Consider the following 67,695-nt stretch of genomic DNA (forward strand, 5'->3'; position numbering starts at 1 on the left):
TGCCTGCCCATCACTCATGTAGCCTTTCTCCTGCAATCCTTACCCTCTTTTCACAGAGAGCTGGGTTTTGACAGGCCAGTTGCAATGCAGAAATACTTCCTGATGAGCAGACAGGTTCATTTTCAGGCCAATATGTTAGTCCTCCTTGAGGAAGCACCTCTAACACCTGGAAGAGAGACCAACAGCTACCGTGTCACAGCTCCCACATCCTCAGCTGGTCACAAGCAGGGGAGAGGAGCAGATCTAACTGCCCTGATAGTGTTGTCCATGCATAAACACAGCAGAAAACAATGAGACTCAGCCTCCTCCGTAGCCCTGTGTGATAGTGCAACCGTGACAGGGACCATGCCCACAACCTGGGGTCTGCTTCCCTGCCCAGCAATGCCAGGGAACATACATTACAGGTACGTGGTGTGTGCACCCGTCTGTTTGTACCTTTGCATGGGTCACAGAGGTCGATGTTTTCTGGAGGAAGAAGCTGTTGACACTGTGAGGTTTTTCAGGGAGCTCCCTCCACCTTCAGCAGGAGCATAGGGCTGTTCCAGGCTGCACCCCACAGGCTTTAATGCTGGGGTCAGGCAGCTGGGCAAGTCAGATCTATGCTTTTAAGCAGCCATCCTGCATCTTCTTCAGGCATCTCCATGCCAGTGTCAGGATGGGGCGAGAGAGGTGCTCATTGCAAGGCTGTCCACAACCAGGCAAGCAACTGAAGTGTTCCAATAGCGGCTTCCTTTTGAAACCAGAATAAAAGCCAATGAGCATTTTCAGCTAATCCTTTCCTCAGCATGCGTGTTGTTTGTGTACATGCACGGCTGGTTGGCTCTCTGTGTGTGCACAGGGAAATGTCAAACCCCCCCTGCCCCCCGAAAAGAAGAAAGCAGGTCAGAAAACCAATCCCCCAAGGAACAGTGGAAATTGGTGGATGGGTTTTAGCTGTGCATTTTGTTACCCAAGAAAGGCGGCTTTGCAAAGGACTTTCTAACTCATTGTCTGGGCCCAAGACTTCCTTGTAAAAGCCTGTTGGGCTTGTTGCAACATATTCCAGGTGTGCAAGTGATGCCCTGCCTTGTGCCTTTCACAGTGCAGAGCCTGGGGCAATGAAGGGAGCAGGGAGGAGGAGGGAGGGAGAGGTGTGTGTGATCAAATTAAATGAAGCAGAAAGAGAAAGCTGGAACCCACACTGCCTGGGGCACCACTAATTGAACAGGTTGAACCTGATAGCAGCACAAAGCAGGCAGCAGCAGTGATCTTCCAGCTCCTGGCTGATGGTGTGGAGCCAGCCATGGTTCAAGAACCCGTGCTTGAAAAGCTCAGGTGATGGGAGTGGGGGGACAAGGTGAGAGGCAGCTTATTTGGGGCTGGAGGGAGGAGACTTCAAAAGAAAAAAATAGTTCTTCATTAGCATGACAAAGAGAGTCAAATGAAAGAGAGAAGGCAGGCATACTCTTACTCTGCTGGCTCCTGAGGTCTCTTGCTCTAGGACTCAGTGGGTGCCTCTCTTGCCCCCGGGGCACCTGGGGATGCTCTGCAGCCCTGTGCCCAGGGACCCTGGGGCCTCATCCTCCACATATCCCAGCTATTACATGTAGCATCCATTCTTTCCTCAGCAGTGCCCCAGTTGCAGGGATGTCATCCAAAAGCCAGGGCACAGGGACAGCTGTATTCTCCTTCCTAGACTTAAATGAAACAAAAAGCACCAAAACCTGAAAATTCCCATTTTCCGGCTCTTTTTTCAATATAGCCTCACTAGACAGTTGCGTAAGGCTTGACATCCCAAAGTACAGGTTGATAACATTTTCCTCCTAGCTCTGATTTAAAGAGTCAGCTGAAGGGTGTGGAGGGACCCTGTGGAACAGAGAGGTACTGGGACAGGAAGGCCTTCCCTGGGAGAGAGGGGAAAGGTGGCGAGCATCTAAACAGCCCTTCAGGGAGGGCAAAGGCAGCAGGACTTGCAGGTGCTTGCACAGCCACAGTGCTGTGGCCACCACTCTCTGTGTCCCTTTGCTGTCCTAAGCACCCCACAAAAGCTGTTGCCTGCTTTTTAAATAGTGCCAGCCAATTGGGAAGCTGTGAGACATGGAAAGAGGTGGTCAGAAATGCAGCAGCATTACAATTCTCCAGCACTGCTCAACAGTACCAGACATGGGCTTGCCTTCCTTTGCAGCAGTTACAGGTGGTGGCTGGAGGAAACAACCCTTTTTTAATTAGTGATGCACAGAAAATTAGAGAGCAGCAGGAGCTTTGGCCTGTGCCATCTCCCAAGTACTGGGATTGCTATTCAGCCCCCAGAGGCTGCAGGAGCCACCATTGCCCAGGGCTACAAACCAGAGGCTGTGGGACTTCAGTCACTGCCTCCTGTCCTACAAGGGAGCCACACTGATGCTTTCTCACTTGCAAGGTAGTCCCTCTCCCTGGGTCCTGCAGAGGAACCAGTAGTGATGGGGAGCTGCAGAGGACCATGCCTACACTGCTGTGATGCCCTCACATCCATTTTCACTTTCTGTTCTGGTCTTGACCCTGTTTGGAAAGAGATAAGGATCCACTAGTACGAGAGAACTGGTTCCCAAACTTTGCAAGATTTCAAAATCTAAAAAGTCATGCCCCTTTGTATTTTCTTTTTTTTTTTCTTTCTTTTTCTCCCCCCCTCCCCCCCCCCTTCTTGCTCTCTGTGGCCCCTTCATCACAGAACGGTGAAAAATAGCCTGAAGGGAGAAAACATTGCACTGAAGAGACCTTTGCTAGTGACTCCAGTAAAAATAGGTGATGTGGTAACCCAGCATCCTTTCTGGACCTGGTTCCCAGCCACTATGTGAGCTCTGCAGGTCTCCTCCCACCCTGAGTCCGCACTGGTGGTCACATGGCAGAGGTGACATGGTCCATCCACGGACACACCTCTGATCTCTGCTCCTTAAAACAGGGCAATTCAGGTGCGCCCCAAGGAGCAAAGGACAGTTTTGTTGGGATCTGGGCTGAAGAGCTAGCTTGAGCTCGTGGTGTTCTCATGGGTAAGCTTTTCAGGGCCTGGACTCTGCCCTCCTGGATGCTTGCTGCCTGGACAGTACAGTGACTGCAGGCTGCTAATTCAGACCTGTAGGCATTACTGCAATATAAAGTGTGAATAGTCATAATAATAATTAATAAGCATGCTGAAACAAAAATGTTCTCTTTGTTTAATTAACATTGGTCTTCAGCAGCTTTATCTTGGGGTGAGTGGCTACTTTGTTGGCACTCTGCCTTCATACCATGCCTTGCCTTCTGTGGCTTGGGCAGGCAAGTCTTCACTGTGCAAATGGGAAAGTCTCTTTTTTTCTCAAACTCCTTCCAAATGACTCTGAACTAGCATCCTGCAGACTGCCTCTCACCTGAGAGTAAGGCTACAGACAAAGAAATAGCAGCCAGAGAAGTCCAGTAGCTATTTTTACCTTGCTGGGAATAGAGTCTGAGTGCATCCAGGGGCAAGCAATAAAGCCAGAGGAGAACAAGAAATGGAAAGATTTTGAATGGTCAGGCTTATAAAATAATACATGGCTTGAAGTAGGGAGCTGGCAGCCCTCTGGAGCAAGGGACGCTTATTTTTATGCTGCAAGTGGTTCCCTGAAGGAGGACAGCACTCCAAGTTCAGGAGCAGGGAGTTAGTTACCTGCAGGCTGCAGAACCTTCTCAGTATAAACCAAGCACCAGCAGCCAAAATCAAAAAAAAACACTTCAGGTATATCCGGGGAGCCACAAGTGTTAGGTGCCGAGTACCCACCCGCACCCTGAGATGACAGCCAGGTTTCTGAAGGGTGCTGAGCAGCTCTTGGGTAAAGGCTCCAGAGCAGGAGCTCTGCCACTCAGCCACCCCAGGCACATGTATTCCCAGCCAGGGATATGGCGCTGGCCACACCAAACGCCAGGCTGAAGCAGCTGGAAGCTGGCAGCGAGTTCCAGCCTTGCTCGCAGCTCCCTCCCACTCCACTTATCATAGGGGCTGAAGGCTCAGCCCTTGACCCCTCATAAGCAGATGGGGTGGAAAGGCATCCCCACAGGCTCATATGGCCCCCATGGGAGCAGGGTGGGGGTTCTCCTGCCCCATGCTTTGAAGAAGGGCATCTCTAATCTTTACAAGGCCTTGGAGATAGGAGCATTCCGGGCACGTGCTGAACCACACTGGCCATCTGCTCCCCACACTCTCTGCTTTCCCCCAAATCCCTCCCCACTGAACCCAATCCAAACTGCAGCCATTGCTGTCTCAGTGGAGATTTATAGGGCTGTATCTGCCAACAGCGAGCCAGGTAAATTCAAGGTCTGGGGCTCCTTCCTAAGGCTATTGGAAGGAGGTAAAGAAGGAGAGAAAAGTGGAGGGATGGCATTAATGGGAGCCTGGGCAGCACCTGCATCTGAAAGGATGGCAGGACAAACAGATGAGCAAGGCTGGCACCCAGGTGTCTCCTGCTTGCCTCAATCTGCCACCACCCTAATGCTCTGCTGCAGGGCTTTCAGGTAAGTATGGACCAGAGCGGCTATCAGAGCTGGTGCCAGGGTCCAGGTAAGTGTGTACCTTCAGGGGGCTTGTTCCTGCTAGTTCTGAAAGGTATGTAAAACATACACAATCTGCACCATGGAGTGCAAAATGGGGAGTATAAGAGAAAATAGAGGGCTCTTGACTTCTGAGCTGCCTGGGTGCACTGGGCTCTTGATCCAAACTGGACATTGGTGACTGCAGACTCATTTCCGAGCAGAGCTCAACCTGGGCAAGGCAGCACAGAGGGTTTGGGCTTGCCAAAACAGGGCCAGAATGAGGGTGCTGTGGACCGGCATGGTGTGGGCAGGCTCCACGGGTCCTCCAGCCATGTCCTCTCTCTCCATTGAGATGCAGGAGATAGGGCTGCGGCTCCCTCACCTGCCTGTGCACACCAGGGATAAAGACGTGCATGCAGGCTCTTGCAGGATCAGGCTTCCTGATGGGGATCTGCTGTCCTGGCTTTTTAATGAGCACTTCTTGTAATCGCCCCTGTAAAACTCAAGGTGGGGAGCTGTTACTGATTAACGTCCATAGTCTCCTGGCAAAGTGGAACAGGAGATCTGCTGGCAAAATCAGCATCAGATGAGCTGCAGCACACCATAGTATGGCAGGGGTATACACACCTGCATGTGTGTGTACCCACACTTGTTCTCTGGCTGTGTGGTGTGAGATGCCATCGCCAGCTCACCTCTGCCACTGTGTCCTTCAGTCTCTGTGGGTTCTCAAAGTTGTTTGCAGCAGCCTCCAAAGCAGGAATGATAGCAGAGGTGCAAAAGTCCTTTCTGGTGATTAATACATCATGTGTACAAAGAAGGTCTGTGGTGAACGGAGGCTGGAGCCGGGATTAATTGCATACCTTGAAGTGGAGAGATTTATGTAAGGAAACAGACTTGGCGGGCTGCCCTGCTCTGGGCTGTGTTTACCTGCCTGTGCCTCCACACCTGTCGTGCTGCTGCAGCAGCAAAACATTATTTAATAACATTTGAAGGGAGATCTTAGTAGTCATGTGCCCTCCCTGCCTCACCCCACCTCCTCCGGGTGCTGTGGCGAAGCTCAGCCTTGCTTTTCCAGCCTTTCTGGCAGGATCCTTGTTGGGGGGCTAGTCAGTCTATGCCCTGGCAGAGCTCATCTGCAAGGGGCAACTCTGTGGTACCCTTCAAGCATCCAGTCTGGGGTGAGGAGGGATGGGATGGCTGAAAAAGAAGATGAAACAGGCTAATACTGGAGGCTAGCCCCTGAACTGATGGTTAACCCAAGTAGTTCCCCCCAAATCCATAAGCAAAGCAAGCTTTCCTCCTCCTGAGCTTGAAAAAACTGTCTGGACACACAAACATTTGCATGCACACAAGACTGCATCTATATGTGTACATATATGTATGTATGAACAACAGAGTTCAAAATGTTCATAATGTCTATTCAAATAAGAGACAAATACTGGGTAAAACCCCCTTTTAGAAACGCTTGAGTATGAGGCTGTTTCTTGAAAGGGATTTGGCTATTAATTAAAGTTGGTTTGTTAATTTGCATCCTTATCTGCAAGGGACAAAAGTAAAAAGGGCCCCATGGGCCTGTAAGGGAGCACAAACTCCTTTATTTCTTACCAACAAAGCCTCTTGGTGATTATAAGCAAATGAGGGAGCACTCAGGAGGAGGGAAAGCAGAAATGTATCCCACCTGTCAGTGTGTGATGTCCCTTACCAGAGCTTTTCTTCTGGTATTACAAGCCCTGGTTTGGTTTCTAGTCATCCTCTACTTAAGCTGTTGGCTATTTGACATCCTGCCCTGCTGCCACAGCCGTTGTGTGATGCTGGCCTCAAACTGATAGTCTTGCCTGTCTAAGAAATACCAACCCCAGCAATGAGCCACCACCACACAAGCAGGCAAGCAAGCCCTTTTAATCAGAGGTGTAAACTTTGGCCTTGAACACTTTCAAATCAAAAACACTGCATCAACACAGCATGGCAGTGAAATGCTGTGTGTTAAGTGCAGGTGTAGTTCAAATGGTCTCACTGGCTTTTCCTCCCCAGCCTGCTGTGATATGAGAGGTGCACCCTGCTGCATCGGGGCAGGCCATGCTGGTGTTTGCAAGGATGTCAATCTGGTTCAGCCAAGCAAGCCCAAATATAAGCACTCAGCACAGATGGAAAATGGGAGCATATTCCCTTTTCCACCCTCCTCCAGTGTTAGGGATGAACAATCCAGGTTGAAGCCATCAAATGGCATTATAATAAACTAAGAAATCATCGCCATCACTTCTTGAAGGCAAGGACTGTATTCTGTCCCGTGCTGGTACAGCACTAGCAAAGCCAGGGTTTGCCACCCAGACAGGAGAGAAAACAGGGGGAGGTCAAGTGAAACTCTGTCCGCTGTGGTAACTGCCTCATGGCTTTACACTTTCTCTTCTTGCACAAGGCAGGTGAGCCAACTCATTTTGGCACCACTATTGTCACTAACCCTGACTGTCCCAGTCCTGGATCCCTTTTGCATTACTGAAGGAAAACACTGGGGTTTGGGTTTCTTTTTGCCCCTTCAAACAAAGTTCAAAGGAGCAATTGAGACCTCTCCATTTCAATATGAAAGGACTGGGGGACCTGTTTTCCAGGGCCCACCCCCAGTACATACGCATCCCGCCTCATTTCACCCGATAATCTCAGTGGGGGGCTCTGGAGGGGGACGGCCGGGAGAGCGGGGGACAAGGTTCTCCAAGGTTAATCGCAGACTGCCTGCCACATTCATCGCAGTGGTGCCTGATTGATGGGCACCATTAATCACTGGCCAGAGTGGCTGGAGGTAAGGCAAAGCATGGAAGGGGGAGGGGGGGCACTGACCAGATAAACGAGGGTAGAACAGGCACATCTGCTCACCTACAGAAAATATTCTTTAAAGGAAGAGAAGTTGCTCTAAAGAAGTATCTGTCCACTCGCTGTGTGGTATGTACACACCATCCTGCAACGCAAAGGGCAGGAGCAGAGGCAGAGGGAAGAAGATCTCTCCAGCCTTTTAAAATTGCCTGTGGCTTTCAGTGGGGGGTAAGGATTGAGGGTTCTGGCAAGGAGGAGGGCTCAGGGCAAGGTAGGGGTGGGCTTGTCTAGCAGCTATTAGGCAGTTAATAAAGTTTCCATCTTCTTTATGGACTGAAATCCCTCCAAGTTTTTTATAGAAACAATGAAGGCAGTAAAAGCCACACAAGCGAGGTCACTTGAGGAGCTTTTGTGGGTGACTCCCTTTAGAGACAAGATGCTAGTATGTGCATTTTCTAGAATTCCTGACAATGTAATATACTTTTTCTTTCATACTAATCCTAGCTGTTGCTCGCATTTCTAAACAGGCTGAGGTTCTGCCTGTCGTAATGAGATTTGCCTGTGTTGCCTACCTGGCTGTAAATGATAGCTGGGGCTTGCAGCAGGGCTTGGCACACTGCAATGGAACCTGCTGCATTACAGAAGCCTGCCACGCTTTCCACTGCAGAGGTATGAGCCTGGCTCAGGCAGCTGTGCCAAGAGGCTTGGGATGATGTGCTTGTTCCACTTCAACTGCTTCTGACATAGGCTGTGGAACAACTCATGTTACGAAATGATGTGACATTTCTCAGTTGTCTTCTTCATCCCATTTTCTCATGTCCCTTGCCTTGGACACGGGAGTTAGTGCCTCAAGAATATGGGCACACACTAGTCCTTCTCCTAAGCCTCTTTTCCAAAGCAACGAGAAGGTTTCTAATAGGAATATCCCACAAGTTCACTTTTTTAATTGTTTCCCATTAAACAGCTGTGTGACATTTTAAATTTTGCTCTTGCCATGTCAAAAGCAATAGCATTTGAAACTTTTATGATTGCTAGGACATGAAAAACATATCACCCAGCTTTTGCTGGATGCATTTAGTGTCATTTAAAGATGAAGGGCTGATGTCCAGTGTACAAGGCTGTGGACTTTTTCAGTCTGACTCATGTTGTAGATCAGGTGTGGTGACCACCAGCAATGAAGTGAGGTCTTTTTCTGATAGTGCCTCAGATAGTACAGATGCAATGCAAAGGCCACTGGAAGCTACAGCAACCTAGACTTCAGTGAAATTTGGGGTGAATAGGTGTTATTTCAGAGCTGACTTCTTGGATGGGGGGAAGCGCTTCAGCCTTCATGAACACTCAGGTATATAGGGCAAGAGGCAACTCCTCTACTTGTGACCACCTAAAGCTGGCTGTGACTGACGCATCTACTCACCACAGACCCACAGATCTTGGGAGAGTCAGGCATCACCCAGGGGCACTTGATCCCAAGTCAAGTAGTCATCCTACAGCAAGCAGAATGAATTGCTCTCAGAAAACGCCTCTGTCTTCGTGGGCTGCTGAAGTAGATGACTAGCCAAATGACTAACTTCAGGTAGATACCACACTTCTAGATGGCTGAAAGGAGATATTGGAGCTGGCTTTTTAACCTCTCCCACTACACCCAAGAGTGCCTCTTTCACCAGAGGCTGTTGACTGTCAAATGGAGTTTCTGCAGCATTTACTGACAAAGGCTTTTACTGGTATTTCATAGCTAAATCATATGAAAACCTGCTTTTGTTTGATTTTCCATTATTCTTTCTGTAACTAAGGCTGTCAGGCTTTGTGGACAGGGTTGTTGTCTTAAGTATAGCCACCTCTGATTCTCCAGCAGGGCTGTGTAAAACAGGAACTATGCTAAATTAACTTACTCTATGACAGCTATCTCCTCCCAACAGCATGTCTTCCTTTCTCTGCTCCTGGCCATGACTGCATTTAGTTCTTTCACAAAGAGCATCTCTTGGCATAAGAGTTTCCCCCAGAGAGTTAATATCATGGATAGCTACATTACTTTAGAAGTCTACTTTAATCTGAGTTACATTCCCTGCGCAGGCCAGCATTGTAGGAGATATAAGTCCCAGCTGAAGTAAGTGCCATCATTGCTCAGTTGCAGTGGGTCTGGACACTTACAGCACGATCCATAGCTCCTGGGGGTCTACAGAAAAATTCAGCTCCATCGAGAACCTGCACTTCAGCTTGTTCGCTGGCTTAGGCAGCCTGGGGAAATCAACATCTTTTGTCATCACCACCCGACTTTTACTTCTGGATCTTACCACTGCCTAATGAAAGCTGCCTGTTGATCTCCATAAACAGGGATGAGGGTGGGCTGGGCATCTCGGAGTGGGCAGCTTCCTTGTGTGGAGGGAGACATGGTCCTTGGGTCTGGAAACATCTCTAAGTCAGGGTTGTTTTGCCATCCTGCGTGCATGTTTCAACGGCAACATTATTGTTAAACAGCTTTGTGTTTACCTTGTGTACAGAAAAGATAAAATCAGCATTTATATGCAAACATGAACCAACAAGGAATTTCAAAATCCTGCCATTTCACTCCTCTGAGAAGAAGAGCCAGGGTTATTGTGTAACCAGAAACATCTGAAAGCTGGGGATTTTCTGGGTCTAAATTCAATTTAGATTATAAGAGGCTAATTTAGGATCTGACTGTATCACCTTGGGCAGCCAAAATAGGATCTGAAATACATGGGGACTAGGACTTTGGGGTGGAGTATTCTCCATTTCAGACAGTCTGGGGCATTGTGTGGATCAGAGCTCTCCCTTTACAAATAAAGATGATGAAGTAGCATGAGCCAGATTCTCAGCCAGGCAGAGCAACCTGAGCCCACTCTGCTCCGGGGGACAGGGGGTGTTCTTGTGTCCACCCTGGCCCTGCCTTTCCAGGGCATTCAGTGTGCACAGCCGGAGCAGAGCTCAGCACAGGCATGTCCACTTGAATGTCAAGGCCTGAAAGCATCAAACATGCAGAATAAAGGCTTTTACTGGGATTTCATAGCTAAAGTGCTATATTGTGCCTCTGTGTGTTTGTGAGGGCTGGAAAATACGGGACTCACAGCAGAGAGCTGCTCATGGTTTTCTAAAAGAAAATATCACTGTAAAAATTTCAGGGCACAGGTGTTTTCCTTCTCTTGGAGGTCTTGATGTCTGTTAAGCATCCTGGAGGAAAAGGCAGGCTCCATTTAACACAGAGCCTTAGCCTTAGGCTTGCTGCCTCGGCAGCAGTGAGTGGATCAGAACCGTGAGCCTCTTGCTCCTCTAGCAGAGCTACACCAGGCACAGGACAACATTTCTAAAGACCTTCAATGGCTTCAAAAGTTATACTCAAGGAGAGCCCAGAGCTACAGATGCTTGCTTTCAAGAGGAAATTAACCCCATGAGAAACATTTTTGAACATGACCACCTTCCCCACCCTGTCCAAAGTTATGCCACAAGTCCTAATGCGGATTCAGCTTCCCGAGGGCATATGCATCCCTGCCTGGTAAGTGGGAAAGCAAGGAGCCCTGTGCTGCCTCACTGCCCCTTTGCCTGCAGGGAAGCAAGGGGCTGGCAGGGCAGGGGCATGTTTTTCATGTTTTTCCCGTGACCTGAGGAAGAAAAAGAAGAGTGGTGGGACTGCTTGCCTTGCTCACTGAAGGGACCCCACAGCACCACCATCCCCTGCACCCAGCAGAGGACAAGCCCCCACTGCAGGACCACAGCCCTGGCAGGTGACTGAGTTCTGCCAAAGTGAGTGAAGGCTAATAAAGATGGATAAACCAGCAGGAATCGAAGGGAAATGTGCAGGGGAGAGAAAAGCCAGGAGAAAAGTGAGCAGCCTCCTGGCACAACAGAGTGAGCCGTGAGTATGCTCTTGCTGCACCCAGAACAGTGAATGGGTGTTTTTCTCCCCTAGCCAACATCCTCAGTGCAGGCTGTGGCTGGACATGGACATTTGCTTCTCAAAGGCCCATGCACCCACGTGCAGGTGCCCTTGGCTACCCCAATCCAAGCCTGGCTCTGCCCCTTCCTACAGGGCCAGTTGCCATGAACACCTATATGAGGTAGAAAATGGGATGCACTCTCTTTTGGGGCAAAATCTGCAAAAGCTCTCTGCATCTCCCCCTCACTATGGAATGCTGGGCAGGCTGATCCTCCCTGGCACACATGCCACCCCCTAATAACTTTCCCATGCTCATTCCTCTGGTGTTACTCCTGCCTCGCTGGGGCTAGTGGGGCTGCAAAAGGAAGCACCTGCCCCAGGGCCAGCACTCTCCTTCCCAGCTTCCACCCTCCCCTCACCTCAGGGTTTATTTACCTAAGGGCGCAGGGATAAATAGGGATAAGAGGGTAGAAAAGGTCATCTGGGTGGTGGCGACAAAAGGGGACATTGTGCCTCCAGGGAGGGGGAGGAAAGGACAGAGGAGATGGAGACACTGAGGGGCACTTTGATGCAGTCTGGATAAAAGTGGGGAGGGAGAGGAAGGGAGGGGAAGAGAAAAGGGGGAGGGGACGACACCAAAACCCAAAAGGCAACAAAACCTGTACCAGCTGGGACACAAGTCAGGATGGTCCCTTTATTTAGATGGATAGAGCCAGGCACAATGTGAGGCAGCCCAGGGGCCACCCTACCCCTGTCCATCACCAACTCTTTCAAGCCCTTCCTCTCCTCCCCTCCCCTCCCTCTTCAGCCTCTCACTTTCTTCCATATTTTCAATTTTCTTTTTTTCTTTTTTTCCCTATGCTCCACCTCCCACTTCCAGCTTTCTCCCATGGTGAAAGCACTCAGAAAGAAAATGGGGTGATAAATGATGCAAAGTGAATTTTAAGTGGAGGTGGGGAGGGGAAGGTCAAAGGCAGTGGAGAAAAATAGGCTTGTGGGGGACTCTGTGTGGAGAAGCCCTCCTTACACATAAGCCATGGCATCCGTGTTTCAGTACTTTTCTGGTCCCCGAGCTGTGTGCTGCAAATCCTGTGGCAGTGCTGAATCTTAGGCAGAGTGCTCAGGTTTGTTAATGCCATACAGATCCTGCCCTGAGATGCTTTAGGATCGTAAAGCTGGAGAATCAAGGCAACCCCCGTGGCTGGAGGAGTTTGGGGGCAAGCTGTCCCACACACCCATACCTCTACATATGCCCCCAGCAGTTATTTCTCCCAACCTGCTATTTTTCAGCTGACCACCTGACTTTTTTCTCACAGAGACTTGGTAGAACTTTATTAGGATAGAAGAAGAGCCCAGAATTTTTCTGGTACCTCAAATGTCATCACTGTACTTTGATGTATCTATAGATCAGAGGTGCCTCAAAATTTCCACAAAAGTGACATTTTAAACCAGGTTGACCCAAAGTGGAGTTTCTACTTCAGTGAATGGTCTGCTGTCCATTTTAACCATGAAGAACCCTGGAGATCTCAATATAATGTTCAACATTTTGGAATGAAAAGTCACTCCATTCAACAACTCCCAAAATGGACCATTTTGTAATGCAAATGATGCACTTCTATAATCTTTCTTATTAACTGCTTCTGCTTTTAAAGCTATATGGAAAAAAAATTCAATTCAGACAATAAACTATCAGGGGAAGAAAGCAGAAACAAATTCTCCACTTAGTTTCTTTTCAGTAAATAACTTCACCAGCTCTGACAAAATAATAGCTTCTACAATGTTCAGCTCAGAACTGGTTGGAAATTTGTAACTTGTTTTGTCGTGCGCTAACAAGCAACGCTTCAATTGAATTATTTTAACTGTACAACAGAAGTCTCAACTCACTTCTCTTACTAAAATAGAACAAAACAAATCTAAATGGGCACAAATAAATTAACACAAGAAATACACTTTGCACGTAACTTTTCTGGATGACAACAATTTGCTAGAAAAAAGCGTGTTCAAGCCAGTGTGCATCACAACCCAAGACCTGGCTATGCAGAAGCTCACTCCTGAGCCAAGGCTAATCCAGCCACGCAGCCTGGCTTTCTAGCAGGGTGAAGTAGCCTACACTGGGCACCTTCAGTGATGCCTAAGCTGCTCTTAATGCCCACTGCTCCGAATGCCCTCTGCAGTGGCTGGAGAGAGCAGCTGCAAGTCCTGGATATTGTATTCCATACAAGGATGCAGTGAGGCAGTGGTGCACCAACACAGTGATGATGCTAGTTCATCAGGTCAAGACTGATAGTGGTGAGAAGCTGGGATGGGAAGGCAGCAGCCTAATGTGGGTGGCTGTTCAGTTTACTCGCAAGGAATGGTCCCAAATCCTGTCCCCGCAAATGCAGCAGAAGAAAACAAGTTGCAGGCATCCTGTCTGGCCTCCTTCCCCAGTCTGTGTCCCCAGCAGCCCCAGAAGCCCACTTCCTCTGCACCCTTTCCAGCTCTCTGCTCCTTCCCTGGATGATTCCTGCAATGTGCACACCAAGTGCTGCTCATGTCCTATATCCCAGATCCCACCAAAGGCCCAGCCATCCATGGGATGTGCAAAACATGATACTGCCCTTGATTTCTCCAGCAGAGAGGGGGTTGGTTATGATTTCTCCTAGGCCTGAAAGAATGCCCAGAGGTTTTAGCAAGTTGTGTGCTTCTCGTTAGCAGCAAGACTTGCCTGCCGGCAACCATTAGCTCTCTTCAGCATCATAAACAGACAAATTCAGCTTGCACCACGTCTGAACTTGGCTTAGGCACTAGTTTTTCTGCCAGTACATCACTGTTTTCAACTTCAGTCAGCACTGTTTTGAAGTTATTACTGTCTGGTGGTTGGGGTTTTTTTGGTGGTGTATGCATCCTAAATGAGCTTTGTGGTCTCCCCACTTCAAAAGCCTTCTCTGCTCTCACCTCTCTTTACTGGCTGTCCTCTAGCAAGACCAAAGACCAAAGGGTATAAACTATCTCAGCAGCACTCCAGCTCCATGCAGCGTGCAGGGATGCAGCCTGCGGGACAGGCATGCAGGCTGCTGGAGAGGGCCAACAGTGGAATCAGGCAAGGAGATGGTGCAGAGCTGTGCCAGGTGCACTCAGACCTGGTCCCCATCCTTGCCTCCATTCAAATCAGGCACAAAGAAAGTGTGTGCTGCAAATTTCAAGCTGCTTAAAGCACATCTCACCATCCCCATTGCCCACTTTGCTCAGGTGCCAGGTATCTCCTGGGTGAGGAGAAGTAGAAGACACAGAAGCACCCTCAGCACAGAATCACATGCAGGTGCTTTACCGAGGTGACCAGCTGCTCCTACTGACACCAGCTGGCTTCCCTTCCACATGAGCATGCCCATGGTGAAGGCAGGCTGGTACCAGGGATGTGAGAGTTAGCAGCCTGTGCAGAGGACTTTGCAAGTACTCTGCTGGTAAGAGGATGATGATATTTACTAATACTTCCAAGCTAGATTTTTATTTACCCCATGGGTTTCACCTGCTCTTTCTGTGTATGGTTCTGCTAAAGTGACTGTGGCTTCTTTGTGGAGCCTTGAAGGAATTGTATATGGGAAAGAGAGTGAAAGGGAAAATGTGTTACAGTATTGCAACACTTCCTACTAGTGTTTAACATCCTGACAAAATTCATCTTTTTTACAAAAAAATCTTGAAGTGCTTCACTCAAGGCAAAGATATCTGCTGTGTTATAAAAGTGTCAACATTTCACTTACAAATTGGTCATTCTTTTGGCAGTGACTTTAACAGAAAATTCCCCTTGGGGCTATCATGCCTCTTTGTTGGTTTTTCTTCCCTTTCAAAAAAACAACAAAACCAAAAAACCAAACAACTTAAAAAGCAAGCACAACTTACTGCGTCTGGCAACTGGGTAACTATTGTACTGCAGGCTTTAAGTGCTGGGGCTGAGGCCAGGAGATGAAAGGAGAGAACTGAGGCTTCTCTAGCAGCAAGGTGGATGCTCACAGGTCAAAGCCTGAAGCACTGCCCTGGTCCCTGCAGCCAAACAATTGCTTTACCACAAGTTTCTCCTTTTCTGATGTTTATACCTCTGATGTTATTCACACCTAGCCATAAACAAAAATGTTTTTAGGGGGGAGGAGAAGGTGGTGGTGGGGGGAGTGTCACAGACTAATACTTGAAGTCATTTTTCTGTGCTTCTTGTTCTGTTTTAATGCACCATGCTTTCCACTGCTGACCACTTTCTTACACTTGCTTCTCCTTTCATTTTCTGTGTTTCTGTACATGACTGTTTATTTCTCATCTCTTGTACAACAACACTGATACCTTGGGCAGATAATAAATGTCCGTCTTGTCTTGGGTTTTTCCTTCTTGTCATGTGTTGTGCCAGTGTTGGAGCCTACCATCTGGCTGGGGTTTCTCTGAGGATCCCTCTCCTGCCTTACCTGTATGTAGCACAGCCATGATAGGACTTGTGGGGGTCAACTGATTTATTCTTTTGCCACCTTGCTTTGCCATGGGACAAAAGAGAGGTGACAAGGAGTAAGGAAGCAGTACTGTGCAGAAAATGGGGATTTAGTCATCCTGATCTGAACAGTGATCTCTGTCTGATTGTAGGCTCTCAAAAACAGGAGAGGCTCTCAATTCAAAATACAACAGAAATCTCAGTCTCTGGTGTTTTTGCAATACTTTCCTTAAGCTAAGGATGCTGATGCTCCCCTTCAATTTTTCTGTCTTGATGATGATAACAGCAAAGGTGCAAACCAGCCCCTTTTACTGGTAAGTGCTTTAACTATGCCACCTCTCTTGTTCTTGTACTAAGTAGCTTTACCATCATTCTGCTTAGATCTTTATTATGGGAAAATAATGTGTGGAAGAAAGTGGTTGGATACTGTAAAAAGACTGAGCACCTGTAAATGTAAATCCTCCCCTTCCCCCCCGCCCCACATCCTCAGATTAGGCTACAGGAGCATCCATTCATTTCTCCAAAGAGCAAATCCCAGATACTGGCTTGAGATGACCTGTGGTGAGCTCCCAAGGCTACTCTGAAAGCATCTGGCAGAGCTCCTTTGTTCATGTGTGCCGGGGTTTGCACAAAGCTCAAAAAGAGCTGGGGGTTCATGGTGTCCCTGGAATTCCAGCTCATTTGTTACACTGTCCAATAGCCTCTTTAGGGTGTGACATTAACTTGTGATTACAGCTGGTGTTGCTTTAATATTATTAGTCCCATTACTCCCAGGTGTGCCTTTGGCTAATGCTCTGTTGATGGTAGTTTCTGGGAAGAAAATCGAACCCTTGTTGGCCAATGCCCAAACCGGGCAAAGCCAGGCCAGCTCTGTTTGCCGTCAACTGTGCAAGGGGCTGTCTTTCACTCTTACCTACACACCCTCCCAGGCTCCTGGCCCACATCCAATCCAGATAAGAAATGACTGAAAATTGTTGCTGTTAGCCTGCTATTCTGTGACCTGCATGAAAAGAGTGAAATGACCTCGGGACTAGTCTCGGCACACAGCCGTCTGCCCGCAAACTGTGGCAGGCGAAAAGCCTTGGTACGCGCACCAAAGGCTGGCAGGACAAGTATCTTCTTGGCAGCTGCTCCTCACAGACGGGAGGAGAGGCAGCAGCAAGCTGATCTGCTGGAGCTCGCCTCGATGCCTGTCCTGATTGGTCCCTAACAAGGTCCTTATGAGGTGTTCATGCAAAAGTGAGTTGTTATGCATTTAAACAACCATGGGCTATTCTCTTCAGGACAATCTGTGGTGAAGCAGGTATTTGCTGATGATACTTTGTGGTGGTAGGAATAGGAGAAAGTCCTCTTCCCTTGGACTTTCCTGGAGGGTCCTGTGGTGCTGGGGTTCTGCTGAAGCCATTCTCCCTGCAAGGAGGACCAGCAATGCCATCCTGCCGTGGAGATGGTGCAGAGCACCCTCCTGCCTGCTCCCTAGGTCTTCTCTGTGGTGCACAAGCCTTCAAGCAGGCTGCATAGGCCTTTCCTTCAAAATTACTTTTAATAGCATGCAAAGAAATTTTGGAAGGAGTGTAGCTGTGGAACTGAACCTGAGGTTGCCCATTAAGCGTGACATCATCATTTGAACAGTACTGGACAATAATGCATAGGAATATTTTTATTGTGCTGGGCCTTACGTGCTTTAGGTAACAAGAAAAGCTTCGATCTGAGCAACAACAGCAACAAAAAATAGATGCCAAGTAGGAGACACTGCTTAAAAATTGAAAAGTTCTTTCAGCCTGGGGGTGGGAGCAGCTAATCCTGACACCATCCTGCAACTTATTTCTGCTTCATTAGACATGTCTATGACGTGCAAAACGCTGCTTAGGAAAATGGGAACTCATTGTTGGATGTAGATATGAGAGGTTTACAGAAATGTGCTTTGTAGCTGCACACTGACAAGTCTGTGCCTCCTGATGTCCTCAGCCTTTCTTTGGCTTAACTCTCAAAATTCCTCTGCATATTTTTTCTTCCTGAATCTGACTGAGTCTCCTGCAGCCCTGTACCTTAGGGCTCAGTTTGTGTCTCTCTGGGGAGATGGAGTTTCCATTTTAGGCACTGAGTTTCTAGTTAGACATCTAAAGAGAAATGATGTGCTCATCAGAGGCATTCCCCATCTCTGCCACAGGCGTTCTGGGTAGCAGTTTAGGCTTCCTGGAAGCCCTCATGGCAGCTCTTGCTTGATGTCAGCTAACCCAGACGCTGAGGGTCTCATCATCTCATGTAGGTGGCTTCTCCAGGCAGGGAAAGCACCTGGCTGAGAAGACAAGTCTGCTGTTACTCTCGCTGCTGACAGGTGACTCTCACGGTCAAAGGGCTTTCATCTTCAAGTTTTTGCACTGGCACTATTTTGCATAAATAGAGCAGAGAGGTCTAGGTGTGAGTTTTTAGGGTCAGAAGTCTTCTCAAAGGGGTCCATGCAGTCTTCTGCCACTGAAGAGGAGAGAGTTGGGCTGGTTGAAGGTACCTGCTATCTCTGCAACTGCTAAAGAACCTACCTTGCATCCTCACTCATGCTTTCTCTTAAAAGGGTGGAATGATTCAACACACTTCTCTCTGGTGTAGCAGCTTGGTCTGAGAATCTGCTAGAGACTTGTCACCATGGCCATGGCTGGGGAAAGGAGTCCCTCTGTCCATCATACAGGACAGACAGGCATATACATCCTTCTCACTGCACCTTCTTTCACCTCAGCTGTTTGGAAGACTTATGACCACTGTGAGGTGTTTTTTTAAAGCAAATTGTACATTTCTGATTTCCCCATTTAGTTTCTACTAAAGCACTGGCTGACAGCATTAAGGTAACTTGTGGTGCTGACTAAGCTCCTTCTCCCTCCCTCCACCACCTCCGGTATTATTAATATTGCTTAAGTGAAAACTGCTTACAGCTAATATCTTGCCAATACAGTTACAGTCGATGCTGCTTCAGTGTTGTTGCAACACTATCTTGGGTGATCAGATGAACGTGGTAACAGTGCTGGGAGTTAATACTCGACTGACAGCCAAATATTGCTTTTGGAAATACTAAAATGATCGGTGCTCCTAAGGAAGGAAAACAAACACCCTACCAAGCAGTAGTAACATGCTTTAAACAAATGCATTCTGCCATAGTGGGACACTTGTGCAAATCAGTGCAGCAGTCCTGATTTCCAAACTGTTTGGAAAAGATGACATGGTGGTGTTTGAGGCTGAGAATAAGTGTGTAGGAATCTGCATGGATTTATGCCTGACTGATGTTTTGGAGATCATCTGTGAGGATAAAGCCCCTAAACCCACCGCAGGGAAAGGTACCACATTACTGCACCAGCCCCACCTGCTGCTGCCAAGCAGATTTGATCGCTTAATGCCCAGGTCAGCTCACAGCTCTTATTCCTACCTGTGGGACTGTTGAAGAGCCATAATGGGTAAAACCTTTGAAAGCAATTTATTAAGCACTTAAATTCCCTGTGCCTTTTAAAGGGACTGTTTATTAGAGCAATTTTGATTAGGGAATGAACTTGAAGCACAATAACTATTGCTCTTGATTGCAGTATCCCAAATGCTACTTGCTGTTAGAGCCTTCATTTTCCCATGGTTATTTGGGGGATTTTTTTTTCCTCTTCGAATGGAATCATGAGTGTGGAATAGTCTTACAGATCTGGATTACAAGAGCATCCACTGCAATTACTGAATGTGGGACTGCTATGTGATACTCCTGGAAAGTTCTACCTTCCCAGTACTGAGGCAGCAGAGATTATAGACAGGCTCCTGTAAAGTAGGTCAATTTTAATAATAATCCTTTCTGCTTTGTGTTCGTTCAAGATATTCTACAGCCCAGCCCATTTTGTTCCATTTAACTAACATTCACTAGAGCTGTTTAAGGGAATTAACAGCTCTGCCATAATTTTTCATTAAATCATCACTGTGTTTTGTTTCACAGCAGTATTACCCTAAAGACACAGTCTTACTTCTAGCTCACCACCGAAGCAGATCTTCAGCATGAGCCCAAAAGTAACGGACAGAGCTTATGAGTCTCCGACAACAGTTTCCAAGAAGAAATTCACATTTGGTTGTTGCCTTTAGATAAGGAATATGTACATGCAGCTGAAGTTAGAGTAGTACAGAGTGGAAAACTGTTGGTTATGTGTGGTTTTTGAATGACGGCACCATTCTTGGAGATGCTGCTCCCCTGAATAAAGGTACCCCAACCTACCTCCTGAGAGCATCTGCCAAGACAAACTTCAGATACCCATTTCCTCCTTACCCTCCCATGACTCTCCCATCACTGTAGGCAAGGATAACAGAGCCTCCTGAAGCAGCACATTCTGCATGTTCAGTAAAGGAGTGATCAGCTCTGAACCTGCACTGTCTCCTACACACATCTGCAGCTCCCCATACACAATCTCTGCAGTACTTGCTCCAAGTGCTGAGTGCGTAAAACTTGAATGGGGGGGAAAAAAAAAGGCAAGCCTGGAGATTGTTATGCAGCTCCTTATTCTGTTCTGCACATGAAACCTGGTCCAGAAGAACTGCCTTTCTGCTCTGTCACTCATTATTCTCCTCTCCCACTCCTTCAGGCAACAGTTAAGTTACCTTGGGCATTTCTGGTAAATACATGTATCATACAGCTCTGAAGCCATTTATAAATAGATTTTTATTTATAAAGTCAATTTACATAAAATATGATACTCTCTTAAAAACTGCATATGTACAACTTAAGAAATCCTAGCAAGTGCATACAAAAATGCCTTCAATACATTTTTTTTAAAAAAACTTCAGTTTTCAGAGAAGTGGACCTTCACACCAGGCAAACAGATACCACGCTGAAACACAACTTTACAGTCCTTTACTGAAGTGTTTGGAGAGAATAATAATAATAAAAAACCCAAACAAACACCTTTTTATCTACACCATGTATGTTCCCAAAACATTCTAGCTGGCAGTGTTCAAGAACAAGTGAATAGGACTTGCTAAAAATAGAACCATCTTTTCAACCCTTTTCTCTAAGGTTTCTTGTACAAAAATAAGTCTTCATACACCAGTGTTCCCACAGGCAGTTCAAGTTACATATAAAATAGAACCTGACATGATAAAAAATTCCCTCCCCCTCCAGAAACAAGGAAGCATCAAGTGTTTTTGATTTCTTTTTTTTCCTTTCCACCCCTCCAAAGCAACACCAGATCGCAGCGGCGGGAGGGAAGCGGGTTCGCTCGGGCATCCTCTCCGTCGGTCGGCAGCTCCCGGTGGGCAGGTGGAGACGCTGCCCCGGCCGGCGCAAGGAGCGGGGCCCCGCAGTGAGTTACACACATCATTGCACTTTTCACGACCCGAAGACGAGGGGTGAACCCGGCGAGAGAAGCAGCTAGCGGAGTCCCGCTGGGGAGGAGGTCAGTACTTCCAGGGGGGATGCTGCGGGCGCCGAGGTGCTGCGGGCTGAGCGCGGCTGCGGAGAGATGTGAGGAGAGCCCCGAGTGGGTCCCTGCCCCGCTCCCCCGAGCTCCGGGGCAGGAAAGCGGCACCCCCCCTCCCCTCTGGCTGCCCCCTCACCTCCCGCCGGGTCAGTAACTCCCCAGCCAGCTTGTGAAGTCCAGCAACTCCCGCTCCTCGGGGCTGAGCGCCGCGTCGTAGCCGCTCTCCTCGGAGGAGCAGGGCGAGCCGGGCACGGAGGAGGCGAAGGAGGGCGAAGCGGAGGAGTAGCCGCCACCGCCGACCTCCCCGACGGCCACCCGCCCGCGGCCGTCGGGGAAAGAGGCGGCGGCGTCGTGCTCGTCGAGGAGTCGCTGCAGGGCGCGGATGTACTCGACGGCGGAGCGGAGGGTCTCCACCTTGCTCATCTTCTTGCTGGCGGCGCCGTGCGGGACGTGCTGGCGGAGGGCGGCGAAGCCCAGGTTGACGAGCCGCACGCGGTTCCGCTCCCGCTCGTTCCGACGGGCCACGGCGGCCGCCGCCGCCGCCCCGGTGCCCGGCAGGGCGGCGAAGGCCAGGCGGCGCTTGCAGCGCAGCAGCTCGGGGGAGGCGGGCCGCCGGCGGCCGCGGGGGGCGGCGGGGGGCAGCGGCGGCAGAGACCCGCCGTTCATCGCCGTGCAGCCACGGCGGCGGGCGGGGGGAATAAAAAAATTTAATAACTTCCCCCCCGAAAACTAAACTGAAAGCGAGAGGAAGGACGCGGGGGTGGGCAGCGCGGAGCGGGGGCTCGCTCCCATGCCCCCCCGTGCTCTCCCGCCGCCGCTCGGCTCCTCTGCGGCGGGTCCCGCCGCCGGACGGGCCCTTATCAACGCGCCGCGAGCCCCCGCCGGCCGCACGCGCCGCGCACGCCCCGCCACGCGCGCCCGCCGCCGCCGCGCCCCCGCCCGCGCCCTCCCCCGCGCGCGCCCCCGCCCCCGCGCGCGCCCGGCGCGTGGCGCCGCCGGCCCCGGCGGAGCTGCCCCCGCGTCCCGCCCCGTCCCTGCCCCTCGGGGGGCGCTCCCCGCCACCCCCTGCCAACCCCCCCCCGCAACCTCTCCGTCAGATCAACGCCCCCCTGCCCTTGTCGTTTTTCATATTTTATTTTTAATTTAGGTTTTATTATTGGCCGTGGGAGGGGCTCCCCTCCTTCCCCCCTCGCCTCTTCCACGCAGCGGAGCGGACACGCACGAGCAGCCGGGATTCCCCTTGCTCCCCTTGAGGTGGAAACCCATGTCCTGTCCCGTCCAGTGTGTTACCGCCCCGCCCCCTCCCAAAACTGGGTGCTTTGTCGAACAGAGGCACAGAGGCTCAGCTTTGTTAGATCCACCGAAAAAGTACAATAACCAAAATTTATAGCAGTGGTGTGAGTCATCTTACCAAGGCCGTTCTCTGCAGGCCAGCTTTTTTGGGCTTCAATGGGAGTTTCAAGGATAAAGGCACAGAGAGAAGAAGGAAAACGTAAAGCTTCTGTGGCTCAGGCACTTCACCCCTGCTTCCCTCTGCTATGCCAAGCAGTCCCTCTTGGCTCTCCATCAAGCAAGCCTTGCATCCAGCTCCAGCGGGAGGAGCAGTGGGGTAAGGTGCTTTGGGATAGCTGAATTGAATGGGCAGGAAAAAAGAGCTTCCTTTTGGAGTCATGGAAGCTGGTGTGAGGAGATAACTTGCACAGTGTTTTGCTAAATGAACGGGGTTGATGGAGGGGGGCTACATGAACCCACTGCCCAAGGGCTGCATCCACTCTCAGCTTCAACAAACAAACAAAAAGATCCAACCATGTGATGCTAAACAGACCCTCTCACTGGCTTCAGTGGGGCCAGCCATGTCCCCTGTGCCAGGTGCCAAGCTGGAGCTGGTGTGGCCCCTTGGCATGACCACTGAGGGGTTAAATCAGCTGCTAAATAGAATTAACTGAAGTGCAAGTTGTCTTCTGCAGGTCTCCCTCCGTCCAGAGGCATGCAGAGGAAGGGAGGTTTGAGGCAGTTCAGTTACATTTGCTTCACTTTCGGGGAGGGATCATAACCCCATCTCAGGAAAATGCTCAAAGCTGGTGTCACTGGCAGCAACTTGGTGGCGGGGATGTACACATGCCCATGGCAGAGCTGTCATCACATGGACAGGTGCCAGCAAGGCTCTGCAGCATGATTCGGGTATCAAAGTAAGGGTCTGTATATCCCCCTGGCTACCCTGAACCTCTCTGATGCTGCTCCTTGGGTGTATTGAAGCCAAAACTGGTGATTCAAAGAGCTATCTGTGATTTCTAGATGGGACACGGAGGGGGCTCTTTTGTACCTGTGTGGGGTATTTAGGGAGCTGCAAGGCTCCACCACGTTGAAAGATAAATATTTTTCCTGGGGATCTGTTGCAATGGCAGTGGGTTGAAGGAACCAGGCCCACTGGGATGTCACAGGCAGCCAGGCTGAAATTCCTTGAAGTGACAGTAAGGAGCCTGCGAGCGCTTCGACTTTCTGGCAATCCCACTCAAGCACGCATAAGGTTTAGCACCCAAATTCAGTGGCTTCTGAGACATTCTTGGCCGTGCTGTAGGCCTGGGGGAAAACCAAGGCTGGGAAAACCAGCTTCGCTGAAAGATTTGACCTGAGAGAAGCAGCGTGTGGTGTGTTGGTGCAGATGGGAGCATTTTTCCTGGTGGGTTCCCAGCAGCGCAGGGGAGCTGCCTGTGCCTGTGATCGTGTTTGTGAGTGTGAGCGTTTACAGACTGCCTGCTCAGCTCACGTGATGTAATGCACTTGTCTTCTGCATCCACAAAGCTGCCTTGGCTGGTGAAGGGGGCTTCCCTTGCACTCACTATCAATCACAGCTTAGTCAGGAAGGACATTACTGCAGTGGAGTAATATCAATGTTCTTTTATTACCTCGTCTTCAATTTCTGCTGAAAGCTTTTCTTACAGGAAAGGGGAAGCTGCTGTCCTTGAAACTTTTCAGGAGAAAACCTTCTGTATCAAAGAGCCATGCTCAAGAGTAATAACTGGATTTTTATCATACAAAAATAACTGCAGGGAATTTTTTTTTCATTAATAACACGCACTTCAAACATCAGTAAACCCAGTCCCAAGGGACAGCGTGCAGCCTCCAGCCACAGTGATTCCACTCTCAGGTCAGGGATGAACTTGACTTGTCCAAATTGGCTTCAGGGCTGCTGATCGCAGTGTGTGTTTCCAGCCAGATGTGGCCATCGGGTCTGAGGCTGAGAAGAGCACACAGCAACTGCTTACGTTTTCCTAACAGTGGAGCTGGCTTCCTGACAGTCTGAAGGAACCTAGGTAGGTACACCTTGTACTCAGAGAAGTGCAATCTTATTTGAAATCTCTTTGTAGAGTTAATGACTATGTAAGATCCAGTAGAACAAGACATCATTAAACACTGTCTGTGTTCACAATCAACTTCCTGATCATAATCTGGGGCGAGAGAGCATCCAGCAATGTGCTACCCATCCCCAGAGAGTGGGGAGAAGAAATTCTCCTCTTCTGGAGCAGATGAGGCAAAAATTATAACTGCATGGTTGGTGTGGACATCTTGCAGCCCCATGTGGCTTCATCCACGCGGCAGGGTGGCTAAACTACTCTCAGAGAGAGGGGAACTCTGCCATAATGGGCCTCCAAGCCCTGAAGCTACGTTAGCTCTTGCATCTGCCAAAGGTGAGGGCAAAGCGCTGCCCCTGACTTAGCACAAGTGTCACCTGCAGATGGGGTGCTGGGTCAGTGCAAATGTACCTGCATTACAGACAGCTGACATGAGCTTTCCAGGAGTTCTTGCCAAAACTTTATGGACCTCAGTGGAAAGCAATAGAGGTCGTGTTGCAATAAGGCATGAGAGGATGAACAGCAGAAATAAAGGGCAATGGGCAGTTGAGCAGCCATATTCTTGTGAGCAGGTGAGTCCCCATTTGCCAGGCTGGGCTGCGTCCAGGCTGGGTTTTTTAGGAGCAGAGCTTGATGGAGCAGGGCTCGCATTGTGTCTTCACGTCTATCATCTGCCCAGCTGGCTCCTGGGCAGTTATGGTTTGCAATTAGATAACATGTGGAAAAGAAAAAATAATTTAGTTTGATTAAGGGGCTGTGCTTTGAAGTTAAGAGTACTATTCTTTTACTTTCAGTGGAGAAAAAAGTTCATTTGAATTTATTCTTTGAAAGGAACTCCCTATCTTCGGCTTATGCTCTTTTCCAGTGTAATCTTTCTGTGGTTTGATGAACTATTTTTAATAACTCTTCTGGCATTTTATTTGCTCCCCTATAATAATTTCAGATTTCCTGGGAATCACGAGAGGATTTCAAAGACACACGTTGAAAATAATAAGTAAAAAAGTCCTTTGGAGATATTACTGTTTCTCTCTGGTTTTGTCTTTTCCAAGGCAGCCTTCAGCCAGCCTTGTTTCCATTCACAGTGGAGTTATACGGTGCATCTGAAGCCTGGCAAAGCCCAGCACCTCCCCCCGTTCTCCTCTCCTTCCCTTTTTGAAAAGAGATGGCCCTGGGTTTAAAAGTTGATTTTTAGCTTGGATTGTGTGTATGTGCTATATGAATGCTAAGCAGCCTTTACAATGCATCCTTGTGATGTGCCCGGGAAGGCAGACGAGGGCTGTGCGGTCTCCCTGGCTTCCCATCATTCCTATGGCTGCGGTGCGGTTTGATATGGACATGTTTTATTTACGAGCAAGCTTTGGGGTGAATACAGCCGTGTTATGGGCGGGAGCTGAGGGACTGAATGGGCTGAGCCACTGACACTTGTAAATCTGCCACATTTGGGGCTGGTTTCTACTGTGGAGAAGAGGTATTTTCCCTAATGATGCTGTAGACTGGAAGAGACTCCTGAGAAGTAGCAGGGACCCGGCAGAGTTGTGTCCTGCCTGGATGATGGGTGTAGTTTTGGCTCCTGGGTAACATCATCTTCCTTACTTCCAGCTCATCCTTTCTTGGGAGCATGAGTAGCAGTGTCCCAAAGCCAAGAGGAAAGTTTCTCTTACCTGCTGCCTCGACAGAGTTCAAGCAGCTGAGGCTGAGGTGTTGCTATTCCATCACTGGTGCCTGCACCAACAGAGTAAGAGCCAGAAAAGTGGACATGGAGAAAGCACCAGCGTGAATTCAGCCTCTTTGGCTCCATTTGTGTTTACTGTCCCAAGTTCACCCCATGAAGTATTAACACATCAAATCCCCCAGCCCTTTCAGGACATCCCTCTGACAGCATGGACATCATTTCCCTCTAGCTCAGAAGAGGGTTGGAGGTTTATAGCTTTGCAAAAAATATGGCCTGGCTTGTTCCCTTTTTTAAATCAGTCCTTCCCTTCTGGATGAGGTGACATGTCCTTCTGAAACCTGCGCAGCTGGGGATGCTGGTATGTATTTTCATAACAGAAATCTGCAAGCTGCCACAAGGCTAGAAGAAGAGAGCACCTGTCCTCCCTGGGATATTTTCAGACTCACTACCATCTTTCCATGCTCCAGCTGACAATCAGAGATAAGGGATGAAACCACAGGCAGAAGCTGTGGTGACCTGTGGCTTTTGCACACCGTTTGAGAGTGATAACTTATGCTCTTGCAAAGAGGACCAACTGAAAAAACCTGGGATGGCAGGGCAGGCAGGAGGCCGAGTCTTGCTGGAAAGCCATGCTGCTATCCAGCCCACATGCTGACAGTGAGGGTGGTTCCCCAGCAAGCCACCAGTCCTGCCTCTCTTCCCGCTGGGATGAGGCTGGGGGGACACCCTGCTTCTCACCAGTGCTTTCTGGACAAAGAGCTGCTGAGGCAGGTATGTTCCAATGACAGGGCACCCAGAGGAAGTTTAATCCCATAGGAAGTTGTACAGATTGTCTTTCTGATGGGCACAGGTAAGACGAGCACAGGGACTCCCACTGTGCTCCTCTCAGTAGTGCCCTTCCTTGTACTGAACATATCTCTCTCAGTCACAGCCCAACCTCTTAATATCCCAACACTGCTGATGCTCCTGTTTTTTGGGGTTTTTTTTGGGTGAGGGACTGACTTTCTTTTTGGTTTTCTGTTTGGGTGAGGGAATAACTCCTTTTACACTTGTTATTTTTTTAATGTTGGAAATCCACGCTCACTCTGCTTTCAGAGCTCTGTGAATCAGGGAAGGTACCGTTTTTAAGGCTGGAGACAAAAGGAGGTAGAACATATTTTGTGGAAAGACTGGAAGTCCTTCCAAAGGGTGTAGATGACGATTCTGTGACCTCCCAGGTGGACTTGCTGTGAGGTGTGAGGATCCTGAAGGGACAGAGAAGACCTTTGTTCAACTGGGGAGGGAACTATCCCTTAAAAAGCCCACGTCGATCATCCCGACGTTCGGAAAGGGGTTCTGCTGGCCTATGGGGACCTCTAGTGTGAGACCTCGCTTCTCACAGGTCTTGCTGCGGTGGCCGGCATTTAGGATTGGGGAAGGAACTGGGGTCTACGGGGAAGAAAAGATGGGCTCCGTGGTTTTTCTCCCGTCCCTCGCGGTGTGACAGGCTACAGGTGTGCTCAGGGCAGGTGAGACAGTTACACACCTGCTCACTGTCGCTCGTGGTTGTGCTGTCCTAGCTGGTGTTTAACACGGAACTGTTCTCATACCTTCTTGCAACTCTTCCAGATTTAACCTGTAACTCCACTTGTGGACCAGCCCTGCTGCCTCTATACCTGTGATTCTTCCCCTTGAAAATGCAAGTGACAACACCCCCATCTGTCCCCTAGTACCAGAACAAATGATGGGTGCTCACAGCTCTGCATTCAGATGCAGTCCTAACTCTGACAGTGTTTTATAAGGCATTTTCCCCACCTGGCCTGTCCCCAGGGCTCCTGCTACTGAACAGGAGTGGCTGGGCATCAGCTACCTCACCAGCCTGTTGTCCTCTCCCCGCTGCCCTCCTTCCCTGCTGTCCATCTGTAGGTTTTTCTCAAGAGGTCTTCAGCTGGTGGCCAGAGATGGAAGGTCTCTGTCTGCACGTGGGTGCATCAGTTTCTCCTGCTGGGCATCAAGCACCACCCCCTAGGGCAGGGACCTGTGAGTAATGGGGACACCTGTTTCTGGCAACAGCCATGGCAGCTCTCAGTGGTGTCTCAGAGGATGCAACCAACATATTTTGCAAGAAAGCTAGTGATGTGGTCAGAAAATCATGACACGCTTTTCCCCATACACATGGCTTTGTGCAACTCATTTTCTCTTGCTTCTCTTTGCTCTACAGACTGCATCTTCCTTCCTTTTTTCACTCCTCTCCTCCTGCTTCTTTGTCATCTTCCTGTAACTGCAGTAACTAATGTGGGATGGTTTTACTTTTTTACCCCCTTTCTTTGCCTCCTGGGAGAAATGCAACTAGTTTTCTTTATTCTGTTTCACCTATTTTCCAGGTGAAAACAGGTCTTGTTCCTTCTTGAAAACCAGCCTTGTTCCAGCAAAGGATGATTAAGGCACTCAGTCATTCAGGCTCACTTTGGCCAGATTGTTCTTGAGGCTTCTTTGTGATTTACTTTTAAGAAATATGCATTCAGGAGACACCTGGTTTTGAAGACCAGAAGTCACCTGAGTCTTTTGTAGCCGTGGGTCCATGGAGTCTCCAGTGATAGGAGAGGGGAAAGGACAGAGCTATAATGTCCATGGACAGTGAGGGTCTCCTGAGCAGGGGGTTGTATTTACACATAGCCATTTTCTTGAATAAAATAGTACCAAAGGTGGTGTCTGCAAATAAAAATTTTAATAGAGACTCAGCCGTAGGTTATTGCCATGTGGTGGTTTTGAACTTAGAGAGGACTCTTATACAGGTCTGTTTGGGGGATTTGATCTCTTCTTCAAACAACAGGTTTGGTTTTTTTTCTAAATAACACTTTTCTAAACTTTTTCTTGAAGATACTTTTAATGCAGATTATTTTTAAAAAGTTACTGACAATGTTCATTAAGCAAAACTGTGTCCCACTGAAAGTCAAAACCAGGGTATTTTAATACTGACTGTTGATTGAACAGTTTAAATTTTTTTTTTAAGGAGCTATGCTCCAAACTCCATGAAAGGTTGTTTTTCTGTATGTCTTTCCTTCTTTCCCAGCTGGGGAGAAAGAGTGTGCGGGAGCTGACAGCAGCCGACTGAGCCTATGCAGAAGGTGACTGCCCTAAACAGGATTTACTAATCAGGCAGGAGGAGGTGCATCGGCACGTGGTGGGGACTGCGCTTCCTGAGAGGCCCCGCTGCGGTCATGCCTCCCTTTGGTGGAAACCCGGGCTTTATCAAGGGCTGGAGAGACCAACTGCAGCTCTCTCTGGGAACAAGCTGCCATGGGACTGAGGTGCGGGATGAGGACCACCAAGTGCCAGCTGCTGGTGACCAGCCTCTGTGTCATGGTGAGCAGGCAGGTTTGGGGGGATCTCTGCAGAACCAAGATGAACCATTGCCTTTGCCATCTCTGCTCAGAGAGGGTCAGGTTTTCCCATGTTCTGTTTTTCGCGGGCAGAGGGCAAGCAAAGCCAACTGCCTGCGTTATCACTGTGCCCTGGGTGGTTATCGCTGGCCACCAGCATTGCCCCCCCTCCACTGATAGACTTCTGCTTTCTCAGGGCTGTCACACCACCGCACCTCTTTCACAACTCAGCAGGTGCCTCGAAAGAGAAAGGAAAGGTCCCTGCTGGCAAAATGGGCGGTTTTCAGCAAAAAGGTATTTGCTCCTGTCTCCTTGGAGCAAAAGAGGGCGGATGGACCTGCTGCAGTCACGCTTGTTGCTGGGAGGGTGGTTGGCTGCGGGTGGAGTCAGTGAGGAAACTGCAAGGCTTTGATGGAAGTGTGTGTGAGAGACCTGTGGATTGGCACCACAAAGCAAAAGCAATTCTAGGGATTCTTTTTATCAGCTTTTGAAGCAAATTTAAGGGGAGTTTCTTGATATCTGCTGTTAGAGCTGATGGGAAATGGTGGAAATTGGAGAGCACTTCTCCTGAATGTTTTTGACTTGTATGTTCTTGTTGCCTTTTCACTTCATCAAAACTTGCCAGCCTAATTCTACCACTACTACTAATAATAATCTGTGTTTAGCTCAAAGAGGGTTGGTGGCTTGGAGAGAGTGTAATTAAAAGGTAGTATCTTATTTTGGGCCAAACATGAAATTCACAGTTTGTCCGAATTTCAGCATTCCAAGACTGTTGGCTACAGCAGCTGTAAGGTTGTTCTCTCTTTCAAATAACAAAATACATCGCTTGGAAGAAATCGAAGGAGTATTGGTAATAAGCATTAAGTTTAGAGGAACCTTTAAGGTACAGCTGCTGTAGATGGTTAGAATCACCTTATTGCTGTTGGAGGGATTTTAGACTGCTGTTTCTCAGAAATCTGAGCTAACTGGTGTTGCGCTTAGCATTTTGCTGGGTGTGGGTCAAGATATGCAGTAATATACAGTATGAAGGGTCAGAGGGTGCTACAGATTAGGTTGGACAAAATGCTACGGTTTGGATGTATTTATTCTCCAAAACTGTAAGTCTCCCCCAAAAGTTATAACAAAATGTCACACAGAGGGGATTATGGTGACATCACACCGTCACATTTGTCAGAGGTATAGCTGCCTTGTGTTTCCCTATTGTAAAGGCACAAAAAGATGAAGTCTCATCTTAGGACCTAGGAGCAGGCTTACATTTTGTATTTTACAGGTTCACTAAATTTGGAGCTGGTTTTATCTGTCCCATTGTCAGGGCCTCTGCTACACCTCATGCTGTGAGGAGCCCTGACCTAGAGCTAGGTGCCATCAGAAATGTTCACTCTCCATCACCTGGACTTACTCTGGGCAACATTGAGGGTGATGTGCTAGTAGTTGCCCCATAGGCATACCTGTGCTTTCAGGGATAGGACAGAAGCAGGTAGGCCAGCAACATGTTGCAGAGACAGAAGCCAGCACAGGTAACTTAGAACAGTACAGGGCTCATCTCTTTGCACTCTACAATAGGAAATAGAACCATCAGCAGGCAATGGGACTAGCATTGCAAGGAGCAAAGCAAAGAACATCATCCCTGCCCAAAGCCACTCTTGAAGGCGGCAGCCCTCACAACTGCACTTGTGTAGTCTGCAGAGTGGGGTGCAAGAGCATTGATCCTCTGCAGTTTCTTCATGTGGTTGAAATTTAATCCACAGACAATGGCAAAGAGTCTGTGGGCTGCAGAGTATCACATGTACTCATTATGCAAGAGCTTTACTATTTTTAAGTGTCTGGGGTTTGTCCTTTTATGTGCATTTTGGGGTACATGTCTGCATTTGCATGGGGCTCAGGAACATCCAGGTACACCTGAAAGCTTTGTGTGCACCCAACAAGAGCTGCTGCCTTGTAAATCCCTTCCTAAAACCCTTCTTTTCCAGCTGCTGGGGCTATCGATTGCCACGCTGAGCACAGTTACCCACTATGGGCTCCATTTCACCCTCATCAGCGATATCTCCCTGGATGGCAACTCCTACAGGGTCATCCACTACAGAGGTACGTTGTGGGCACATCCCAATGACACCTTTCATGATACCAGGAACTGCAAAATTCTCTAAATCAGTTGAAGGATTTGCAGAGGTATCTCAAGAGGAGGAAGAGGCTGGGTTTTGGAGGATGCATTAGGACACAGTCCCACAGGCACTTTTTCCCCCCATATCAGACCCTCATGCCAGGCACCAAAGGGTGCTGTGGGAGCATGGAGTGCTGAGGTACTTCTGCATTTGCACTTGTGCCTCTATTCACCATCTCCCCATCCTCCTCCTGAGCCTTCAGCACAGGGCAAGCTCCTCCACCACAAACAACCTAAAGGCGCAGGGCTGGCAGGGCCTTTGGAGCATGGGGAGAGAAACTGTTCAAGAAATTGAAGCAGCTCATAGAAAACTGAAGCTGGGAGGAGAAATGTGTGGAAACACCTGGGGTATTTTCCCTTTCACAATGGAGAAATATAAACTGAGTCTCAGGTACAAGGGTAGAAGAAAGATAGCCCACATACTAAAATACCCTGCTCACCTGTGCTGCACTTGCATCTGCTGCTCCTTCCAGGCTGTACTCTGGGCTTAAACATGCTCATACCCTCTCTAGATCCCGGTTCTCAGTTTCAGTTTAACAAGGCAGGTGTAAAAACTATGTTAGTCCAAAGCTAAGTCTCCCCTGTTTCTACACACATAGGAGTCATATACTGGCACTGACTGCGGCCCTGCATGCTCTCCCATCCCAGCCACCACTCTTCAGCAATGCTTCCGCCTGCCTTGCTTGCAAGCATTACCTCTGCATGGCTGGGTTAGCAAAGCCCTTTGCAGCGCTGTGGTCCTTGAGCCCTGCCCTAGGGTCCTGGCTGTGATCCCGCCTTAGCCAGGAGGAAACCGGAGGGCGAGTGTTGCACCAGATTAGCAGCGTCCGGACTCCCGATAGGAGCTGTGGGACAGCTGCTGCACTCCCCATGCGGGGGGATCCTTATCAGAGCGCTGATATAATTGGCAGCTTGTGGTCTGTTGGGTGGACCAACACCCTTTTAGGGTGCTTCACACTGCTGGAGCTGTGGGAACCACTCAGAGGCTTACAGCCCTGCCAGACAAGCAAAGCATACACAGGTGGGGGTTATTGAATAAATTACAAAAAAATTTCAGTTCTGCCACCTGGTAATTTTTGGCCAGCTCCCCAAAATGCACTTTTTGGCCCCTCTCTGGGTGAAAGCATCAGACTGATCCTCTGCTAGCAGTTAGCATCTGACCGCAGCTCGCATGTCTGACTTCCTTCCAGCTTTCTACTTTGGGATCTGCCTCAGCATGACCCTGATCCTGGCAGCCCTGCTGAGCTCTGCCGCCACGGTGCGGGAATCGCAGTGCCTCACCGCCATGGTGCGTATCCAGAGGGACTGGATGGGAGGGGACCTTTGTCACCCTGGGCTGGTGCCATAAAAATGTGGTGCTGGGGGCTGTTTTGCCTTATGCTTGAGAGCAAGCACTACTGGGGAAGGAGGCCCTGTTGTTCCACCCTCTGCTGCAAAGGGACATTTTTGTAAAAGCATGACCTTGCAGAGTTCTTCAGGCTGGGTTTGCATCCTTCTGCAGCTTGTTTCTTTTGCCAAGGTCCTGTGTATGCGGCTTTCAGAGGGAAGGTGCTTATTTGCCAAAGCCACTGTGGTGATGACGATTCCAGGGTATTTCTTTTCTCACAAAGTCAACACATGGTTTATGTGGGGAAACTTTCACAATGCAATTTTGAGTCCCACACTGTTCCCCTGACTTGTGACAGCAAAATTAGCCTCTCTTCTTCCTCTCACACTGCAAACATCCACCACAGTGGTGCGGGTGTGAGACATACAAATTATGGCAGCAGGCATGGGGGATTTGGGCTGGACCCTCAGTTTCAGCCTACAAGGAGAGGGTGGAGAGGTAGCACAAGAGCTGAAATTCCCCCTTTCTCCTCTCCCATCATCCACAGTAAAGTGCATGTTTGGGCCTAGACCATGTCAACAGTAGTAAGCTGGATTGTGAGCTCAGCTCCATTTAAAAAACGTGGCCTGCACATGGGGCTTAGTCTGCACGCAGCAGCTTCTAGCCTCAGAGCTGGAGCGATGAGTGGAAAAGCACTGCCCACTGCATATTTTCCTGTGCTAAGTGAAGGGCAGGAGTTAACAGGTGAGCATGAAGTTGTACTTAATATAAAATAATTGCATTGCTATCATACATAAAGAGATTTATCTAATCTATGTACATGGGGAAAATTATGCTGATGGCAGAAATGAGAAGCTGACACCTTAAAATTCAGTGCAAAGCAGCTACTGAAGTTAATGTTTTCACCTCCTCAAAATGCAATCTTCTTTTCTCTGTTAGAGGTGCTCACAGGGGCCTGAGTGACACAGTTCCCATTAATACCTCTAGCAGAGTATGTGTACCTCCCCTCTCTTTTGCTGAAACGTATTTAATGTGTACCTGCGATTACCGCATCGAAACCAACAGGTGGGTATGTACAGATTCATGGAGGTTGTCATGGCTGCCTGAAAATACAGTCAAACTCCTCTGTAATGTTTATTTGTTGACTTACTCTCTGGTATAGTTGGGCCTTGCCACTGCATAGAACAGGCTGTTAACATTACAGCCATTTACTGAGGCGATAGTTAACGCGTGCTTTCCCCGCACCTGTGGCCACGAGGCACCATCCCACGCTGCTCTCACCAGGGGAGGTTCTTTGCCGCCTTTAAGCTCCGTTTCCACCGTCTCTGGCAGCGTGGGGAGCAGCGTCCAGCCTCGGGGCAGGAGGAGAAGGGCGATACCCGAGCGAGGGGCCGCTCCATCGCCGCGCTCCGCCGCTGGAGGGGGCCGCGGGCCCGCCAGCCGCCCGCTTCCCATGGCACCGGGCCATGCTGGGGAACGCTCCGGCGACGGGAGCAGTCCCCGTAACCCCTGCGGGGCGCTGGCGCATCCCCAGCCCTCAGAAATTGACGGTAACCCTGGGAAATACCCGAGAGCTGGCCACCACGAACCGTATTCTCTGCTCCAATTCGTTCAAGCGGCTCGTCAGCATCTTAACTCACACGCGGGAACTTTGCCTGTTCCTACGAATCGCCTTCGCCCCTCCGCCCCCCAGCCCGCCCCTTCTAGCTGTATCTTACACCAAGGGCCAGCCTGCTGCTTGTTTCCCTCCCAGTTCCTGCCCCATCCCAAGGCACATCTGACCTGCCTGCGAGAAGCAAAGGCAGGGGGAGCCAACCCTGACGGCTGCCGTGAGGTGTCACGGCAGGCAGGAGTGGGGTTCTGCCCTGTGGGGCTCCGAAACTTCTTGACAGTGGCTTATCCAGCCTGCTGATCCCCGCTGGGCTGTGGCTCGCAGCACCTCTGCTTGTTGATTTTTTTCCTTCTTCTGCAATAGAGATGATCTTTCAGCTTCCCACTATTGATTTTAAAGGACTTTTCCTCCCTGCAAAGAGTGTATTTTGTTTAGAAGACCATTTAATTTGCACTAATCAAAGAGGGAAGACACCAGACTATTGGCCTGGCCTCTGTGGGTGTACATGAAACTGAGCCACACTCAGGGGATGTCTCTATTAATGTGGCTAATCCACCACAGTGCCATTGGTAAACCAGCCACCCAGGGGAAAAGCTAACCAGGATGCAGATGGGCTTAAAGGAGCACTTTTTTTATCTATTTGAATTATAAATGCTCATGCTGCCTGGCTATCTGGAGGTTTGTGTGTTTAGAGAGTAGGGGTCTCAGGTCTTTGCAGACATTACTGGTGCTGTTCTAATAACAGTACACAGTGGTGCACAGTGGTTGGAAACTAGAACAGGTCAAACTGGTTTAAACACACATATCTCAAGAGATTGCCTTGTAGCTTCATTAGCAGCACCACCAGACCAGACAGATGCTATTGTGCATCCACTGGTGCTTGCAAGGAAGCTGGTTTCAAGAAAGTAACTGAGAACTTAAGTATAAAAAATTAAGTTCTATAATCCAGAAATATTATTCCTGAAGCTCCTCTTAAACAGGCAGAATGGCAACAGCTTTATTGACTGTTCTCCAGCTCAGGCAAACCCTGCTTTCTGGTGGTCCATCATGCAGTCAGTCCTGAATGTAAATATCCTGCAGCTCTCACAGCCCCTGGAGGCCATGACACTATTGAAGGGGAGGAAAAGGAAGGAAGTTTTCCTAGTACTGCTTGTACAAAGGAAAGACTCTGGCACTGGTGAGGTTTAAGAAATCATGTGTTGTTGCCTGGTCGGGCAGAGAAAGGAAAATGCAAAAGAAGTAGGAGGCAATATGCAAACCATAACATCTCAGCTTAAATTCTTTCATCTGAGTTTTACAGCCTAAAACCCCACTTGTTTAGAGGAAAATTTGTATTCAGGATGGAGCAGCTGCTCCAGAACATTTCTGTGGCAAAAAGCCTTATTGAATGCCTGGTATAACCCAGTTTTTTTGTCGAGTGAAGTGCCGTGAGGGTCAGCACACAGCATAGGCTGCTTGCTTTACTGTACCCAGGTGTATCATTGTAGGCAAGTGTGTAGAGGGTCCTTAATATCACTGCAGTGCACTTCAGCACTTTCTTTCGCAGTTAATCTGCCTCCTGTGCTGTCCCTCATGGTGCTACACTCCTGAGTGAGACATTTGCATGCTCAGATGGTGCCAAGGACAGATTCCTCTTTCGGGCTGAGATCACTGACCCCTGTTTGCTATGTCGAAAGGCAAAAACACTGTGTGCTCTTAGATGAACTGGGTCAGGGAGGGAGGGACACAACCTGATGGATGCAATCTGAAATTAGCTCCCCTTTCCCTGCCCCTGGCCTGTGCAGTCTGGCAGGGAGCTGGCCCTTGCAGCAACCACAGCAGTGCCAAAAAGCAGCTAGAGATGAGCAGGCCAGAGGTCAGCTCCTTCCCTGGGAGTGTGGGAGTTTGGCAGAGCCACCAAAAGCAGTCTGAGCTAAAGGATCCCTCCCTCATCCGAAGCAGACCCCCTTAGCCAAAGGGGAAGCACCAGAAAGGTGAATTAAAAGAAACATCAGCCAACAGACAGGATGCTGTTTCAGTGGATTCTGCCAAGTCTGTCAAAGATAAATTGTTCCTTGCAGCAAGGATGGAAACAAGGTCATTCATAAAAGAGTAATGGATGTCTGGCTGGTGACAGCCCTCCACGGGGCTGATGTGGCTGCCTCCCGCAAAGGGAGCAGGCAGCAGCCTATGGCTGTCTCTAAGGAGCTCCAAAGGTCTGGGAGATGGTGAACAAGCTTCGACCCTTCCACATTTAGTATGCAAACTGCACGTTGCCTTTTTCTTTGTTCCTCCAAATGTCTTCTAATGTAATTAGAAAGTTGCTCTTCCAAAAGCCTTTTGGCTGGGAAGGGAAAAAGCAGGCTATAATTCATTTATAAGATGTTCTTGGAGCCATGTAATTGCTGTGCACCGGCTGGATGGAGTGGGAGCTTCCCAAGGGGCCGCATCTTGGTATTCCCAGAGAAACTAGAGAGAAATAAAGGCAGAGCTGACGCTGAACGTGAAGGACTGAAATGCAGGGTGGAGCTGAGGAAGGGAGGATGAGAAAGGAGGATTTTAATCTGATAGGGGTTCCAGCCCCAGAGATATGTCGTAAGTGCTGGAGCTGGGGGGGGAGGAAGGGAGAGCATGGGGGAAGAAATCTGGGTGGTGTCACTGGCACGCTGTTGTTTGCACTTGCCAGGTTCATGGTGGGTCCTCTCAATTATAACCTCAATGAACAATGTGCAGAAGAGCGCTTACATTGCTACATTGCTAGTGTTGATTTTTTTTCATCTGGCTTAATTTTTTAAAAATTATTTTCTTGGTTTTGAACTTAATTTTGCTTAAAATGATGACTTTGTTACGCTGTTTGGTGGGGAAGTTGTTGGAGAAAGTGCAAAATGCAGGGTCTGGTCTAGTGAGGAGCAACCTGAAATGCCTGTGTAACCTCACCTCCTCCCTCCAGTTTGTGCTGTACCTGCAGGGGTTTAACCCCCCACTCCATCTGGGTTTTAGTCTATGACATCTTGCCCTGCGAGCTCTTCCACATTTTCACTATTTGTATTCCCCTTGTCATGTCAGCATTTGATCAAACTTTTCCTCCCATTTACTTTAGGGGGTTCTGTAATCTCATTTCAGCTCCTAGCAAGGCAACGGGTGATCTCATCAGCAATATGTCCAGGCAGCTGCCAAAAAAATAAAATAAAGGAGAGACTGGACATATATAATTTAAGATTTTTCGTAAGAGCTGTAACAGGGTTTTTTCAAGTGCCTGATGCAGAGCCTGAAACAGGGCAGCCCCCAAAAAAGTGGTGAAATGCCAATGGCGGTCGTGTTCCAGGAGCAAAACCACTGGACAGGGCAGAGAACACAGCAGATGGACAAGAACCAGCAAAAGGCAGTTTACTGGCACGTTCACTTTCATTTCCAGGATTTGAAGTAACACATTTTCTTTTCTTGCTTCATATGCATGAGTTTGGATTTTTTTTTTTTTAAAGCTATACCTTTTAAGCAAAATTCTATTAGTGAAACAGAATTGATAGAAGCAATGCTTTTCTTCCTCTCCTTAAGCTTAAATTTGGTAAAATTTCATGTAAGATGTAATCTTTTTCAAGCTATTTCAGTTATATCATGCAATGAAAACAGTCATAGAAAAAATTATTAATCAAAATAAGCTGCAGTGAGCTGTGTAATTTTCCCCTCCTACATACTGTTGTGTTGGAAGAGGCACAGTTTCATGGAAAAACTTGTAAGGCCATTAATTTTCTACTGGTACTTATTCACTATCTTTTGTAATTCCAAGACTAAGCTGTGGATTCATATTTGATGAGCCCATTCAGACTTCAAATGCTTCATAGGCACTTTTTTCCTTCCCTTTTATTTTTTTTTTTATGTGAACAAGATCCTTTGGTCCAGCTGTCACAGCAGGCAAGTGCTGTTTACATGAGGGTTTGGATTTTTTTAGTCCATATTTTTTCAAATAAAGAGACAAAGCACGTAACTTCCAGCTCTGCAAGCCTGGGGAAGAAGACAAAAGTCAAGTCACCTCTTGCATTGTTGCCATTTTTGTTAAGCCACTTCAGGGTCAGTTGCTGGCCTTGGTTATATTTCTGTCATCCTGTTGTCTAACTTACGGTGGTGCTGATTTAAAGAAGGAGGCTTGGCCATGCAGCTGCCACCTAAATCACCAAGTAAAGTCCAGCTCCTTTTCCAGAGCAGGTTACTCTCTATCCTGGTTTCTCACTTCTTTATGGACTATTTGTGTGGCTTTTCCCCTCTTTGAGGCAAATAGCCAGGTTTTAAATGCAGGGGATTGAATCCCACAAGTAAGGAGATGCTATTCTGAGGCACAATCCTCCACTGAAAATACAATGGTTTTATTCCACCCTTTTCTTTTTCCAAGAGGAATTTGGGCAGAATAGATTAACTGCTCCACAGGAAGCTGCCTTCATTTTTGGTCGACCTCTTCAATTGGCCATAGTGTAATTAGAGGACTTCTGATGAAGGATCACATTATTGTCCATCTAATTTCTTTTAAGTAACCAGCATTAAGAGGGATATTAAAAGAAGGTGGTGTTTAAACTTTAATGAAACTTGCTCAAACAAGCATATTAAATATGTCCTTATGGTGTTTTCTAATGGATATTTTTCTCCCCATACTGTAGCTGATGGTATTTTTCCTCTTTATCCTCAGGGATTTTTCTGTTTTGCTCTGGCCTTCTGCGGATTGATCCCAGCTGCCTGCTGGAGATACACACACAGCACGGAGGTAAGTGTTGGCTGCTAGGAAATACCACCAGCATCTCGTCAGAGATTTTTTTTTTGTAGCAACTATTTCTCCCGTAAAAGGGACATCTGTTAGTAATTAAGCCATCCATGCCGAGGTCTCTCAGATCCAGGCTCTGTCTCATCTGTCCTTTACAAGAACAGGGCCGCCTTCATCAGCTACCTCTTCAGTGGGATCATCTGAACGGAGAAGCCATGGAAACCCTCATGCAGGGCAAGCTCTTTGTCCTGAAGGCAAAACAAAATGCAAGTCTCATTTTAAATAGCTTTGGGTTTTTTGTTTTGGTTTTGTTTTGGTTTTGTTTTTTTTTTCCAGGGCATGTTTGTTTTGTTTTGTTTTAAATGACATGCTTGACTTCAGAAAAGTAATTTCCAGATGGTTCTAATTCCTGCAAATGTCAACTGGGAGCTTCTATTCAAAGTCGATGGCAGGCTGTGGTTGTTCAGGTTGTCTCTGGCAATGACCAGGAGAAACACTCAGGAGATGAGTTTATTAACTGGCAGCAGTGGTACAGGAAAAACAATAGAGTGAAAAATGGTATTTTGGGTCGCTATCATACTGGACCAGAAAGAGAAGGTTGGAGGAGTTTGAATTTGGAAGAAAGTTGCGGTTTGAATTGTTAACCCAGAGCTTGCTGGTGCTGTGGTAGATGGGTGATGTGGGAGGTGCAAGGTGCTGGGAAAGCTGAGTTGAGGCATGCAGAGATGCTAAAGGATTTGTGCATCACAGTGGGTAACCATAACCTGGGAATGGGATGCCCCTGGGGCCAGGGTATTTGGCTGCTGGGGAAGGCAGAAATTGGCCTCAGTAGTTAGCAGCCTAAATAATTTTATACTTATTTAACCCTTTCTGAATCTGATATAATTTGCTTTTTGCATATTTATTCCTCTTCCCATTCAGAGGGATTTGTTGCTATTAGGTCTTTGTGTATCCCCCTTTTTGCATCCCTGCATTCAAAAAATATGAATTTTAAGAGACTCGGGAGTGCAAAAAAATCATTACATCTTTTTCTTGAAAGCAGAACACTGATGTTTTAGGCAAGAACTTAAATTATCTGACAGTAACTCAAATAAATGTTTGGGGCTTTGATAGATGTTTCAGGCAGTGGGTCAGTCCCTGTCTCCATTTTGCTCCTCTCCAGTCCCAGTCCTGTGCCATAACCTGCAATATTCCAGGCAGCAATGAGGATGTGAGTGACGGGAAACATCATCCCAGTGGATTTGGGATTGGTGCGACCACCTCATCTCTTTACAGATATTGTGGGAGGTCAAAGACCAGTGTGTCAGAAGGCTGGCTGTGAGACTTCCTTCTCTGATGGTGGAGCACAATTCCTTCAATATCCTGGAGACTCAATCCATACTAGGATTGTTGTGATTGCCTTTCCCAAGGAAAAGGAACCCTGTCCCATAATGGTTCAGTGTGTTGTGCATAAATTAAAATCCAGCCCTTCTGAAAGCAGAAGTCAAGGTTAAGGTGAGGGATAAGGTTCTGCTTCTCTAGAAAGTTTTTCCAGAACTGACCAGAAGCCACAGTAGTTGAAAATCCTTTGAAATGTGCAGGTGGCTATGCTGGATCAGACTCAAGTTGTTGGCCAAGGTAGGTTGTTGGCCAACCTGCTGTTGGCCAAGGTAGCAGAATGAAAACCCAGCAAGTGCAAAGCAGTGTTTTTTCAGATGACAACAGCTTGTGGCTCAGGTGCCTGCCAGTGGCACCTGCTGGTGCCTCTACCTTTAATGGTCTCAGTGGATTTTTCCTCTGTGAATTTGTCCAACTCTTTGGAAACGTTAGGGTGAGTCCTGATGGCGCAACAGCATCTTTTATCTGATGCTTAACTGTCTGAAGCAGATTTAGTCAGAGCTGAGACATCCATGAAAAAGGGGTATTTCCCCAGCCTCTGTGGTTTTATTTCTCATTATTTCAGGCAAAACTACCAGAATTTATTACATTCAAACTAACAATTTAATGTGGAAATAATTTTGTTTTCATGGCCAACACAGAAGGGAGGCCTTCAGCACACTTTCCTCCTTCTTCTGCAGAAGGTAAATGATAGATTGATGCAAGAGCTGTGCCAGTAGAGGAGAAATAGCACCAGAAACTGTGCCCGGTTGGTCTTGTGAAACTGTGTTATCCAAATAGACTATTTAGTTACAATTTAATCCAAATAGGGAGAGTAGGGCATGCAAAGTCTGGAGGAAAAAGCTTTATACTGGGTTAATACAGGGATGTGCCATTCAAAAAATACTTTGCTCAAAATATTTAAAGGAGAATTACTTTGTGTATCTTTTAATCACTACATCTGTTTTGACTTCGAATTATTTTTATGGGTTTTTTTGCTCTGAGTGCCCTGCCCACAAATGCCCCTATGGTTATGGTTAGCTTTGGTAATTGGTTGGGTTTCTGTAAGCAAAATAGCAAAGCAGCTTCCACCAGGCAAAATGAAGGGTTTCTGTAAAAGGTTTACTTTCTGGCCTAAAGAAAACCAGCAGTGTTTCTGACAGCAGAAAAAATAAAATACCATTAGAGACCGTCTTGGGTTTCTCTGATTCCTGAAATGCAAAGAGAAGCAGGGAATATAAATGAGGGAAGATTTAATTAGAAGTGTCACTTACAAAACGTATGGAAATTTGGTTTTGATTGAAAAGTAACCTGTCTCACCAGAGGGAGAAATGCAGATGTGACTGTCCCTCCAGGACAGAAAGGCAGGTAGTGCAGTGGTACAGAAAATTGATTGAAGCCAGGGGAAGGCTCCTGAAGTCTCATTATAGAGCTGTTTGTTTGTCTGACTTTCTCAAAATAAAGAACCAAATTAAAGCAGGTGTCCTCTGCTGCCTACTGCATGTCAGTAGTCTCAGAATTAGTTAATTCTGGTAATCTGGGGGAAAAAAATCAAACTCGTCCAAGCTGGTGGGTGTCTTGTGAGCCTGATGGGATGTAGACAGCTATCAAGAAAGGAACACAATCGGGGGATGTAAAATTAAATATGGATGAATATGCCCATTACATGTGCCTGATTCACTGACCCTGAGAGCACCAAGGGGGCTACTTCCCCCCCTTCATGTTTAAAACAAAAATTTGAATTTTTTCCACGCAAAATACATTGACTTTCCAGTGAAATTCCGGACAGAAAATTAGCCTGCTCAGTTTGGAAATGCCAGCTGGAAGCTGTTGGTGGTAGATCCCATCCTCTTTATCCCCCTGGGCAAGGTGACGAACACAAGCAGCACTGAAAGAAGAGCCTTCCCTTCTCTCTGCAAGCCAGGGGTTGGGAGGTCTCCCCTACAACAATCCATGGCCTATGCTTCAGTGGTTTACTCCTTTTGATTAAAAAAAAAAAAAAAAAAAAAAAAGAGGAAAAAGAAAATCTACATTTTCTTCGTAAAGCAGACCCCTCTTACAGAAAATTATCTGAAACAGAAAATCCCAATATTCAGTTGAAAAATTGTTTTGATGGTTATTATCAAGACAAAATAGATAGAAACATTGTTTGAACATGATGAAAGTGAGATGCCCTTTCTGCCTGTGTGGCTCTTTCAGAGCCCTGTTTACAGTACTTACAGAGAAGCTGAATAGGGAAAAAGGAAGAGTTATTTGTAAATATTTGATATTCTCAGACCTGGCACTGTAAACAAAATGTGAATCTATTAATTTCCCATTCTTTTCTGCTTTTGTGGCCTTCTGTAGCTTATGAACATGTTTCTTTCATACAGATGCCGAATATTTTAATTTCAAGTTGTCTGCATTCCAATTGACTCGATGTCACCATAGCCTTTATTCTTGAAATAATGTATGCCGGACATGTAGCAGTCATGAACCTGAGATTTACCATGCTTTATCCTAAAAGGTTACATTGCAATTATTCCTCCTCTCAGTGAGAGATGTGGTCTAGGTAGGAAAGTGTTGCAAACCCGCCTGAGGAAGGACAGCGGTGGTGCAGTCAAAGCAAACGAGAGACCAGTGTACATGGGAGGGCAGAGAGAACAACCTCTATGCGAGTGTCTTTGATGGAACAGCTGTGGTAACCACAGAAATTATGAGGTTTTCAGATGGTTTTCAGCCACATTAGGAAGTCCTGGTTCCTGAAGCTGAAGAGCTGAGTCCTGTTTTCCACAGCTATTTTTATGGCAGTTCCTTTCCCACAAACCACTGTCTAAGTGAGGTCTCTCAGTCATTCACAGTGTGGCTGAAAGCAGCTAGGACCTGGGATGCAGAGAGGGATATAGGAGAGACATGCCACATCTGACACAGCTGGTGGGGAGGGCTGCTGCTTCCTCCTCCACAACTTTGCTTCTCTCCTCACCCATTAACTGCAGCTTTACAAACCTGTCTGAGCCTGGAGCAAAGATGTACTTTCAGCTACCATAAAGAAGACTTGGTACCCTTACTAACCAACACAAAAATAGAATCATAGAATCAGTAAGATTGGAAAAGACCTCCAAGATCATTGAATCCAACCTTTGACCAATCAACTAGAGGCTCTAAGTGTTTCATCCAGTCATTTCTTGAACACCTCCAGGAACAGTGACTCCACCACCTTCCTGGGCAGCATGTTCCAATGCCTGACCACCCTTTCAGTGAAGAAATTCTTCCTCATGTCCAGCCTGAACCTTCCCTGAAACAGCTTGAGATTATGGCCTCTTGTCCTGTCACTAGTTGCCTGAGAGAAGAGACTGATGATCCACACCTGGCTACAACCTCCTTCCAGGTAGTTGTAGAGAGTGATAGGGTCACCTCTGAGCCTCCGTTTCTGCAGTCTAAACAACCCCAGCTCCCTCAGCTGCTCCTCACTGGACTTACTCTCCAGAACCTTCACCAGCTTCATTGCCCTTCTCTGGATTCTCTCCAGCACCTCAATGTCTTTCTTGTAGTGAGGGGCCCAGAAGCGGATACAGAACTCAAGGTCTGGCCTCACCAGTACCGTGTGAAGAGACAGTCACTTCCCTTGTTCAGTGGCCACACTATTTTTGATACAGGACAGGACACCATTGGCCTTCTTGTCCACATGGGCACACTGCTCGCTCATGTTCAGTTCTCCACCAGCACCCCCAGGTCTTTTTTTCCTGTGGGGCCCTTTCCAACCACTATTCCCCAAGCCTACAGCACTCCACAAGGTTGTTGACCTCACTTTACCAAAGTGCAGGACCCAGCACTTTACCTTGTTGAACCTGAGGTTTGGGGTTTTGTTCTGGACCCTGCTGTGAAAGAGGCCAGAGGAGTTTTTATGCCATGTCATCTTCGGCTGTTCCCATTCCCTGCAGCAGCTGAGCTGGTCCTTCCATCAGCCTTGTGCCACCGGCCCTGTAAGCCAGACAGGATGGAAGGGTGGGTCGGTGACAGTAAAGCCACTGTAACATGAAAAAAGTTTTGCAACAAGAATGAGTGTTTTAATTACAGAGATTTGTTCACAAATAAAAGCGTAAAATGCATTAAATTATGATTTAACTTGGGAAATTTTTAAGCTGGTGCAAATAGTTGCCCATATTTCAGGCATAAGGGCCTGATTCCCCATGTCCTTTGGATGAAGAGGTTGCTTGCATTTGCACTGACTGCAATGATACGGTGATCTCTTAGTTATCAAGTGGTTTCTCATGTTTCTGGGTGATTTCAAAAGGAGATTTAACCTGTGGCTTTTGGCTCCATGTGAGTGGGAAGGCAGTAGCCCCTCTGTGTTGCACTGCTTGTACTCAAAGAATAAATGTGAGGATTTAGCTTTTTATGGGCAGGGAACATAAGCCATCCATGTACACCCTTACTGTCCTGCAGTGTTGCTCTGCCTCATCCAAAGGAACCTGTTTGCTCTCCCCTCCTGGGTCTGGGAAGTTTAAACAGAGTCTTTTATGCTTTGTTAGCAAGCAAGGTGGTACCTTTTGGGATGGTGATTTTCTAGGCCCAGGATGAACAGCTGGAATTAACAGTTGCAGCTTTTAAATAACAAACATTGCCACACCTGGGGCTTGCTCTTGAACAGAGCAGCTTCCCTCATCCCTTCCCTGCATATGGGACCAGCGCTGGTCTTCTCGTCTCTGTCCCAGTCAGTACTTTTGCAAAAACCACTGCCCGAGTCTCCAAGAGGTGAATACTCTCTTTGCATGTGTAAAATCAACACATGTATTTCTTGTTTCTGCAGGTATGCAAGGAATGACTGAGCACTTCCCAGTTAATTTCTTAAGTGGGACTGTAGAGGTCCTTCCAGTGGCAAACCAAGTCTGTGGCTTTTCCAGGATATGTTTGTGCCTATCATCGCTGCCTCTGGTGTATGTTGGGGTGAAGTTTTGCAGGGTCTGGTTTGTCTCATTTGTAGACAATAATTAAAAGCAGGCTGAAGTCCTAGAGATTTTAATGGGACCTAAACACAAGCTGAAGTTGTGTTCATGTGCTTTCTGAAACCAGACCTGAAGCATACAGATAGTTCCCTTTTGGTTTTTGATTCAGTGGGGCTGGATCAGGATTGTAGCTGCTCACAGAGGTCTTTCGAGAACATTTATAAAAATTAGTGGTTTAGCTGTGAGAACACTGTGAATAATCTGATGTGCTCCTTGCTCTTGCTGTTTATCTACCAGGCACAATCACTTTAAGGTAAGGACCAAGCTTTCCCACTCTCTGAACTCCATGGGAAAAACAAAAGAGGAGGGAAACTCCTCCCTCTTCCTTAACGTTTTTAAATATTGTGACTCTTTCCCAGTGTTTATGTTCTCATCACACAGTAACAGCCCACTCCCCACAGCGAGACACTGGTCTCCTTTGTCTGAGCCTCCACACAGGCATTTACACTCACGGGTTCTATAATTTATTGCTGCCCTGACGCTGAACCCACATGGCCCCATTTCTGCCGCTCTGCATGGCAGAGCATTAGCTGGAGCTCCCGCCTACAGCAGCACCAGCCACGGTACCTGAGGCTGATTGGATGGTTGCCATCCCACCTTCATGCACCTGTGGGATGCTCAGTGCAGCAGGACAGCCACCACCAGCTCAGAGGGCTAGCAAGGCTGCCCTGGGGCTGGCTCTGTTGCTGATATAACCTAAAAACCTAATTAAAAAAACCAAGGAGACTTTGATACACTGAGGCTGGTGACATGCACAAGGAGTGCAGCCCCAGATCTGGAGGATTTAGGAGAAAAAAACTGTGTTGATGTTGATTAACTGCCCATCCAGGTTTTCCGTGCTTCCTTATGAAGCATCTGGTGCTCTGCCACAGACACAAACACACAGCAGGGTTCCTGGTTGCATCCAGAGTAGCACAGCAGTTTATGGCTTAGTTGAGCATTAGGCTCTGATATCACCCTGCCCTCTGACCAGAAGGGGTGTATAGCCCCCATACAGTTAGATTCTTGCTGTTCTTTTTGGGATGTGGAGATAGGAAATGAGGAGGAGGTGAGTGGGGAACAGCTCAGCACTTTCACATGTTTTAAGTGTTTTGTGCAAGGACTTGATGGAAGCACTGGGTCTGGAGAGAAATAGCTTTATAAGGCTCTGCTTTTCCTGAGCTTTTTGTTCCACGATGGTTTTTGGTCTCTCTTCTTCTGTGTATTTCCTCAGTGACTGTCCAAAGGATGGTCAGGGTTTGCCTGATCCTCTGGCAATACCAGAAAGTGAGTGAGAGTGCATATGTCTTTCCATCACCCCCCCCCTCCCCAATATGTATATAAATAGATATAAAATCTGTATGCATATACAGATTTGGGAAACAAAACCAAGTGAAAACCATTTGGCTAAAAGCCTCACTGACCACTATCAGTCACAGGGGGAGCAGTACCTTCTTATCTTGTACCGTTTTCCATGGGGGGCCTCAAAGGCTGTTCTGGTTTACAGTGCTGGCTGGATTTCTGCATCTGGGAATGACTGGCTGGAAGAAGGCTGGAGAGGAGGGAAGCTAATATGCAATAAAGGAAATAAAAACCTGCAGCAAGCTGTAATGACTGTGTGTAGACAGGCAATGAGGGCTTGGTTGAGCATGGGTGGTGGGAGCTTGTCTTACCATGAGCTCGATCCATGTGGTGGGAGTTGCTCTGCAACCTGGCTAAAGAACCCAGCCTGGCTTTCTCTCCTCTGTTTCACTGAAGTTGCAGCATTGCTTTGCCCAAACCCAAGCTGTTGCCTCTGCCTTGCCCCTGTTTCTGACATGCTGTGAACACGTGCACTTCTGCACACCAGGGAGGAAAGGAAAGGCAGACAACAAAATGCAGAAGTGTTTTTCTTACTGGAACAAGGAAGAATTTTGAGTGAGTTAACCACTTTATTCCAGTTTTACATCTTAAATGACTAACTTGCGGTTCATAGTTATGTGGGGGAGTCTGCGGTAGCCACCACTGCAGGGATACTTCTGAGTGATGCCAGTGAGTACATCCTTCTTGGAGGCACTGAAAGAATATGAAGTGCTGAGATTGCAGATTCTTCTGAGGCTGCACTGCATTGATTGGTTTGGTACCTCAAAGGCACAAAGATCCACAGGAGCAGAAGATCCTCCTCCTGCTTCCCATGCTTGTCTTCCTCCTCTACCGCATCATGAGCATTCCTGTTTATCAGAAGGGAGGAAGGTGGGCTTGTCTTTGAGAAAATCCTAACATGTCCTTTCACTATATTCTCCTCGAGCTTCTGCTTTGTAGAGGGATTTTTGGCCAACAACAGTTGCAAAAATGGTTCACGGGGTTTCAGATCTTTGTTCTTCGTACAAGTCTGCATTAGTTTCCATCTGAGCAATACTCTCAGGTTACCTAGGCATGGGTATTCATTGGCAGCAGGATGGGGATTCATTGGTACCTTTGACTTGCAAAGGGATTGGGAACTGAAGGTGGACCTTCTTATCTCATGTTTCTGTTCCAAATCCAGTTACAGGTACAAATTATCCTTGATAAATAACCTAAGTAAAAAATGTCAATTTTCCTCTTAAAGGAGGTAAGACTGAAATTTGCTTTAGTTTTTAATAGCCAAGGGCAAGAACATTAATGGCTTAGAGTACATGTCTTCCTGCACCATAAATTCTGCTTCTTGGGGGATAAAGGATGTTAAGGGATGATAAACAATGTCAAAATTCCTTTTTTCTTTTACTTTAAGTGAAAAATGCTACTTATTGAGTCAGCTGGAATCAGTTGCATCAATCTCAGTGGTGATTTTCCATTTGTTGTATCCAGCAACCCATCAATATCATCCCTAAATGAATATTTCATTAAGGAATGCAGATAGAAATAGGAGGCAGCAATTATTTAACTAATTTAGAGCTGGAACACTTCACGCAGCTTCTTCCAGGAAAAGAATTACTGTGAGGTGTGACCTCCATATCACTTAACCTGGAGATTTTTCTTAAGCCCAGCTGATGCTTTATCTTCAGCTCTTGGTGTTTCTTACTGATGAGCATTGCAGGTGCAGTCTCCTTCCAAGGGAGAGCTTGTCCAGCAGAATTCCTCCAGCAGTGGGTCACAACATGTCGCTAGGAACAGGAAAATCCACTTGACCACAGTGATATTATGTGTGGGAGGAAGAGTGTAAGACCTTTCAAAGTGAAGCCGAAATGGACTTTCTCTTCTCCAGCTGTATTGGTCCATTACATGCTAAGTACTCTTTATGGGATGGGGCATGGGTGTTTATCTTAAAGCATGTTATTAACAATAACAGAGTAAGCACTCAAAAGGCATCCTGTTGCTTAACCATAAGAAAAAGCATCCTGATTATTTTTAGTATTCTTTTTTCTCCAACACCTGGTGTAAGATACAGAAAAAGAAAATTGTCTTGAGGCAATGGAGTCAAAGTTGCCCCTCGTTGGAGTGTGCAATGGAATCTGTTGAGGATGGCAAGTGAGGATAGAAAGCAGTGCTGCAGTCTAAAAATCTTCACTTTGTTAGGTCCTGGATCAAAAGAAAATATAGGAATAAACTTGCATCTGCTGGATGAATCAATGTTGCAAATAAGGATAGGTCATGAAACCACCTGGTGACTGTCTCACGCTTTCAGGTTTTATTTTTTACATCATCAGGCATGCTTGAGTTAGCACAACATTTTGGGCTGGATAGATGCTGCCATGCATCACCGGTGTTTCAGAACTTGGCTGCAGCTCTGAGTATAAAAATAACCCCATCCCAGGCAGCAAAGTGCAATGTTTTGAACTTGTAAGTGTTCTCTTATTAAACGAGACCTCTCATACACTGTCTTCTGCAGAGAAGAAACAGACAATGATAAATACTGAGATTTAGTACTTTTATATACCTACCTCTGAAATATTTAAGCGAGAAAACAAACCATTGTATTGTATGAAAACAGCAGTTTTTCCCTCCAAAAGCAAATGATCCTAGCAAAAATAAAAAAAGATGATATAGAGGAACTAGAAGAAATTCGCTCTTTAAAAAATGGTTTTATGGGTTGATATTCCCTTACCAGGATCTGAATAGCAAATTCAGATAATGTCTGGATGTAAATGCTAGATATAATTGCTAGATAGAAATGCTGAGAATGATTAGTCAGCAGATTGCACTCTTAGGCTTGGCCAGACACACATTCTAAGAGGAAGTTATTGCTATTAAATATTTTTCATTTAGTCCCTTGTGTTTTCAGGTTTTGGAGGCTGCTTGACAAAATGAAAATAAAAAAAAAAAAATAGATAACTGAGAAATCAGCTCACAAGCAAGCTCAGAAATGGTGCAATTGAAGTCTTTAGTAGTCATTATGTACTTGGAGATTACCATCATCATGGCCATCACTGTAGCTGAACCGGCTGTGAAATGGCGACTGCTTGCGATTTCTTCCATTATTGTTTCCAACAACTGGATTACTTTTCTACCATAGTTTTGTTATGGGCATCTTGTTCCTTCAGTTCTTTCCTATCCACTCTCATCCTTCCAAAAGTCTCAGTCTCAATGTTTGACATCATTGTATGGTACCTGAGATAATAAGGAGGGTGCAAACATGCACCACTGTATCAGGCAGTACCTCTCCTGATCAAACTGATCCTTTCAGGGTTTCGTGCAGCTCACAGGAGCTCAGCAGCAGCTGTCAACATCTGGGCAGAAGTCCTGCTCCCCTCGTAGGTTACTCAGTGCAGTGTGACCACCAGAGAGGCTGCAGAGGAGGACATCAGCCTCGGTTGCTGATGTTTATTATCAGCACAAAGTACAAAAGAACGTTAACTTTCCTGCACAGTGAATTGGTTCTGGTGGCATGGTCAGAGCCTACTTCACTGTAAGGGAGCCTGTGATGGTCTTTGTAGTTGAAACATCACTGGTCAAAGTCTCATCTTACCTTGGTTTAAGTTGAATATAATTGTAAAATCAGCAGCAAGACTCAGCCCAAAACTCACTGTAGTGAACGCAACTCTTTTGGACGTTTTTCACAAGATTTTTGGGGAATGTGCCCAGCCAAGGCAGAGGACTTAAAACTACGTGTCGAAACATTTTCTGTCCCGTACTTCAAGAGACCTTTAGAAGTAGTTTAATTTCTGGATAGCTTTTAACCCTTGAACTCTTGCTTGAACCTAAGAGCTAGTTTGCTTGAACCCTTTTTTAACTTTTTTTTAAGTCATCCAAATTTAGGTCTTTTGGAGGAAAGCTCAGCATCCTGAGCCTAATGATAAATATTAAAAGGCAGAAATTGCACATGCAGCACTGTTACTTTGCCAAAACCCATATGTATGTTGTCACAGCACGAAACAGTTTTTATTCCTGAATCTTAGACTGGGGTTGTGATATTCAAAAGGTAGTAATCTCTTGGGTTAAGAAGCCAGCTGCTCTGTTCTTCCTTCCTCCACAAGAGGAGGTCAAAAGATTATTCTTTCTTCATTTTTCTTAATCCAATTCTTCAGTGGAAATGGACATTATTTTTATTTAATCCATTTATCTAATTGCAGCTGCTGGAAAGCTGCTTCATGGCCACAAGAAGTTAGAAAAGCTTGGATGTTTTCTTTTGTATTGGGTTTTAAGGTTTGCTCAGGGGAAGGTTGATGCAGAAGTCTGCAAGAGATCTTGTCTTACTGCTGCAGCCATTCCACTTGATGCACTCTGATACACAGAGGGGACAAAATGAACATCCTCCCTCCTTACCTGTGTGGAACAGCTCAGTGCCCCACATTTTTCTGCGGAGAATTTTTTCCTTGGCTCGGAAGACTGAGGTGCAAAGCCTCACTGAGGGGTGGCTCTGTTCCTGGAGTGCCCATCCTTCCCTGTTCAGGCACCAGCTATGCCTGTCTCACCCAGGAATTTTCCCTCCTGAAAGCCAAGCACTGCATGCAGGCCCACTCAGATCAGTGTTCCTGAAGAAGCAAGGGAGAAGGAGAGGAAGAAATAAGGTTTTGACTGCAGGCGGTGAAGGCAATTGTCATATTTTTTTTCCTTTGACACTCGAGCGGGAGTTGGCTGGGATCTGTCAGGCTGCAAGTTCTCACATGTTTGGTAAATATTTAGGGTCTGACTCACCACTGAATCACTCCTGTTATTCTTTTGGCTCTGTTCGGAAAAACTGCTCTGTCACTGGGATAACACCAGCCCTCTGAGGTCCTCTCGCCTTTGTATTTTAGCATCTCTTGGTTGTGGGTGCCTGTCCTCACAGTCCCCTCATCAGGACAGGGAGATGGCATTACCCCTGCCTGCTAGAGGGACTCAGAAGAACACTGGTCACAGGTGCCTGAGTTCTTGTCTGACACTAAATCCAAAACTAGCCAAAAGCTCCATCGATCAGCTGGTGAGGCCCCAGCATGATGCTGAAGGGTCCACGCATGGCAGAAGGTCGTACACCTGCAGTGCCACCGCCTCTCTCATGGGACTCACCGTGACATAGCTGCCCCTTCGTGCATGGTGGTCATACACCAGCTCCCGCTGCTGTGGGGTTCATTTAATAGCTGCACTGCTTGTATTGCTGTACCTGGGAGAGCTTCTGGGGGAATGCAAGAAGAGCATAATTCCCTCCAGAGATGGCTGTGATCAGTGTTCTGCATGCACAGATCTCTGCTTTCATTGCAGGTGGAAGACAGCATGATGGATGTGTATGATTTTGTGTACGAGGAGGTGAGGAGGAACACCTCCAGCTTCAGGAGGCAGGAGCTGACTGATATCCACAAAGCAGTAAGTTGTCTTTCAGCTGCAGCAGAAAACCTTGCCCTGGGATAACTTCGGATAGTTTTGGCAGGCTGGGGCTGACACCTGTGTTTTGCCTTGTGGGTGCTGCAATGCCATTTTCCCTCAGAAAACAGGTCCTCCAGCCTGCTGTGGAGTCTGTTCCTCCCTTCCTAATCTCACTTTCACAGGTCTGACCAACCAGATTACCAACAGGAGGAAAGGGTCATCTATCAGAGCATCACTGTGGTGCAAGATCTACAAAACTTTCACACTGCAGCTGATACATGTGTTGTCTGTCTCAGCCTGCCCTATGCCCTGCTCCCTATCTGTGGTACAAAAATGTGGGTGTACACCTGGTCAAGCAGAGAGGAGGGGCAGGAATCCTACCTAGTCCAGCAGCAGTATTTGGAGTTGGTTATCTCTGTTTACCCTTGAGCCTATGGCTGAGGAGTACTGGAGGCTACATGGCCTTTTACAGATCTGGAAACTGCTATCAAGCTCGCAAAAACCACCACACAGGAAGTTGTTGGCGTAGGGGCTTTCTCTGTAGCTCAGTAGGTGTGCAAGGATGGTTACCCAGAGCACAAGGGAGGATGCTTGCTCTTGAAGCCAAAGGTGATGAGTGAGGATGTCCCCCATGGTGAGAAACTCATGAGTCCCTGCTGAGTACGGGAGATGCCGCCCCCCTTGCACAGCAGGGCTTGTTTGGGTAGTGAGTTCATGGTACGCAGTGAGTCTGGATGGGAAGGTCAGCTCTGCTTGCCTGTTTTCAGACACCTCCCACGCAACTCCCTTTGTCTTTCTGTGTTTTCTTAAATCATCGCAGCAAGTACTTTCCGAAGCTACTTCTATCCATGCTTCTCAGAATGCAGAGGAAGGCAAAGGTCTCTCATTGCAACAGTGGTGGTGGCCCTCAGAGCCATGACCAGGCATGGAGGTGCTTGCCCTCAGGGTTGTGGAGCAGCACACCCAGAGTCTCATTTGACAAGGAGAACCAGGGAGAAACAGGCTTCGCCAGTTTTTTATTTTAGACTCTTTAATTGATGAAGAAACAGTTCTTCTACTCCATGGACAGTGCACCATGGCTATAGGAAACCAGCTCCACAGTGGGTGTTGCTGGGGATCCCCCCAGCCCATAACAATCACTGGAAACATGAGTCTGTGTATCCTTGGGTTTTCCAAAGAAGTCACTGCGAGCATTGGTTGTGACCATGGAGGGAGGGCTTGGCCCCAGTCCCAGGCACCAGTCCTGAAGGAGCATGAGCAAGAGGGGAGCCAGATCCACCCACCTCCTCTGAATTTAGCTGCAGCTGTTGTTTCCATACCTACATGCTTTGTTCCTTGCCGCCCTAGCTGGGTAGCCCTGCCTTGGGCAACAGGGAGGAAAGGTGACCCATTGCTGACACCTCCTGCTGCAGCAACTGAAGGCGAGGGGAGAGCCCTGGCAGGTGACTGGCAAGACTTCTCACTCTCTTCCAGTTCCTGTGCTGTGGGAAGCACTCTCCTTTTGGAGACACAACCAATGTTGAGCGCAAGACATGCCCACCTGGCCAGGTGCACGATGCGGGACAGGTAAGATAAAAGTTTCTCCTCCCCACAGCGGGTTGTGCCTCTACTTGCTACCTGTCAAAACCTCACTGCAGTTAAAGTGTTAATGAGAATTGTGGCTTTTTCATGGTTTGGGGTTGAAATGGGTTAGGGTTTGTTTTGTTGTGGTTTTGCTCTTTCAATAACAACACGACGCAGCACTGGAGTGGTTGCATCCAGCTCTGAGGTCCCCAGCACAGGAAGGACATCAACCTCTTGAGTCGAGTCCAGAGCAGACCACCAAGATGATTAGAGGGATGAAACACCTCTCCTACAAGGAAAGGCTGGGAGAATTGTGTTTGTTCAGCCCTGGGGAAGAGGCAGCTTAGGGGTGACCTAACTGTGGCCTTCTGGTACCTGAAGGGAGCCTACAAGAAAGATTGAGAGAGACTTTTTAGAAGAGCATGTAGTGATAGGACAAGGGGGAATGGCTTCAAACTGAGAATAGGTTTAGATTAAGTATTAGGAAAAAATTGTTTACTGTGAGGGTGGTGAGGCATTGGAAAAAGTTGCTCAGAGAGGTTTTAGATATCCCGTCCCTGGAAGTGTTCAAGGCTAGGCCTAGAAGAAGCTCTGAGAAACCTGGTCTAGTGAAAGGTGTCCCTGACCGTGGGAGGAAGGTTGGAACTAAATGATCTTTAACGTCCCTTCCAACCCAAACCATTCTATGACTGTATGACTCTGTGAATCAGGAAGAGGAGCCTCAGTGGGGTGGGTCATACAATCGCAGATGCAGTTTCCTTTGCAGTTCTAGAAAGCTTTCAAAATGCTTGTGTTTGCAGCCTGTCACTTCCCTCCAGCCTCCTCTTCATCTCCAGTGCACACAGATAGTGTGAGATATCATGCGCGTGTGTCTGAGCGCAAAAAAACTCTTTGGCTTTTCCAAACTTGATACTAGTTTCTGAGGCTTAAAATGTGTTCTACTAACAGCCAATGTGGAATTTTATGTTATTCCTTTTTCCTGGGGCATTAAATAGTTATTAAAATGAGAAACTCTTGAAGCAGGATGATGATACCCAGCAGTAGCTTCATCAAGTACACTTTTGCAGTATCTCAGTGAGGCTGCAGGAGAAGCCACCAGTATGAGGTTGTTCTGCACTGAAGCTACAATCTGGACTCCGTACTCTCTGAGTGAACCTATTTTACAATTATTTTTCTTCCACTGGAGTAGCCAAATAATAGTAGCTGAAGTATCTAATGCCATCAGTATATGCTGTCTCTAGGAAAAATAAAAATATGTTGCTACAGCAATACAAACACGTTGTTGTCAGATGAAGATGTCAGGCTCTAATGGGACACTGTGATGTGCAGGCACATGTCAGCCCCCAGGAGAGTGTTTCAAAGTGCTGCCTCCAGGAACGTCACATCTCCAGACAGGGTCAAACTTGGCTCAAAGAGCAGGAAGGGAGAGCAGAACAAAGCTGGGCACCGTATGGGTGACTCCATTCCTCCTACCTAGTTGTTTGTGTTTCCCTTGCCTGGGAGCTGGGGAAGTGGGTGGGAGAATGTGCTTTGTAACACAGGAAACCAGAGTTTAGAGGCTGTACTACATTCACTCCTGGCTTTGGGCACTCTTACCTCGCTCTGCAAATTGCTTCATCAAGGGCAGACTCTTGCATTTCTGAAATGGGTCTCTTGGCTAACACCTCCTGGATTTTTGTGGGGTCACTGGCATGCTTAAGACTAATGTATACTAATGCTTGCAGCACCTTGCAAGATTGAGCTGTTCGTCAGTAACCTTGGGGAATGCATTTAGCATCACAGTGTGCTCGCTTTTCCATCTTTCCATTTCTCTCTTTCCATTTTCCAGTGAGTGAAAAGAAAAAAGCTTTTTCATGACCACACTTACAGACACATCCCCCACAGTCCAAAATGCATCACATCAAGAAAATCATAGGCATGTTGTAGTAATAGGAAATGTACCACAGGTGTTTGTCTTCCCAAGTTGCAATAGCAGCAGCAGAAAAAGGGAGAGATGCCCAGCTGTGCAGTGCTGTGCCCCTCTCTTGCCCCCCTCTCTGGGGTTGTAGCAAGTGGTGTTGGAGGGCTGAAATTACCCACCAAGCTGCTGATGTGCTGCAAGGTGTGTCTCTCTCTTCCCAGGACTGCCTACGAGAGATCCAGGACTTTCTGAAGAAGCACATGGACTTCGTCTTCTCACTCCTGGGCATCTCCATTGGCTTCACGGTAACACTGTCTGTCCTTTTGCATTTTGGCCCCTGAAAGGCAGGCCCCAGTGGAGCAAGCTATCCTAATTTACCCCCCAAAAACTAAGATTTTGGGTGATTCTGGAGACCAGCGGCAGAGAAACAAGCAGTTGTGGACTCCACTATGGAAAGGGCCAGGACCTCTCTTGGTCAGGCTAATTGATGGAGTGGTTTTCCTGCAGGAATAGGCTCATCTCACAGTTTTTCTGCCCAAATGAGGCACAGCAGCTGAGACTGGGGAGCAGGATGCAGCAGCAGTTGCATTTCATCCACTCAGGCTTGCCTGTGTATCTTCTCGCGTGAGTGAGGGGCCATGTCACCTGGCTGGGGGCATGTGGATCAGGTAGGAAGCCAGCAGCAGTGGTAGAAAAGGAGATGCAGTAAAAGCTCTATATTTTAGGAAATTTGCTGCATACTAGCTCAGCCTGGGAAGTCGCTTGGTGCAGCTAGAGCTGGAAGGTCCTGAAAGCTACTGAGCACCAGCAGTGGAGCTGGAGAGCTGAGCAGAAAGAGAAGGTTCTCATTCTAATGACTGCTAACAAACCCAGTAGGGTTCATTTCGGGCAGTGAGATGAATCATGGGCTTGTGAGGAGCAGGCTGCAAAGGAAAGGAGCAGAGCATGTTGTCTGGGCTCCCATGTTCTGTCTTTGAAGGGGAATCTTGCAGAGGAGGGGTTAAATAATCTTCAAAGGATGGCTTGTGTATAAAGGATGTGCACTGAATTTGTGTTATTTGAAGGAGGACAAAAGGAAAAACGAAATGCTGCAAGAGGGGCATGTCTTTCAGTGATGGGGGAGCTCATTGGCTGCATGGGAGCAGTCTCTTTGGAGCTGGAGAGGATCACTAACTAAAAACAGCCTGCTTTTATGCCCACCCACTGCTTGGCAGAGGTGTATCACTATGTACCACTGTAATTACACAAGTACTCTGTGTGTGTGGTGTTGCACACCAGAAAAGAGAATGTGGCTGAAGACTCGTTTCTTCACCATGAAGGGCAGTTTGATCTGCTGTGATAACTCCATGCTGATCCCCAGCTGGGATGACCTTTCCTGACTGAAAGTGTATTTGAAGATCGTTTTATTCCTTGTGTCCACCTTGGCGCAATTATGGGTTAGAAGATTCCTGTCCATCCAAAAAAACCCCAGAGGAACAAACACTTTTAAATTTTATACTGCTAGCAGTAACTTAAGCAAACCATCAGGCATTGCTATGGAGCTATAAATGTAAAGTCATGTGTGAATATTTGGTGTCACTTTCCAATTTTTCTCAGCTATAGGGCAAATTTCACTGCAGCTATATTCAGATAAAAGCAGGAGCATTTTTGTTATATGTATCCTTTTTTCACAGCTTGATGCCATAACCAGATAAGGCGGCTGTCTTTGAAGCTTGTGCTAGAGGAAACTTCACTGCACGGTTAACTATTGTGATGGCAGGATGCAAAGGAAGCATGTGAAGAGGGCTGTAGCTGCTCTGATGTCACTGTCCCTCATCCAACAATGCACACATGTTCCCAGATCAAGCTGCAAGAGAAGGCACTTGCACATTAGGGCATACTTTAGGAAAGAGTATGTTGTTAAAGCCCTCGTTATCCTTCCCACAGAAGCCTTACCTTTGATATGTTGCCTATGTAAATCCTGGTGTGTGATATATCGGGCAGAATATCACAATAGAGAGGAAGCACACTGTCCTCTGTATTCGTAACTATGCAGGTGTGTGAGGTGGGGTTTGGAGTTGGTTTAGGTGTTTGTTTGTTTGTTTTGTTGGTTTTTTACTCCGAACAATACGTGTGTGGGGTTTTTTCCCCCCCGATATCTTTACAAAAGGCTATTATTGTGAGAGAGATACGTTTGTTTGCACAGAGGAATGTTTTATGGCAGGAATTTGAAATCTGAATTTCCTGGTTTCCTCTTATTTCTTGGTATGAGGGCTGGGCTGGTTTTGAGCTATGCTGTGCTAATTCCAATCAGATGTTTTAACTACATGCTGCTTTTTTATTTTTCTTCTCCCATATCAGAATTGGTGTTCACCACTTCACTGAAAAATAGCTCTCTAAAGAAAAATGTGACACCCTGATACATAATTCAGAAGTGCCAAATGGCCAAATGCAACATCTATGATTGCTTATTTGCACAGATGAAGGATCATAATCAGTTATGCACTTAGTTGTATGCCTGTCTCTTTTATTTCATTTTAGGTTTATGGGATGATCCTAACTTCATTCCTCTGGTTCTCCATCCACTTCAGCAGCAACCTGGACCGGAAAGGCAAATATATCCTGCGAGAGAGGTAGAAACCTCATTCCTGGGCATCCCTCCTACCAGGTAGAGCCAGCTCTTGGAGTGGGAAAATGTTTGAATTCACCCACAAAATCCCCTGGGGAGATGTTGCAAGGGTCAGGTGGTGGGACATGTGTCACACGTTTCCCTTTCTTGCACTACTAGCTGTCCTGCATTTCCAAGCTGGCCAGAGGAGATGATGCTCTGAGTAGAAGTCCCACATCTTTGCCTCAAACAGACAAGGCACCTGGGCTCCGAGATGCAGATTCCCTTGCCTGGAGGTGTACGGGCTGTAGCTCCACAAGTAGGAAATGAAGATCCCCTAGAACAAAAATGGAGAGAGAAGACCAGCAAAAATGACGGTCATCTGAGCAATTTCCTGTGACCCCCAAAGATGCAATGTTTCTAGGAAGATGGTTTTGGATCGCAGCCCAGGATCAATCTTGTGCAATCGGTAAACAAATGGACACAAAGTGTGTCATCACTGATGGGAAATTTGCTCTCCCAGCCTGGTCACTCACAAGGATTGACTTTGGACACATTTCTGATCATACTGGAGTATGTAGGCATCCAGTAACAGTCAACTGTTTTCCCCGTTTTCAAACATTGCCAGAGATCAGGAGAAAAATCAGAAAGTAGTGCATGAGCTCTGAAACAACTGACCAGCACAAGGACACATTCCTGTGTTATTCTTCCTTAATAATGCAATATAACATTATTTTTTAATTCTTAGGATTTAGTCAACCTCCTCGAGCTTGATGACACACTGATTTCACAGGGGCTTGTTCAACTTCCAGCCCCAGCTCTGTTTTATTTGGCTTCCCTAACCCACTGCGCTGCTGTGTGCCAAAGGACTTTGATATTACACATACATGCAGAAGTTTAAATCTATAAGAGAACAGGACTGATCTCCAGCCAGGTCAAAAGCTACAAAGTCCAGCTCCACATCCCCTTTGCACCACCTTATCAATAATAAACAGAACTTTAAAAAGGCTGTCAGTCTGCCTGAAAAAAAAAAACAGCTCCCTGTCGTGCTTTGCCCTCATGAGGAGGCAGAGCTGCTTCTGAGCTGAAACCCATCACTGCAATGGATGTAGCACCTGCTGTAAGTTATAGGGCTGCATGAAATGTCTGCTGAGCCAACAATAGCTTTTACTTCTCTTCTATGTAGTGGCTTTTAGCTGTGAAAAATGATAAGTAGCACTTATATATGACATAAACATGGAAACCCCCCATGCTGATGCCCCCCAGGCAGGGGCTGCTACACGGGCAAGAACAGCAGGACAGCCTACAGCACTTGGCTGGCATTTTAACATGACTGCAAATACCCTGTATTAGAAAGAATTGCATTGTGAAGGGGTGAGGGCAGGCTATCGCTTCTCAGCCCACTTCCTTGGGACGAGTGGAGCTTCACCATTGACTTCAATGGAAGCAGGATCCAGTTCACATTGCTCCAGTGTAGTACTCAAGCTACCTCCTGGCAGTCACCAACACACCTAAGTCTGGCAGGGATTTAGAGGTGATATGTACTTGACAGCACACTAACTTTCTAGTGGTGAGAAAATATTCTCTTGTATATGTACTATCATGTATCTTCTTCTCTGGAAAGAGACAATCTCCCTTGTGAGCTCCAACTGCTACTGTCCAGGCCACTGGCTATTGTTATTCCTCAGGCCAGCTGGCAGCTCATGTGACTCATGGTTTCTTAAATAAAGATGAATTTCTTGGGAAAGCTGACATTCTTTCTCTCTTTCTGCCATGTATGAGGCTGTCTGCACTGCTCGTTGGTTTTCATCATGGAGGGCACTCAGTAATTTTTTCGGTGCTGGGAAGAGATATTCCCCAGGCAGCTGGTGCTGGCCTGTCCCAGCAGTGTGCTGGAGGAGAGGATGATGTTGGTCCTTTGGAGGAAAAAGAGCAGCTCATCTACCTCATCCTACCTTTGGCCAGATGAAGGGGCAGCAGGCAGGTGCCTGTCAGGGAGTAATGCAACCAGAGGGAGGAAAAAAGCTTAAAGACATGTTTAAGCTATAAAGATCAGAGTATTTATGTGGAAGAAATCTCTATGATTTCACTTTTTTGAAGACTAGGTAGTCAGGTCTTGCCCACTGCTCTGCATTGGCCATTTAACTGCTGATATTCTGCCATATCAAAAAACATCGCAGATGAACAAATTGGTGGAGTCAGTGTTATTGAGGTGGGTTTACCTGCTCGAGCCTCATCTGATAGAAAAGATATCTGTTAAAGCTTCACCACCAGTATTGCTAAAGCTTGAGGTACTCCACCTTCCCAGGTCAGTTTTTAATGTAAGGGGATAGGACAGGAGTAGCATATATATGATGGCCATTGGCCGCCTCTTGAGCTTTACTCCCATTTCACTGGAGTTCCCCTGCAAGGAGGAGCACCTTCAATGCCCAGCTGGACACACTCTTCTCCCAGAGCTAGTGTTGTGTGTAGCAGCAGGGATTCCTGCCACCCTGCAAAGGCATCCTGCTGTAATTTTCAGGAGCAGAAAAGCATATGTTTAGATATGTTCAGTTCCTTGAATTTTAGAGACCCACAGCAGAAATGTGCAGCATTACCTTTTTTTTCGCAGTTGTAGAAGTGGCGGCACGCAGAGATGGCTGGATGGAACCTGCGAGGTGGGTGAGTGTTAAACAGTATTTTTACACCTCTGCCCACAAAATGTCCCTGTCCTACAATGAATGTTCTTACACTTAGTAGTGCTTAATTTTCTGCTCGCTGGGGAGGAAATACAGCGATTGTGCAACTAGAGCAAAACCCCAGGAACTTATTTGTAAGCAGTGCCAAGATTTACACAGTGTTGAGAAAAGCAAGAGAGAGATTTTGCTGGGAGAAGAGCATGGAGCTGAGCATTGGAAATGCAAGCTGGCAGCTAGGCTAGGAAACACCTGCAGAGCAGTGAACCTTCCTGGGGCTTGCTCTGGCGGAAGCTGTTTATTATAAAGCATGTCAACACACACTCTGATAAGAAAGAAATCCCATTTATGTAGGCATATGGAGGAGAAAAAAAAAAGTACAGAAAGAAGGCGCAAAGTTAAATATTAATTGTGAATTGGTTTCAGCTAATTTTCAGTTAAGCTGCAGCAATTATCAGTTATTTCCACTAAGGTCATCTGGGCAATCGCGGTTTGGCCTCCCTATGGGTATGTGTTTTTGTGAGCTTTTACTTTAGGCAACCTTTTACTTTAGGCAACCCTCCAGCTCTATCTCAGGACTCTATATCAGAAGAGGGAGCAACCTAAGGTCAGGTTGCTCTGGCCTGTGGGGGCACCCATAAACCTGCAGGGCTACCTATAAACCTATGGTGCCAGGGAGCATCAGTCCATGGCAGCAGCAAGAAACCTTTTGTGCTGCTCTCCACCCTTCGCTGCCCATGCATTGCTCAGGTCCTGCTCTGCCAACATGAACATCAAATTTCCCTGAGGCCTTCTGTGGGGCTTGCCACGTGCTCCTGGGTAGCCTGACTGTAGCTTGCTTATGAGGCAGAGGAGCTTTCCCAGCACCTGCTCCAACAGCAGTGCATGATGCTTTTTCAATGCATTGCTCAGGCAGAGCTGCAGGTGGGCAGTGTGCAGCTTTGCACAGCAGCCAAGAATGACTGGGGCTTCTGAAAAAAAGGTTTTCAGTATTCAGGAAAAAAAAAAAAAAAAAAGGAGCTCAGAGCACTTGTGAAAAGCACAGGTTAAGTAATATACTGTCTCTAGACGGATTCAGTGGTGAGAGTGAGAATCTTTCAGCCTCGTGGTGTGCTGTCTCAACTACAAAATGGTTTGCTATTTCCTGCTCTATTGACTGTGTGTCTGCCAGTTCCCACTGCCCTCAAAATACAACTTCCTCATGCAATAGCCCCTTTGCTGTGCAGCTTGGATTCATGCCTGCAGCAAGCTCCTAGAGGAGACACTGCTGAGCAAGTCCTTCCAAAACCTTAGAAGGTGGCAAATTTGCGTGGATCTTTGTATGCTGGGGGCGGTAAGGAAGCCATCTCCTGCCAAGGTAAAGCTGTGTTTATGAGCTGCAGACACACAAGGTATTTTTGGAGGTAATAGTCAATAGACATATGTTTTTCTAACCAGGTGCAGAAGCAATGCATTTGCAAAAGCATCTGGCTATATATAATTCTCCTCTAGAAATGCAGCCAGAGGTGGAAGATGCCCCACATAGATCTCTGCCAGCACAGCTGAAAGGAGGTAAGGTCAGAAGCTGCTGTGAATGCACGGTTGGATCACACATAGCATACAGCTTTCACATGAAGGGTCATTGCCGCTCTGTCTGTTAGTAAAACTCTATCTTGGGCCGAGAAGTGAATAGTTTTTCTGAACTGTGTAGTTTGTCTTCTGGGAGAATGAGCAACTGGCAGCGAGCATCAGCCCTGTCCACTGAGAGATGTAAGACCACGTGGGACAGTGAGGGAGATCAGAGGAGTGAGGAGGGGGAGCTCCAGAGCAGTCTCAGAGGCTATTTTGGAAAAACATGGGCCATGTGTTTTTTGGAGCTTTTGGCTGTAGCTGCCAAACCCGTGACCAATTGCAGGCCTGCTGGTGAAGCTGCTCTGCTCTCTGCTGTGCTGACCCTCTCACCCCCAGCACATAGTAATTTCTACCTTTAGTCATGTGGCATTTTGGGGGTCCATCAAACAAATTTATGCCTGGAGGCAAACTGCATATCTACCTCTACCCCTGCCAGGAGGGTCAAGGAAAAAACCCATCTCTTTATCTGTAAGAGATACATGGTGATTTCTCAGTTTGTGAGGAATTGGCACATCTTGGGAGAAATAATTTCAGAGAAGCCTGGAGGCGCCAACCAACAGCTGATGTCCTGCTGTCTTCTAGATGCTATTCCCTTAAACCCCAACAAGTAAAAAGGAAAGATCCTTCCCAGTGTTTTTGCCAGAAAGATGCATATTCCTGCATTGCTCTCCCTAGAGTTACTGGAAGCCAGCTAGCTGGGTTGTTTATATTATGCCAAGACAAAATCCCCTCTCTGGCCTGTCAGCATCGCTAAGTGGCATTGTTTAACCCCCGTGTGCAGCAGCTTGCTCATGGACATGCTTGCTTTCTTTTTAGCCCCATTGCATCAGCAATTCCAGTCTTTATTCACCTACTAATGAATTATACATTGATTATACAATAAGAGCTCTCTGCGTCGATGGGCTGGACACTTGCTCTTCCACATGGCACCTTGCAAAGCGCAGCTCAGCCCAGCTGTAGCCCAGCCCTTTCTGATTCCCTGAGAAAAATAAATGTTCGCTTTCTGGGCCCATGATCTGAGAAGAGGGAGTGTCTGTGTGGATGGGAAGCCCACTCAGGTTTGCTCTCCCTTGGCCTTAGCTCCAGCAGGAGCTGATGCTGTCCTTCCCCACTGCTCCTCATCCTCCCCTCTGCCTTATATAACCTGACCTATCACCATAGATACGTTGATATAAATATTTAAAGATGGCAGAGAGACAGACCACGCAGATGGGAACCATTTGTTGAGTTTATTAGAAACAGAAACTTCAGGCACAGCTACAGGTCTCTGCTTGCTGCATCTCCCTCCCCAGAGGCTGCGAGGCAAGTGTGACCCCCTGGGCTATCACAGTGCTTTGGCTGAACTTGCACATATGGGCACAGGGATTTCTGGATGAACATGTACCAGCTGCTCCTTCTGGGGCACAGAAAGGTATTCTGAAAGTGTTCTCTTAGTTATGGGGATGAGATTTCTTATATTATTTTTTTTCTACTCAAAATGAAAGTGTTGGCTGGCTCTACAGGGGTGTAGACAGGTCTCTCCTGAGGCGCAGTGCAGATCTATCTTCCCATTGCCATAGGCCAGTACAGACACTGCAGATTGCCCTTGATCAGGTCCCTGCCTTAAAAAACAGTATTGTGGAGTATTGGCTGCCTAGGAAGTTACTCCTATGAATTCTGGGACTATTAGCCTCCCACAGGAAGAATTTCTGAGCTTCTTTTCATGCAAGTCCAAAATGTCCTATTTAAAGATCTTTGGTTCCTGCGGTTGTTTGTTTTTTTACAACCACAGGTAAACTGGAAATCCAAGCCATTTCTGTCATATTTTCCTCTAAAAATAAGAGGTAGTGGTTAAAAGCTGACCAGTACCTCACCCACCAGATGATGTGTGTTTTATTCCCATGGTTTGTCCACCATTTCTGTGCTCATTGAGGAGGATAGGTGGATTGCCACACAAGCCCAAACCATGCAGCCAGAGTATCACAGCAGCAGCCATTCTGTGGTCCTCAGTGGATGAGGGACTCCCATCTGCTCTCCCAAATCTCTCAGAGACCCTGGTCGATAGAGTCTGCCTTGATTTTAATTGAGGGCTGTAAGCCTTTCAGTCACAGATGTAAGAGGTGGGGAGGATGTGTGTCTGTCCTCTCCCTTCATCCCTCTCCATTGCTTTCTATGAAACAATAGGGCTATTAAGATAGAGCTACTGGAAAGCTGGTGGGCTGGGATAAGCAGGCTCAGAGTCTCAGTGATTGGGTTTGCCAAGTCCCACTGGCAAGGGACGCCCTGCTAGACCCGGACTGGGAGGCAGCTCAAGCCGCATCTGCTCTAGCAGACCCTGGTGAGTCATACCCATAGAGGCCAAAACCCACAATCGTGACACTGACTTTTATAAACAGGTTCACAAAAAAACCCAACGACCCAAGCCCAACAGACAGAGGAAAAATACTGCAAGCGCCCCCGCTCTCTGCGGCTTCACTCTGCGTGCAAACCCAACTGTGAAAGCACATTTAAATGTCGGTTTGGGCATTTTTAAATTTGGTGTTTGGGGGATTTTTTTTTTTTTTTTTACTTTTTTAGAGTTTATCTTTTTATTTCAGTGATGCAAGGTTTGGGAGGTAGGTAGCTTCTTTACAGCCCTGCCTGCAGCTGGCTGCTCTGTGAGCAACTGCATTATAATGGCGCACTATGAGCATTCCAACCAGCCCAGCCTCCTTGAAAAGGGAAGTCATCAGCCCTATTCATAGCACTCACACACGATACCAGCATGTGACACTGAGACATGAACTGAATTTTTGCAAATTAGTTTAATTTATTTATAAAGCAGCATTTTATAAAGAGCTGATAAAGCCACTGAGAGCCTTGGGAATGCAGTTGTGGTACTTTATGGGCTGTACAGCAAGTAGCATAGTGTGAAAAATGAGTACATAACACGAGAAATGAGTATGCAACGCCTGAAATCACACGTAGTACTGGGAAACAGTATAAGTTATCTTGTCATTGTGCTATGGTGGTGATCTTTTTCTTCCTGTACCTTAAGGTCAAAGTTTTCAAATGTACCCAGCTGAGCTGCTTAAAATAACACCAAAAATGGACAAAGATCGAAATCCTTTTCTACCTCCAACTTTTGGAGAGGACTTTGTTGGTATGGCCAGTTTAAACCTAGTAGGCTTTAGCCTGTAACTGGGAGCTTCTTGATGTAGGAGATGGTGAGGCTGTGCCCCTGCTCTCCCTGCCAGGCCCACATTTGTCCCTGAGCAACATGTACTCCAACAGAACCTGAAGGAAGCTCCCAGAAATAGGACTGTATTGGCTCCAAATGAAATTGTTTGCTAATACAATTTTCAGAGGATAGGAAAAGGTCTACTTTTTGTTTTCCAATTCCCTCACTCTCCAACATAGCAGGGAAAAGGGCAGAAAACAAGAAAAGAAAAGGAACAGCCTGGGGGGGGGGGGCTAGGGGAACCACACAAAGGAAACCTATCCCAAGCTCCTTGGAAGCAGTTTCAATGCCAACGTTGTGGCAGTGATTGCAGCTGGGGTTTTCTGCTCTCCAGTGCACAAAAGTTGGTTTGAGAGTCGTTTTCCCTCATAGCTGGTGAGGCTGCTGCTACTGAAGGCCTTATTGCTTTGCAGCTGATTCCTTTCTCTCCCTCACACAGACTCTCCAAGTAGCACCTCTGAGAGTATTTCTGGAAACAGCTGTCTTAGTGCCCAAGAGGCTCCTTGGTTCATGTAGTCTTCTGCCTCCAACTTCTACTCTTTTTTTTTTTTTTTTTTTTTTTTTTTTTTTTTTTTTTTTTTTTTTTTTTTTTTTTTTTTTTTTTTTTTTTTTTTTTTTTTTTTTTTTTTTTTTTTTGTGGAAGTGGGGGTGGGTGTATTTTTGTTTCAATATTTATAGCTGGAAAGGATGGAGGTGTAGAATAAAAAAAAAACGTTGTGGGGTGCTCTGATGTAGCAAGTGAGCAGCTTCGGAACCTGCTGTTATCCTGATTGATGAGCAGGAGCCACCCAGAATTACAGCTATTGCTGTAACCAGATGGGTTGTGCTGATAATTTGGGATAGCAGTTACATGCATAAATAGCCTTGTGAAACTCAGGCTTTGTTGGTAAGTCTGGATGAGTGAATGTGGCTTAGAGACAAAGGGGTTATGAATCCATGGCAAGCCCACAATCGAGGACATACTCAGCATAAGTAATTAGGGAACAGGGCCAACTTCTATTCATTCCTGGTCTCCATTGCCATGGAGCACCGTGGGTTGTTACTGAGGGGCAAGGAAGGTTTTGATGAACATGATAGAGCTCTGGAGCAACTCACTCCTGAGGGCAACAGAATTATTTTGGAAAAAGTTGACTCATTTTCAATGTACGTGTGTAGGAAACATGCTTAGCTAACAGCACATTCCTGCCTATGGCATACATGGCAGGGAACACTCTATCAGATGGAGTGTGAAAATATTTGGCTCAGAAGCTGACCCCTGAAATACTTTGCTCGAGGAAAGTGCCCAGGCAGAAGGAGGGCAGGTTTCCACAGATGAGGCTGCAGGCGAGTGCCAGGTTCATATTTAGCATGGTAAGGTGCTGACCTTGGCTGGAGCTGCTCACTGCTGCTCTTTCCAGGCATCCTCTTATGCTCTGGTTGTGTGACAACTACCCTATCCCTAGAGAAGCAAATGAGCTTGCTGAAAGCATAACATGGGGAGAGCAATTCATATTTCTAGGGATGAGCAAGTGGACCAAAGTGGGTTTCAGGCAAAAGCTTGGGAAATTTCATTGTGCTTCTACTGCATAACTTTGGGGGTGAGTTAACTAAAATTTCTAAGTCATAGTGTGAGCCTTACTTGAATTGTGGACATGTGTGACCCAAATCTCTTTGGTGGGCAACCCTGAAGCCCTCCAGATGCTCCTGTGACCCAATAACTGAGGGAAAGCATCCTGAGTAGTTCTACAGAACTTGATGAAATTGCCTGCAGTATTAAATCGACAAGCTTAGACAAAAAGTGTGTGGTGATCAGAGCTCAAGATAAAACTAGAGG

General features: G+C 47.1%; 2 protein-coding genes across 2 annotated transcripts; one reads left to right on the forward strand and one right to left on the reverse strand.

The window, feature by feature from the left end:
• Positions 1 to 20,333: 20,333 nt before the first annotated feature.
• On the reverse strand, positions 20,334 to 21,739 carry ASCL2 (achaete-scute family bHLH transcription factor 2). The gene is made up of 2 exons (XM_027888720.1): positions 21,210 to 21,739; positions 20,334 to 21,105 (listed from the first exon to the last, which is right to left on the reverse strand). The coding sequence occupies exon 1, from the start codon at positions 21,737 to 21,739 to the stop codon at positions 21,221 to 21,223; it is 519 nt and encodes a 172-aa protein (XP_027744521.1). The 3' UTR covers positions 20,334 to 21,105; positions 21,210 to 21,220.
• A 7,638-nt stretch (positions 21,740 to 29,377) lies between these two features.
• TSPAN32 (tetraspanin 32) lies at positions 29,378 to 60,077 on the forward strand. The gene is made up of 8 exons (XM_027888721.1): positions 29,378 to 29,443; positions 31,431 to 31,545; positions 32,812 to 32,909; positions 39,218 to 39,292; positions 52,246 to 52,347; positions 53,821 to 53,913; positions 56,032 to 56,115; positions 58,331 to 60,077. The coding sequence occupies exons 1-8, from the start codon at positions 29,378 to 29,380 to the stop codon at positions 58,424 to 58,426; spliced, it is 729 nt and encodes a 242-aa protein (XP_027744522.1). The 3' UTR covers positions 58,427 to 60,077.
• The last annotated feature ends 7,618 nt before the right edge of the window (positions 60,078 to 67,695 follow it).

The sequence above is a fragment of the Empidonax traillii genome, unplaced genomic scaffold (assembly GCF_003031625.1).
Source record: "Empidonax traillii isolate 1590-97213 ecotype Southwest subspecies unplaced genomic scaffold, ASM303162v1 scaffold245:size1430315, whole genome shotgun sequence".
Taxonomy (NCBI): domain Eukaryota; kingdom Metazoa; phylum Chordata; class Aves; order Passeriformes; family Tyrannidae; genus Empidonax; species Empidonax traillii.

Coding starts and splice junctions, on each gene's coding strand:
- ASCL2 (XM_027888720.1), bottom strand. CDS start 21,739: ATGAACGGCGGGTCTCTGCCGCCGCTGCCCCCCGCCGCCCCCCGCGGC.
- TSPAN32 (XM_027888721.1), top strand. CDS start 29,378: ATGGGACTGAGGTGCGGGATGAGGACCACCAAGTGCCAGCTGCTGGTG. Junction 29,444..31,430: donor TGACCAGCCTCTGTGTCATG/GTGAGCAGGCAG, acceptor CTTCTTTTCCAG/CTGCTGGGGCTATCGATTGC. Junction 56,116..58,330: donor GCATCTCCATTGGCTTCACG/GTAACACTGTCT, acceptor ATTTCATTTTAG/GTTTATGGGATGATCCTAAC.